Below are 72,089 nucleotides of genomic sequence, written 5' to 3' on the forward strand. Positions count from 1 at the left end.
TTTCTCGAGTCTCTGGTCCAGGTATCACTCGCTCAAACTGCTGACGGCAAGCAAGGAGTCTGAGACCGCTGAACTCAGCGGGGTGCACCGTCCCTTCTTCCGTATACTCCCGTCAGCCGGCCGGAGTGGCGATCCCGGATGAGCCCCCAAGCTGTGAGATGCAAATTTGAGTGCTCACAATTACGATGCTCGAGACAATCTAGAGAAACAAGTATTTTATTTGCAAGTATGCAGAGTTGGGTGCCTTCCCTCTCAAGACACACCGAGGTCGGGAAAATCCCTTCTTTTTATTCACTTCACTTTACAATTGTCACATCTTAAATTCCTCCCCTTCGGGCTCCTTCCAATCGGAGCACTGAGGTGCACAATCTACCGTCATCGCCCCTGTTGCCTCCCACATCATACATCGCATGTACATTTAAATGAGGCATCTTGTCATGCGGGGCGTTTTTGCAATATTCATTTATCTCATTAGGCATGCGCAGTACAGAGTAGTTCATGCCCTCTCCCCTAGTGCTCTGGTCATCTTGCCCTCTCTCCTAGTTCTTTGGATATCTTGCCCTTATCCTCGGAATGTCACTATTTACTCTTTGGATATCTTGCCCTTATCCTTGGAACGTCACTAGTTCCTTGGATATCTTGCCCTTATCCTCGGAATGTCACTATTTATTCTTGCGGTTCTTAGTCACGTCAGCTATTTCTCATGGTCCTTAGTTTAAATCAATTAACCCTTTTTACTTCTTTCTCACAATCAGGGAGGGGTATATTGATATTCTAGGGGCATGTGATCAAGAAGGTGGAGGTTTACTCTGCTTTAGTTCAGAGATACAGCATGGAAACAGGCTCGTTGGCTCTCCATGTCCATTCCGACCATTGATCACCCACACACACTAATTCCATGCTATCCTGCTTTCTCATGTACTTCCTACACATCAGGGGCAATTTACGGAAGCCAAATAACCTACAAACCCGCATGTCTTTGGGATGTAGGAACAGGGAGAATAGGCAAACTCAACACAGGCAGCATCCAAGGTCAGGATCAAACTTTGGTCCTGGGCACTGTGAGGCAGCAGCTCTACCAGCTGTGTCACTGTATCGCCCTTGGGCCAATGTGGCACAGGTATTGTTTTCTAGAAGAAGAATATTGTGTCCAAGAAAACTCCCGGAACAGATATATGGGAAAAATGTAAAAGCAACAGAGGAGTTGCTGTGGGTGACTTTAATTTTTCCAATATGGACTTAACTCCCCTTGGTGCCACAAACTTAGATGGGGCAGAATTTTTGTAGGTGCATCTAGGAGGGTTTCTTGACAATATCTAGATCCAACCAGGGAAGGGACCATACTGGACCCTGTATTGGGAAATGAGCCTGGCCAGCTGATTGGAGTTTCAATGCAGGAGCATATTGGGAACAGTAAACACAACTCCATATGTTTTCTGAAAGTTACGGATAAGGATAAATCTGGACCTTGGAGGAGAGTGCTAAGTTGAGAAGATGCCAATGACATCAGTATTAGGCATGAGCTGGGGAGACAGGATGAAAGGCAAGAATGGCAAGGCTCACGAACCTTCGATGACAAGTTTAGTCAAAAAGAAAAAAAGAAGCATATGTAAGGATGAGGAAACTGAAATTGGGCCCTTGAGAAATGTAGACAATAAGAAGAAAACAAAACTTCCATTGCAAGTTGGATTAAGGAGAATCCCAAGATATTTTATTCATTGTTGACAAATAAGTGGGTAACTAAGGAGGGGATTGGAACAGTCAAAGGTAAATAAGAGAATTTATGCATGGATTCACCGAAAATGGGTGAGTTACTAAATGAGTACTTTGCACCTGTATTCACCAAGGAGAGAATAGTGCAATCACGGAGGGGTATATTGATATTCTAGGGCATGTTGATCATTTTGACTGTTTATCATTATTGTCCTATTCTGCTGCAGGCTCTGGTGCCTGTGGTAAGAGCAGGGAGTGTACCTCTGGCAGTTGCAAGAACTTGTGGTTGGAACATGTCGTATAGGAAGCCTGTGTGACCACAGCCCCATCTGATCTCATGAGCCTGCAGCCTGGGGATGTATAAAGCCTGAGCAGCCCACTGTGCATTACAGCTACAATAGCCTACAACTGTCTCCGCCGTGACATGGGTCTGCCATTCCTCCTGAGTACTTTGCACCTGCATTCACCAAGGAGAGAATAGTGCGATCAGGGAGGGGTATATTGATATTCTAGGGACATGTGATCAAGAAGGAGGAGGTTTACTCTGCTTTAGTTCAGAGATACAGCATGGAAACAGGCTCGTTGGCTCTCCATGTCCATTCCGACCATTGATCACCCATACACACTAATTCCATGCTATCCTGCTTTCTCATGTACTTCCTACACATCAGGGGCAATTTACGGAAGCCAAATAACCTACAAACCCGCATGTCTTTGGGATGTAGGAACAGGGAGAATAGGCAAACTCAACACTGGCAGCATCCAAGGTCAGGATCAAACTTTGGTCCTGGGCACTGTGAGGCAGCAGCTCTACCAGCTGTGTCACTGTATCGCCCTTGGGCCACTGTGGCACAGGTATTGTTTTCTAGAAGAATAATATTGTGTCCAAGAAAACTCCCGGAACAGATATATGGGAAAAATGTAAAAGCAACAGAGGAGTTGCAGTGGGTGACTTTAATTTTTCCAATATGGACTTAACTCCCCTTGGTGCCACAAACTTAGATGGGGCAGAATTTTTGTAGGTGCATCTAGGAGGGTTTCTTGACAATATCTAGATCCAACCAGGGAAGGGTCCATACTGGACCCTATATTGGGAAATGAGCCTGGCCAGCTGATTGGAGTTTCAATGCAGGAGCATATTGGGAACAGTAAACACAACTCCATATGTTTTCTGAAAGTTACGGATAAGGATAAATCTGGACCTTGGAGGAGAGTGCTAAGTTGAGAAGATGCCAATGACATCAGTATTAGGCATGAGCTGGGGAGACAGGATGAAAGGCAAGAATGGCAAGGCTCACGAACCTTCGATGACAAGTTTAGTCAAAAAGAAAAAAAGAAGCATATGTAAGGATGAGGAAACTGAAATTGGGCCCTTGAGAAATGTAGACAATAAGAAGAAAACAAAACTTCCATGGCAAGTTGGATTAAGGAGAATCCCAAGATATTTTATTCATTGTTGACAAATAAGTGGGTAACTAAGGAGGGGATTGGAACAGTCAAAGGTAAATAAGAGAATTTATGCATGGATTCACCGAAAATGGGTGAGTTACTAAATGAGTACTTTGCACCTGTAAGATTTGAGAAGTTTTCCCTCATTCTGAAATCAACACAAAACCAAAGAGCTGCAGTTTGGACATTTTAAACGGGAGACTGGGGCTGATAGCGGAGAAAGGCTGCAGTCAGTTTACCAAAGGATGTCACAATCTGTGGGTCCTAAAATGGCTGCAGGACCTCGTGACCAGCCACAAAAGGTAAAAAACCTTACAACCCAGTCTCTAGGTTTCTGCAAAGCTACGGCCAGAACAAAGGATGGGTATTGGCCATGCAGAAACCTACGAAACCAGGTCGGAGTCCAGACACTGGGGCGCTGACATCAGCATACTCACAATGCCCCAAGCCGACCTAAACAGTTCATCTCAGTGAGGGGGCACAATAGCCCATAAAAAACTACCTGGTAGGTGATGGGAAACCAGTTAACACCCATCACCTCACAACGAAATCCCAATTAACACCGTCTGGCCATCCCCGGTATCCCCGAACATAAGCGCAGATCAGAAGAAAACCTCATACATATCTTTTTGAACAAAGAGATTCCAAGATCTGGCGGGAGATAGGACGGGTCAGAAACAGTATAACTGGCCACTACTTTTGGGTGAATAAGTGAAGTCAACTCGAGAAGAAAACCTGCAGGGAACGCAAGCAGGCAAGACAGACACAGTCAAGAAGCGCAGAGAAAACCGGGTTCGAAGTCAACTGAAGTCAAGAAGAAAGTCGGAAAGAAGAACGGATGCAAGAGGGAGGAACAGGCACGCAACTGGAGAAGAAATACTGCAAAACGAACAGCCAGTAACCCCAGTAATAGCCCCATGGTGAACATGCACTCCAAATCCTACATATCCTGGACATAGTTTAGTGTAGAGGGGAGGGTGGTTGTGAATAAACGTTGGGTGTGTATTAAAATATGTGTTGGTCAAGGTTGCGATGCGTCGTACGTTCCCCATCTTACAGTCGTGTATGTGTCTTGCAGAACTGTGTTTAAGAATTCATAAGTAAAAGGGTATTCGTGTATATGTTTTGTGGAACTGTGTGTTTCAAGAATTCAGCGAAGAAGGTATTCGGATATATGTCTCGTGGAACTGTGTGTTTTTAAGTTTTCAGCGAAAAGGGTATTCGGGTATATGTCTTGTGAACTGTGCGTTTCGTGATTATTAAATCAAAGGTATTCATGTATTCGGTATGTGTATTATAGATATGTCTTATAGAACTGTATAAATATATTCATGGACAATAGTCCCAAGTGCTGAATAAAAGCCTTTTCATTTCAACCCTGGTTTTGAAATCTGGTCTGGTTGAATTTTTTCTGCACTATAAGAGCTCCTGCATCTAAGCCCAGTGTCTAGAACCGTAAGGGGTGAGTGGGTCGAACCACTCACGGGGAACCAGTGTGCACGGCCTGGTCAAGGGATCAGAGCAAGGCACGGGGACCTTAGGTCGGGCGAAAGCTCGGCGCAGAAACCCCTTACACACCTGTATTCATCAAGGAGAGAATAGTGCAATCACGGAGGGGTATATTGATATTCTAGGGCATGTTGATCATTTTGACTGTTTATCATTATTGTTCTATTCTGCTGCAGGCTCTGGTACCTGTGGTAAGAGCAGGGAGTGTACCTCTGGTAGTTGCAAGAACTTGTGGTTGGAACATGTCGTATAGGAAGCCTGTGTGACCACAGCCCCATCTGATCTCATGAGCCTGCAGCCTGGGGATGTATAAAGCCTGAGCATCCCACTGTGCATTACAGCTACAATAGCCTACAACTGTCTCCGCCGTGACATGGGTCTGCCATTCCTCCTGAGTACTTTGCACCTGCATTCACCAAGGAGAGAATAGTGCGATCAGGGAGGGGTATATTGATATTCTAGGGACATGTGATCATGAAGGAGGAGGTTTACTCTGCTTTAGTTCAGAGATACAGCATGGAAACAGGCTCGTTGGCTCTCCATGTCCATTCCGACCATTGATCACCCATACACACTAATTCCATGCTATCCTGCTTTCTCATGTACTTCCTACACATCAGGGGCAATTTACGGAAGCCAAATAAACTACAAACCCGCATGTCTTTGGGATGTAGTAACAGGGAGAATAGGCAAACTCAACACTGGCAGCATCCAAGGTCAGGATCAAACTTTGGTCCTGGGCACTGTGAGGCAGCAGCTCTACCAGCTGTGTCACTGTATCGCCCTTGGGCCACTGTGGCACAGTTATTGTTTTCTAGAAGAAGAATATTGTGTCCAAGAAAACTCCCGGAACAGATATATGGGAAAAATGTAAAAGCAACAGAGGAGTTGCTGTGGGTGACTTTAATTTTCCAATATGGACTTAACTCCCCTTGGTGCCACAAACTTAGATGGGGCAGAATTTTTGTAGGTGCATCTAGGAGGGTTTCTTGACAATATCTATATCCAACCAGGGAAGGGACCATACTGGACCCTATATTGGGAAATGAGCCTGGCCAGCTGATTGGAGTTTCAATGCAGGAGCATATTGGGAACAGTAAACACAACTCCATATGTTTTCTGAAAGTTACGGATAAGGATAAATCTGGACCTTGGAGGAGAGTGCTAAGTTGAGAAGATGCCAATGACATCAGTATTAGGCATGAGCTGGGGAGACAGGATGAAAGGCAAGAATGGCAAGGCTCACGAACCTTCGATGACAAGTTTAGTCAAAAAGAAAAAAAGAAGCATATGTAAGGATGAGGAAACTGAAATTGGGCCCTTGAGAAATGTAGACAATAAGAAGAAAACAAAACTTCCATGGCAAGTTGGATTAAGGAGAATCCCAAGATATTTTATTCATTGTTGACAAATAAGTGGGTAACTAAGGAGGGGATTGGAACAGTCAAAGGTAAATAAGAGAATTTATGCATGGATTCACCGAAAATGGGTGAGTTACTAAATGAGTACTTTGCACCTGTAAGATTTGAGAAGTTTTCCCTCATTCTGAAATCAACACAAAACCAAAGAGCTGCAGTTTGGACATTTTAAACGGGAGACTGGGGCTGATAGCGGAGAAAGGCTGCAGTCAGTTTACCAAATGATGTCACAATCTGTGGGCCCTAAAATGGCTGCAGGACCTCGTGACCAGCCACAAAAGGTAAAAAACCTTACAACCCAGTCTCTAGGTTTCTGCAAAGCTACGGCCAGAACAAAGGATGGGTATTGGCCATGCAGAAACCTACGAAACCAGGTCGGAGTCCAGACACTGGGGCGCTGACATCAGCATACTCACAATGCCCCAAGCCGACCTAAACAGTTCATCTCAGTGAGGGGGCACAATAGCCCATAGAAAACTACCTGGTAGGTGATGGGAAACCAGTTAACACCCATCACCTCACAACGAAATCCCAATTAACACCGTCTGGCCAACCCCGGTATGCCCGAACATAAGCGCAGATCAGAAGAAAACCTCATACATATCTTTTTGAACAAAGAGATTCCAAGATCTGGCGGGAGATAGGACGGGTCAGAAACAGTATAACTGGCCACTACTTTTGGGTGAATAAGTGAAGTCAACTCGAGAAGAAAACCTGCAGGGAACGCAAGCAGTCAAGACCGACACAGTCAAGAAGCGCAGAGAAAACCGGGTTCGAAGTCAACTGAAGTCAAGAAGAAAGTCGGAAAGAAGAACGGATGCAAGAGGGAGGAACAGGCACGCAACTGGAGAAGAAATACTGCAAAACGAACAGCCAGTAACCCCAGTAATAGCCCCATGGTGAACATGCACTCCAAATCCTACATATCCTGGACATAGTTTAGTGTAGAGGGGAGGGTGGTTGTGAATAAACGTTGGGTGTGTATTAAAATATGTGTTGGTCAAGGTTGCGATGCGTCGTACGTTCCCCATCTTACAGTCGTGTATGTGTCTTGCAGAACTGTGTTTAAGAATTCATAAGTAAAAGGGTATTCGTGTATATGTTTTGTGGAACTGTGTGTTTCAAGAATTCAGCGAAGAAGGTATTCGGATATATGTCTCGTGGAATTGTGTGTTTTTAAGTTTTCAGCGAAAAGGGTATTCGGGTATATGTCTTGTGAACTGTGCGTTTCGTGATTAATAAATCAAAGGTATTCATGTATTCGGTATGTGTATTATAGATATGTCTTATAGAACTGTATAAATATATTCATGGACAATAGTCCCAAGTGCTGAATAAAAGCCTTTTCATTTCAACACTGGTTTTGAAATCTGGTCTGGTTGAATTTTTTCTGCACTATAAGAGCTCCTGCATCTAAGCCCAGTGTCTAGAACCGTAAGGGGTGAGTGGGTCGAACCACTCACGGGGAACCAGTGTGCACGGCCTGGTCAAGGGATCAGAGCAAGGCACGGGGACCTTAGGTCGGGCGAAAGCTCGGCGCAGAAACCCCTTACACACCTGTATTCATCAAGGAGAGAATAGTGCAATCACGGAGGGGTATATTGATATTCTAGGGCATGTTGATCATTTTGACTGTTTATCATTATTGTCCTATTCTGCTGCAGGCTCTGGTACCTGTGGTAAGAGCAGGGAGTGTACCTCTGGTAGTTGCAAGAACTTGTGGTTGGAACATGTCGTATAGGAAGCCTGTGTGACCACAGCCCCATCTGATCTCATGAGCCTGCAGCCTGGGGATGTATAAAGCCTGAGCATCCCACTGTGCATTACAGCTACAATAGCCTACAACTGTCTCCGCCGTGACATGGGTCTGCCATTCCTCCTGAGTACTTTGCACCTGCATTCACCAAGGAGAGAATAGTGCGATCAGGGAGGGGTATATTGATATTCTAGGTACATGTGATCAAGAAGGAGGAGGTTTACTCTGCTTTAGTTCAGAGATACAGCATGGAACAGGCTCGTTGGCTCTCCATGTCCATTCCGACCATTGATCACCCATACACACTAATTCCATGCTATCCTGCTTTCTCATGTACTTCCTACACATCAGGGGCAATTTACGGAAGCCAAATAACCTACAAACCCGCATGTCTTTGGGATGTAGGAACAGGGAGAATAGGCAAACTCAACACTGGCAGCATCCAAGGTCAGGATCAAACTTTGGTCCTGGGCACTGTGAGGCAGCAGCTCTACCAGCTGTGTCACTGTATCGCCCTTGGGCCACTGTGGCACAGGTATTGTTTTCTAGAAGAATAATATTGTGTCCAAGAAAACTCCCGGAACAGATATATGGGAAAATGTAAAAGCAACAGAGGAGTTGCAGTGGGTGACTTTAATTTTTCCAATATGGACTTAACTCCCCTTGGTGCCACAAACTTAGATGGGGCAGAATTTTTGTAGGTGCATCTAGGAGGGTTTCTTGACAATATCTAGATCCAACCAGGGAAGGGACCATACTGGACCCTGTATTGGGAAATGAGCCTGGCCAGCTGATTGGAGTTTCAATGCAGGAACAGTAAACACAACTCCATATCATATCATATCATATCATATATATACAGCCGGAAACAGGCCTTTTTGGCCCACCAAGTCCGTGCCGCCCAGCGATCCCCGTACATTAACACTATCCTACACCCACTAGGGACAATTTTTTTTACATTTACCCAGTCAATTAACCTACTTACCTGTACGTCTTTGGAGTGTGGGAGGAAACCGAAGATCTCGGAGAAAACCCACGCAGGTCACGGGGAGAACGTACAAACTCCTTACAGTGCAGCACCCGTAGTCAGGATCGAATGTTTTCTGAAAGTTACGGATAAGGATAAATCTGGACCTTGGAGGAGAGTGCTATGTTGAGAAGATGCCAATGACATCAGTATTAGGCATGAGCTGGGGAGACAGGATGAAAGGCAAGAATGGCAAGGCTCACGAACCTTCGATGACAAGTTTAGTCAAAAAGAAAAAAAGAAGCATATGTAAGGATGAGGAAACTGAAATTGGGCCCTTGAGAAATGTAGACAATAAGAAGAAAACAAAACTTCCATGGCAAGTTGGATTAAGGAGAATCCCAAGATATTTTATTCATTGTTGACAAATAAGTGGGTAACTAAGGAGGGGATTGGAACAGTCAAAGGTAAATAAGAGAATTTATGCATGGATTCACCAAAAATGGGTGAGTTACTAAATGAGTACTTTGCACCTGTATTCACCAAGGAGAGAATAGTGCAATCACGGAGGGGTATATTGATATTCTAGGGCATGTTGATCATTTTGACTGTTTATCATTATTGTCCTATTCTGCTGCAGGCTCTGGTGCCTCTGGTAAGAGCAGGGAGTGTACCTCTGGCAGTTGCAAGAACTTGTGGTTGGAACATGTCGTATAGGAAGCCTGTGTGACCACAGCCCCATCTGATCTCATGAGCCTGCAGCCTGGGGATGTATAAAGCCTGAGCATCCCACTGTGCATTACAGCTACAATAGCCTACAACTGTCTCCGCCGTGACATGGGTCTGCCATTCCTCCTGAGTACTTTGCACCTGCATTCACCAAGGAGAGAATAGTGCGATCAGTGTGAGATGCAAATTTGAGTGCTCACAATTACGATGCTCGAGACAATCTAGAGAAACAAGTATTTTATTTGCAAGTCTGCAGAGTTGGGTGCCTTCCCTCTCAAGACACACCGAGGTCGGGAAAATCCCTTCTTTTTATTCACTTCACTTTACAATTGTCACATCTTAAATTCCTCCCCTTCGGGCTCCTTCCAATCGGAGCACTGAGGTGCACAATCTACCGTCATCGCCCCTGTTGCCTCCCACATCATACATCGCATGTACATTTAAATGAGGCATCTTGTCATGCGGGGCGTTTTTGCAATATTCATTTATCTCATTAGGCATGCGCAGTACAGAGTAGTTCATGCCCTCTCCCCTAGTGCTCTGGTCATCTTGCCCTCTCTCCTAGTTCTTTGGATATCTTGCCCTTATCCTCGGAATGTCACTATTTACTCTTTGGATATCTTGCCCTTATCCTTGGAACGTCACTAGTTCCTTGGATATCTTGCCCTTATCCTCGGAACGTCACTATTTATTCTTGCGGTTCTTAGTCACGTCAGCTATTTCTCATGGTCCTTAGTTTAAATCAATTAACCCTTTTTACTTCTTTCTCACAATCCACCCTTTTTCTTATGCCACGCTGCTTTGATTTATACTATTTCCTCCTTTTCTAGTGCTAGCAGCAGAGTCTTTGCCTCTCTATATTCCTCCTGCTGGTCATACTGTACTCTACAGGCCATCATGGCGATGTCGTTCTTTGTCAGGGCTGTCTCTATCAATCGCTGAGACAACCCCCGTATGCAGGGAATGATACAACATCCGAATAGACACATCAACCCCATCACAACTACCACTGATGTTAGGGCTGATGTAAAGATGTGCTTCCATTTCCCAAACCAGGAGTCTAGAAACTTAGTCCAGGAGGTGTCTACTCCTGAGTTCTCGGCCAATTCGATAGACAGGGAGGTGAGACTCGCTAGGGCTCTTGACACAGACCCATCAGGAGCAGTGTTGTTGGGGATGTACGTGCAACATTGTTCCCCAAACATCACACACACCCCCCTTTTCTCAGCCAGGAGCATGTCCAAGGCCATGCGATTTTGCCAGGCCATCAGGCTGGTAGCTGTCAATTGTTCCGCTAATCCTTCAACCGCATCTCGAGTGTAATTTATAAAGCGTTGTTGATTGTAGTATAGCACCTCCCCCATTTCCTATCCATCTGGGTTATATCTTGTATAGCACTCAAATCCCTCCTCCCCGAGGGGAATGGTGAATGGGGGGGGGGTCGAGGGTCTTCCCTTCAGCCCTTCGTGTTGTTGTTGCTAGCCGGGAATAGGTAATGGTATTTCTGGCAGGTCTCATTCTTTGGTATTATGGGATTCATGAATAGTTGTAGTATACATGACATAGCCCCAGGTGTCCTATTCCAATTCAGGGGAAATGGTACGGGGACCAGCTGAGGCTTAGCTCCGGCGCAGGCGTAGCAATTGGTTTGTTGCATACTTCTGGCCGTGTACATCATCCAGGTAAGCCAGGTGTTGGTTCCCTTTCCCCCTGTTGGTATTCCCTCCCCATACAATTGCATTAATTCTATTTCTCCTGTTACTATCATTATATTTAAATCCTTAGGCTCATACTCCGTGGTGACATTGCTGACTACAGGTGGTGCTGGGGTAACCCAGGGATCCCTACTCTGACTGTCTTCTATCTGGAACATTCCCCCCTTATCCTCATATTTTACCATATATCCGTCCCGTTCTACCTTTATTTCAAACCTCAGGCATGCGTCCTTCCCTGTTTTATCTGCACATATCCAATACCTACCACTTTCCTTCATTTGAACCCTCTGTATGCTTACATATACACGTCCTGGCAATCCCTCATTTGGGTTTTGATATACTCTCCACCTATCAGTTTGATAGGTGGGCTTATGCCACCCCTCTCTAGATGAAGTGAATACCTCGTGCCAATCTTTACAGGGATGGGTGCATACATACATCCTATGACCACACCACCATTTTCCTTCACATACATCAAATGGGATGGTGGTGGCCCTTCTATTCTGTGGTATAGTGATTTTTATGCATGTTACATTACTCACAACCTGGATAACCACCCAGCACCCGATCCACCAGCACAAAGTCTTCATTTTCCGTGCGGGGTCCTGGTGAATACCAAAGTCAATGGCTCCTTTCCTCCACGTGCCGTCTACGGGCTGATATTGTCTGGTGGGGCCTCCACGGGACCCTTAAATCGACTTGCGTGTGTCCACCCTTTTTCTTTTGTTCGTACTGCTGTCTCGGTGGTTAATAACACAAGGTAGGGTCCAGTCCACCTAGGTCGCAACTTTTCTTCCTTCCACGTTTTTATTAGTAACCAGTCTCCAGCCTTGACTGAGTGAATCGGAAAATCCAGTGGCGGGCTCTGGGCCAATAATCCTTTAGTTTTTAGTTCTGCAAGAGATTGGGATACTGCCAGTAAATAGTTCCTTAAGAACACGTCATTCCCTGGTATTGTTGGGATCCTTTCTATCTTTCCTAAGTACGGGAGCCCGAATAACATTTCATATGGGGATACCCCTATATCTTTCCGAGGTGCCGTTCGGTTTCTTAACAAGGCTATCGGAAGGCACTTAGTCCAGGGGAGTCTCGTTTCCTCTACTAACTTGGTGATTTGGGTCTTTAAGGTGCCATTCATTCTTTCCACCTTTCCGGAACTCTGGGGATGCCATGGTGTATGCAATTTCCATTCAATCCCTAATGCTTCACATATCATTTTATGTGTTTTGGAGGCAAAATGGGTCCCTCTATCCGAGTCTATTGTTTCCACAATCCCATATCTGGGTATAATTTGCTCCAATAATACCTTGGCTACCGACTGTGAGGTGGCAGTTGCTGTAGGGAATGCTTCTACCCATCTAGTGAAATGGTCTACTACCACTAACAGGTATTTCCATCTCTGTATCCGGGGCAACTCGGTGAAGTCTATCTGTATTCTTTGGAAGGGTCTTATTGCTAATGGTTGTCCTCCTCCTGGGACTGCTCTCATGATTTTTTTTGTTGATTCGCTGACATATTACACAACCCCCTATGACTTGTTTGGCCATGGTATACATCCCACGGCAAGCGTAGGTCCTGAGGAGGGTATCACAGAGGGCTTGGGTTCCCCAATGGCTTTGCCCGTGCAACCTCCCTAATAACTCCCTTATAATTTCTTTGTTCAATAGCTGCTTTCCATCCGGTGGTGTCCACCATTTCCCATTTGGGATACGCCGGGCTCCCATTTCTCTCATGTGTTCCTGCTCTTTTTCACCAAAGATAGGTATCTTTTCCTCTGGTTCCCTTAAAGGTATCAGTGACATCATTTCTACCGTCTGATCTGTGGCTGCTCTCTTTGCTACCTCATCCGCTGCCCTATTTCCTCGGACTTCCAGGGTGTTACCCTTCTGATGCCCTGCCACATGTGCTATGGCTACCCTTTCTGGTTTCTGCAAGGCCTCCAGTGTCTGTCCTATCAATTGTTCATGCGCTAATTCTTTCCCCCGAGCTGTTATCATTCCTCGCTCTTTCCAGATCTTCCCAAAGGTGTGTACTACCCCAAAGGCGTATTTTGAGTCGGTATATACTGTCCCTTCCTTTCCCTCCAATAGTTCCAAAGCTCTCAGTAGTGCATATAATTCACAACATTGGGCTGACCAACTACCAGGCAGCCTGCCACTTTCAATTTCCTCCATAGTTTCCCCATTCACTATACCGTATCCACTATGTCTTTTCCCATCTATACAGAGTATACAACTGGACCACTACTCTTCCCTCTACCGGTGCTGTGCCTATTCCCAATTGTATTTGTAAATCTCTGCCCATTAAATTTACGCCAGCCTGGGGTACTAAGATCAGGTCCTCTACCGCCTCCCGGTTTTCATACCTTACATTCACTCCTCCTATCTCGGGAGCTACCATCACAGTTCCCCCTACCCCGGTTATTTTACTCTCCCTTGTCCTGCCTCCGTACCTGTTGGTACTTTGGTCACACTTGATCGCTCCGCTCCTGAATCTACCATGAACACCGTATCTTCTCCTTGGGGTCCTATTTTTAAATTTACCAGGGGCTCCCTTCTATAGTCCCTCGACCCCAAGGACGAGAACCCCTGACCCCCCCTATTCATTTTCCATCATACTGTACGTGCGGGACTCCGCTACAAGCTCAGGGCACTCCCTTTTGAAGTGTCCTTCCTTATTACAAAAATAACATTTTGAAGGCCCTGTCCTCCAACCTTGTCCCGTACCCGTATTTCCCCGGCCCCTGCCGTAACCTTCTCCATATCCCCCTCTTCTACGGCCTCTGCCGCCTCCTCTCCCTCTGCCTTGGGCGTAACTCCCCCGCCGTCCTGTACTTCCCTGTTCCTTGTCTACTACTTGCTTTACTGCCTGTAACATAATCTTTGCCTTTCCCTTCTGTTTCTCCTCATCCCTCCGCACGTACACTTTCTGGGCCTCCGTAAGCAACTGAGGTAGTGATCTCTCATTCCAATCATCCATCTTTTCTAACTTTTTCCTCACATCAGGCCAGGATTTAGTCACGAAATTGGCCCTGAGCAGTTGTTGTCCTGCCTCTGATGCCTGCTGATTACATGCCTGTGTTTCTGTGTTGCTGTCTCCCTCATACTCCTCATTTGCTGCCTGACGGGTCCCATAAATCTTTCTGTCCCTGAGGTCCCTGTCCTGCAGCCTTTTGATGTCTGCTTCTAGTTCCCGTGCTTCTTGCTTCATCCTTTCCTTTTCCCGCTGCCCCCTTCTCTGTCTATATTCCTTTATGTCTTGCTCATCGTTCCAAGTTGTGACTTCTCCCTCTATCTCTACTATTCCCTTTTACCAAAGGGCACTGCTTTGTTCCGTCCTGGCTGGAATAGGGAGGGGGATACCCAGGGTCCCATAGGCTGGGGTACAGAGTTGATTTTTTTTTCTCCTGAAGCTCCTGACTTTCATGCTGTTTTGGGGGTCTTTCACCCTTGTTTGGGGTGGTATTCTTTTCCTGCTATGCTTTCCTCAGCCTTTCTCCTTCTATTCTAAACAATTTAAGTACGTCTAGTTATTTTTCCTTTTTCGTTACTCGGGTTTCTGATTTATCCTTAGGCTTATAGTTCTTAATTAACACTCCCATTTCATCACACATATTTATATCAAAATATAAATATATCAACATTTATATCAAAATTTATATAATATTTATATCATTCCGTGGGCCATTTCGTAACCAATTCATATCATATCATATCATATATATACAGCGCGGAAACAGGCCTTTTCGGCCCACCAAGTCCGTGCCGCCCAGCGATCCCCGCACACTAACACTATTAACACTATCCTACACACTAGGGACAATTTTTACATTTACCCAGCCAATTTACCTACATACCTGTACGTTGTTGGAGTGTGGGAGGAAACCGAAGATCTCGGAGAAAACCCACGGAGGTCACGGGGAGAACGTACAAACTCCTTACAGTACAGCACCCGTAGTCAGGATCGAACCTGAGTCTCCGGCGCTGCATTCGCTGTAAAGCAGCAACTCTACCGCTGCGCTACCGTGCCGCCAATTGTTTCGTTTTTTTTTTTCCATTTCTCAGTGTTTTTTTTAAAATATCCTCTTTGGATACGGGGAACTTCCTACTTAGTAGTTCAACTGCAGTTATTTTATTCATTGTATTCGTCTTATATTATTTTATTCATTGTATTCGTCTTATATTATGTTAGTGCACTTGGTCAGTCAGTTTAAATGCAGTCCTTGTTCTCACTCCGTTCCGTCTCTATAGTCACTATGCTACCTATTACGCTATTTCTATCTTCTATAGTTCTACTATATTCCTTTAATATTTATTCTGAGGCATCGGCAAGCCTGTGATTCCTGTGATTCTTTCAGGATTTATTCTTCGCTTTCCCCTTACAAGCATAACAACTTTCCTCCAGATTAGGGGAAGCTTTAATGCATGCCGTACTCAATCCTCATCGGAGCCCAGTCGTGGCCACCAGACTGAACTCCCTTTTATTGGTTCCTTTGGCCAATCAAAATAACAGAACTTAATAATTTTTGTCTTCTCCAATCCCTGGGTTTTCCCTGCCCCCAATGGCTCAGCATTCGCCCCAACGGACTATCAGGCGGAATGCGGGGGTTGGGCTTACCGCCCTTCCCCTCCCTTTTGGGCTTTCCGTTTTCACTGCCCATCCTCCCGATCGGAATTCCCCTCCGATCATTTATTCTCCCGATCGGAATTCCCCTCCGATCTTAGCTGTAATCGCCCGAGTAGTACTTAATAGTCAGTTTTCTTACCCGGGTCTTGTGCACAAGAATCACTCGATTTAGCTCCTCGCGATTTCCTGGTCCTCCCACTTGTTTCTCGAGTCTCTGGTCCAGGTATCACTCGCTCAAACCGCTGACGGCAAGCAAGGAGTCTGAGACCGCTGAACTCAGCGGGGTGCACCGTCCCTTCTTCCGTATACTCCCGTCAGCCGGCCGGAGTGGCGATCCCGGATGAGCCCCCAAGCTGTGAGATGCAAATTTGAGTGCTCACAATTACGATGCTCGAGACAATCTAGAGAAACAAGTATTTTATTTGCAAGTCTGCAGAGTTGGGTGCCTTCCCTCTCAAGACACACCGAGGTCGGGAAAATCCCTTCTTTTTATTCACTTCACTTTACAATTGTCACATCTTAAATTCCTCCCCTTCGGGCTCCTTCCAATCGGAGCACTGAGGTGCACAATCTACCGTCATCGCCCCTGTTGCCTCCCACATCATACATCGCATGTACATTTAAATGAGGCATCTTGTCATGCGGGGCGTTTTTGCGATATTCATTTATCTCATTAGGCATGCGCAGTACAGAGTAGTTCATGCCCTCTCCCCTAGTGCTCTGGTCATCTTGCCCTCTCTCCTAGTTCTTTGGATATCTTGCCCTTATCCTCGGAATGTCACTATTTACTCTTTGGATATCTTGCCCTTATCCTTGGAACGTCACTAGTTCCTTGGATATCTTGCCCTTATCCTCGGAATGTCACTATTTACTCTTTGGATATCTTGCCCTTATCCTTGGAACGTCACTAGTTCCTTGGATATCTTGCCCTTATCCTCGGAATGTCACTATTTATTCTTGCGGTTCTTAGTCACGTCAGCTATTTCTCATGGTCCTTAGTTTAAATCAATTAACCCTTTTTACTTCTTTCTCACAATCAGGGAGGGGTATATTGATATTCTAGGGGCATGTGATCAAGAAGGTGGAGGTTTACTCTGCTTTAGTTCAGAGATACAGCATGGAAACAGGCTCGTTGGCTCTCCATGTCCATTCCGACCATTGATCACCCATACACACTAATTCCATGCTATCCTGCTTTCTCATGTACTTCCTACACATCAGGGGCAATTTACGGAAGCCAAATAACCTACAAACCCGCATGTCTTTGGGATGTAGGAACAGGGAGAATAGGCAAACTCAACACAGGCAGCATCCAAGGTCAGGATCAAACTTTGGTCCTGGGCACTGTGAGGCAGCAGCTCTACCAGCTGTGTCACTGTATCGCCCTTGGGCCAATGTGGCACAGGTATTGTTTTCTAGAAGAAGAATATTGTGTCCAAGAAAACTCCCGGAACAGATATATGGGAAAAATGTAAAAGCAACAGAGGAGTTGCTGTGGGTGACTTTAATTTTTCCAATATGGACTTAACTCCCCTTGGTGCCACAAACTTAGATGGGGCAGAATTTTTGTAGGTGCATCTAGGAGGGTTTCTTGACAATATCTAGATCCAACCAGGGAAGGGACCATACTGGACCCTGTATTGGGAAATGAGCCTGGCCAGCTGATTGGAGTTTCAATGCAGGAGCATATTGGGAACAGTAAACACAACTCCATATGTTTTCTGAAAGTTACGGATAAGGATAAATCTGGACCTTGGAGGAGAGTGCTAAGTTGAGAAGATGCCAATGACATCAGTATTAGGCATGAGCTGGGGAGACAGGATGAAAGGCAAGAATGGCAAGGCTCACGAACCTTCGATGACAAGTTTAGTCAAAAAGAAAAAAAGAAGCATATGTAAGGATGAGGAAACTGAAATTGGGCCCTTGAGAAATGTAGACAATAAGAAGAAAACAAAACTTCCATGGCAAGTTGGATTAAGGAGAATCCCAAGATATTTTATTCATTGTTGACAAATAAGTGGGTAACTAAGGAGGGGATTGGAACAGTCAAAGGTAAATAAGAGAATTTATGCATGGATTCACCGAAAATGGGTGAGTTACTAAATGAGTACTTTGCACCTGTATTCACCAAGGAGAGAATAGTGCAATCACGGAGGGGTATATTGATATTCTAGGGCATGTTGATCATTTTGACTGTTTATCATTATTGTCCTATTCTGCTGCAGGCTCTGGTGCCTGTGGTAAGAGCAGGGAGTGTACCTCTGGCAGTTGCAAGAACTTGTGGTTGGAACATGTCGTATAGGAAGCCTGTGTGACCACAGCCCCATCTGATCTCATGAGCCTGCAGCCTGGGGATGTATAAAGCCTGAGCAGCCCACTGTGCATTACAGCTACAATAGCCTACAACTGTCTCCGCCGTGACATGGGTCTGCCATTCCTCCTGAGTACTTTGCACCTGCATTCACCAAGGAGAGAATAGTGCGATCAGGGAGGGGTATATTGATATTCTAGGGACATGTGATCAAGAAGGAGGAGGTTTACTCTGCTTTAGTTCAGAGATACAGCATGGAAACAGGCTCGTTGGCTCTCCATGTCCATTCCGACCATTGATCACCCATACACACTAATTCCATGCTATCCTGCTTTCTCATGTACTTCCTACACATCAGGGGCAATTTACGGAAGCCAAATAACCTACAAACCCGCATGTCTTTGGGATGTAGGAACAGGGAGAATAGGCAAACTCAACACTGGCAGCATCCAAGGTCAGGATCAAACTTTGGTCCTGGGCACTGTGAGGCAGCAGCTCTACCAGCTGTGTCACTGTATCGCCCTTGGGCCACTGTGGCACAGGTATTGTTTTCTAGAAGAATAATATTGTGTCCAAGAAAACTCCCGGAACAGATATATGGGAAAAATGTAAAAGCAACAGAGGAGTTGCAGTGGGTGACTTTAATTTTTCCAATATGGACTTAACTCCCCTTGGTGCCACAAACTTAGATGGGGCAGAATTTTTGTAGGTGAATCTAGGAGGGTTTCTTGACAATATCTAGATCCAACCAGGGAAGGGACCATACTGGACCCTATATTGGGAAATGAGCCTGGCCAGCTGATTGGAGTTTCAATGCAGGAGCATATTGGGAACAGTAAACACAACTCCATATGTTTTCTGAAAGTTACGGATAAGGATAAATCTGGACCTTGGAGGAGAGTGCTAAGTTGAGAAGATGCCAATGACATCAGTATTAGGCATGAGCTGGGGAGACAGGATGAAAGGCAAGAATGGCAAGGCTCACGAACCTTCGATGACAAGTTTAGTCAAAAAGAAAAAAAGAAGCATATGTAAGGATGAGGAAACTGAAATTGGGCCCTTGAGAAATGTAGACAATAAGAAGAAAACAAAACTTCCATGGCAAGTTGGATTAAGGAGAATCCCAAGATATTTTATTCATTGTTGACAAATAAGTGGGTAACTAAGGAGGGGATTGGAACAGTCAAAGGTAAATAAGAGAATTTATGCATGGATTCACCGAAAATGGGTGAGTTACTAAATGAGTACTTTGCACCTGTAAGATTTGAGAAGTTTTCCCTCATTCTGAAATCAACACAAAACCAAAGAGCTGCAGTTTGGACATTTTAAACGGGAGACTGGGGCTGATAGCGGAGAAAGGCTGCAGTCAGTTTACCAAAGGATGTCACAATCTGTGGGTCCTAAAATGGCTGCAGGACCTCGTGACCAGCCACAAAAGGTAAAAAACCTTACAACCCAGTCTCTAGGTTTCTGCAAAGCTACGGCCAGAACAAAGGATGGGTATTGGCCATGCAGAAACCTACGAAACCAGGTCGGAGTCCAGACACTGGGGCGCTGACATCAGCATACTCACAATGCCCCAAGCCGACCTAAACAGTTCATCTCAGTGAGGGGGCACAATAGCCCATAGAAAACTACCTGGTAGGTGATGGGAAACCAGTTAACACCCATCACCTCACAACGAAATCCCAATTAACACCGTCTGGCCATCCCCGGTATCCCCGAACATAAGCGCAGATCAGAAGAAAACCTCATACATATCTTTTTGAACAAAGAGATTCCAAGATCTGGCGGGAGATAGGACGGGTCAGAAACAGTATAACTGGCCACTACTTTTGGGTGAATAAGTGAAGTCAACTCGAGAAGAAAACCTGCAGGGAACGCAAGCAGGCAAGGCGGACACAGTCAAGAAGCGCAGAGAAAACCGGGTTCGAAGTCAACTGAAGTCAAGAAGAAAGTCGGAAAGAAGAACGGATGCAAGAGGGAGGAACAGGCACGCAACTGGAGAAGAAATACTGCAAAACGAACAGCCAGTAACCCCAGTAATAGCCCCATGGTGAACATGCACTCCAAATCCTACATATCCTGGACATAGTTTAGTGTAGAGGGGAGGGTGGTTGTGAATAAACGTTGGGTGTGTATTAAAATATGTGTTGGTCAAGGTTGCGATGCGTCGTACGTTCCCCATCTTACAGTCGTGTATGTGTCTTGCAGAACTGTGTTTAAGAATTCATAAGTAAAAGGGTATTCGTGTATATGTTTTGTGGAACTGTGTGTTTCAAGAATTCAGCGAAGAAGGTATTCGGATATATGTCTCGTGGAATTGTGTGTTTTTAAGTTTTCAGCGAAAAGGGTATTCGGGTATATGTCTTGTGAACTGTGCGTTTCGTGATTAATAAATCAAAGGTATTCATGTATTCGGTATGTGTATTATAGATATGTCTTATAGAACTGTATAAATATATTCATGGACAATAGTCCCAAGTGCTGAATAAAAGCCTTTTCATTTCAACACTGGTTTTGAAATCTGGTCTGGTTGAATTTTTTCTGCACTATAAGAGCTCCTGCATCTAAGCCCAGTGTCTAGAACCGTAAGGGGTGAGTGGGTCGAACCACTCACGGGGAACCAGTGTGCACGGCCTGGTCAAGGGATCAGAGCAAGGCACGGGGACCTTAGGTCGGGCGAAAGCTCGGCGCAGAAACCCCTTACACACCTGTATTCATCAAGGAGAGAATAGTGCAATCACGGAGGGGTATATTGATATTCTAGGGCATGTTGATCATTTTGACTGTTTATCATTATTGTCCTATTCTGCTGCAGGCTCTGGTACCTGTGGTAAGAGCAGGGAGTGTACCTCTGGTAGTTGCAAGAACTTGTGGTTGGAACATGTCGTATAGGAAGCCTGTGTGACCACAGCCCCATCTGATCTCATGAGCCTGCAGCCTGGGGATGTATAAAGCCTGAGCATCCCACTGTGCATTACAGCTACAATAGCCTACAACTGTCTCCGCCGTGACATGGGTCTGCCATTCCTCCTGAGTACTTTGCACCTGCATTCACCAAGGAGAGAATAGTGCGATCAGGGAGGGGTATATTGATATTCTAGGTACATGTGATCAAGAAGGAGGAGGTTTACTCTGCTTTAGTTCAGAGATACAGCATGGAACAGGCTCGTTGGCACTCCATGTCCATTCCGACCATTGATCACCCATACACACTAATTCCATGCTATCCTGCTTTCTCATGTACTTCCTACACATCAGGGGCAATTTACGGAAGCCAAATAACCTACAAACCCGCATGTCTTTGGGATGTAGGAACAGGGAGAATAGGCAAACTCAACACTGGCAGCATCCAAGGTCAGGATCAAACTTTGGTCCTGGGCACTGTGAGGCAGCAGCTCTACCAGTTGTGTCACTGTATCGCCCTTGGGCCAATGTGGCACAGGTATTGTTTTCTAGAAGAATAATATTGTGTCCAAGAAAACTCCCGGAACAGATATATGGGAAAAATGTAAAAGCAACAGAGGAGTTGCTGTGGGTGACTTTAATTTTTCCTATATGGACTTAACTGCCCTTGGTGCCACAAACTTAGATGGGGCAGAATTTTTGTCGGTGCATCTAGGAGGGTTTCTTGACAATATCTAGATCCAACCAGGGAAGGGACCATACTGGACCCTGTATTGGGAAATGAGCCTGGCCAGCTGATTGGAGTTTCAATGCAGGAGCATATTGGGAACAGTAAACACAACTCCATATGTTTTGTGAAAGTTACGGATAAGGATAAATCTGGACCTTGGAGGAGAGTGCTAAGTTGAGAAGATGCCAATGACATCAGTATTAGGCATGAGCTGGGGAGACAGGATGAAAGGCAAGAATGGCAAGGCTCACGAACCTTCGATGACAAGTTTAGTCAAAAAGAAAAAAAGAAGCATATGAAAGGATGAGGAAACTGAAATTGGGCCCTTGAGAAATGTAGACAATAAGAAGAAAACAAAACTTCCATGGCAAGTTGGATTAAGGAGAATCCCAAGATATTTTATTCATTGTTGACAAATAAGTGGGTAACTAAGGAGGGGATTGGAACAGTCAAAGGTAAATAAGAGAATTTATGCATGGATTCACCGAAAATGGGTGAGTTACTAAATGAGTACTTTGCACCTGTAAGATTTGAGAAGTTTTCCCTCATTCTGAAATCAACACAAAACCAAAGAGCTGCAGTTTGGACATTTTAAACGGGAGACTGGGGCTGATAGCGGAGAAAGGCTGCAGTCAGTTTACCAAAGGATGTCACAATCTGTGGGCCCTAAAATGGCTGCAGGACCTCGTGACCAGCCACAAAAGGTAAAAAACCTTACAACCCAGTCTCTAGGTTTCTGCAAAGCTACGGCCAGAACAAAGGATGGGTATTGGCCATGCAGAAACCTACGAAACCAGGTCGGAGTCCAGACACTGGGGCGCTGACATCAGCATACTCACAATGCCCCAAGCCGACCTAAACAGTTCATCTCAGTGAGGGGGCACAATAGCCCATAGAAAACTACCTGGTAGGTGATGGGAAACCAGTTAACACCCATCACCTCACAACGAAATCCCAATTAACACCGTCTGGCCAACCCCGGTATGCCCGAACATAAGCGCAGATCAGAAGAAAACCTCATACATATCTTTTTGAACAAAGAGATTCCAAGATCTGGCGGGAGATAGGACGGGTCAGAAACAGTATAACTGGCCACTACTTTTGGGTGAATAAGTGAAGTCAACTCGAGAAGAAAACCTGCAGGGAACGCAAGCAGGCAAGGCGGACACAGTCAAGAAGCAGTCAAGAAGCGCAGAGAAAACCGGGTTCGAAGTCAACTGAAGTCAAGAAGAAAGTCGGAAAGAAGAACGGATGCAAGAGGGAGGAACAGGCACGCAACTGGAGAAGAAATACTGCAAAACGAACAGCCAGTAACCCCAGTAATAGCCCCATGGTGAGCATGCACTCCAAATCCTACATATCCTGGACATAGTTTAGTGTAGAGGGGAGGGTGGTTGTGAATAAACGTTGGGTGTGTATTAAAATATGGGTTGGTCAAGGTTGCGATGCGTCGTACGTTCCCCATCTTACAGTCGTGTATGTGTCTTGCAGAACTGTGTTTAAGAATTCATAAGAACCACTGAAGGTCACCTCACCTACTGTCTCCTTTCTCTGTTCATTTATTTATTTACTTATTTATCTATTTATTAATTTCCCTATGTTCTCAAAATCTCTGTAAAGCGTCTTTGAGTATATGAAAAGCGCTATATAAATAAAATGTATTATTATTATTATTATTATTATAAGTAAAAGGGTATTCGTGTATATGTTTTGTGGAACTGTGTGTTTCAAGAATTCAGCGAAGAAGGTATTCGGATATATGTCTCGTGGAACTGTGTGTTTTTAAGTTTTCAGCGAAAAGGGTATTCGGGTATATGTCTTGTGAACTGTGCGTTTCGTGATTAATAAATCAAAGGTATTCATGTATTCGGTATGTGTATTATAGATATGTCTTATAGAACTGTATAAATATATTCATGGACAATAGTCCCAAGTGCTGAATAAAAGCCTTTTCATTTCAACCCTGGTTTTGAAATCTGGTCTGGTTGAATTTTTTCTGCACTATAAGAGCTCCTGCATCTAAGCCCAGTGTCTAGAACCGTAAGGGGTGAGTGGGTCGAACCACTCACGGGGAACCAGTGTGCACGGCCTGGTCAAGGGATCAGAGCAAGGCACGGGGACCTTAGGTCGGGCGAAAGCTCGGCGCAGAAACCCCTTACACACCTGTATTCATCAAGGAGAGAATAGTGCAATCACGGAGGGGTATATTGATATTCTAGGGCATGTTGATCATTTTGACTGTTTATCATTATTGTCCTATTCTGCTGCAGGCTCTGGTGCCTGTGGTAAGAGCAGGGAGTGTACCTCTGGTAGTTGCAAGAACTTGTGGTTGGAACATGTCGTATAGGAAGCCTGTCTGATCTCATGATCTCAGGCCTGCAGCCTGGGGATGTATAAAGCCTGAGCATCCCACTGTGCATTACAGCTACAATAGCCTACAACTGCCTCCGCCGTGACATGGGTCTGCCATTCCTCCTGAGTACTTTGCACCTGCATTCAGCAAGGAGAGAATAGTGCGATCATGGAGGGGATATTGATATTCTAGGGACATGTGATCAAGAAGGAGGAGGTTTAATCTGCTTTAGTTCAGAGATACAGCATGGAAACAGGCTCGTTGGCTCTCCATGTCCATTCCGACCATTGATCACCCATACACACTAATTCCATGCTATCCTGCTTTCTCATGTACTTCCTACACATCAGGGGCAATTTACGGAAGCCAAATAACCTACAAACCCGCATGTTTTTGGGATGTAGGAAAAGGGAGAATAGGCAAACTCAACACTGGCAGCATCCAAGGTCAGGATCAAACTTTGGTCCTGGGCACTGTGGGGCAGCAGCTCTACCAGCTGTGTCACTGTATCGCCCTTGGGCCACTGTGGCACAGGTATTGTTTTCTAGAAGAATAATATTGTGTCCAAGAAAACTCCCGGAACAGATATATGGGAAAAATGTAAAAGCAACAGAGGAGTTGCAGTGGGTGACTTTAATTTTTCCAATATGGACTTAACACCTTGGTGCCACAAACTTAGATTGGGCAGAATTTTTGTAGGTGCATCTAGGAGGGTTTCTTGACAATATCTAGATCCAACCAGGGAAGGGACCAGACTGGACCCTGTATTGGGAAATGAGCCTGGCCAGCTGATTGGAGTTTCAATGCAGGAACAGTAAACACAACTCCATATGTTTTCTGAAAGTTACGGATAAGGATAAATCTGGACCTTGGAGGAGAGTGCTAAGTTGAGAAGATGCCAATGACATCAGTATTAGGCATGAGCTGGGGAGACAGGATGAAAGGCAAGAATGGCAAGGCTCACGAACCTTCGATGACAAGTTTAGTCAAAAAGAAAAAAAGAAGCATATGAAAGGATGAGGAAACTGAAATTGGGCCCTTGAGAAATGTAGACAATAAGAAGAAAACAAAACTTCCATGGCAAGTTGGATTAAGGAGAATCCCAAGATATTTTATTCATTGTTGACAAATAAGTGGGTAACTAAGGAGGGGATTGGAACAGTCAAAGGTAAATAAGAGAATTTATGCATGGATTCCCCGAAAATGGGTGAGTTACTAAATGAGTACTTTGCACCTGTATTCATCAAGGAGAGAATAGTGCAATCACGGAGGGGTATATTGATATTCTAGGGCATGTTGATCATTTTGACTGTTTATCATTATTGTCCTATTCTGCTGCAGGCTCTGGTGCCTGTGGTAAGAGCAGGGAGTGTACCTCTGGTAGTTGCAAGAACTTGTGGTTGGAACATGTCGTATAGGAAGCCTGTGTGACCACAGCCCCATCTGATCTCATGAGCCTGCAGCCTGGGGATGTATAAAGCCTGAGCATCCCACTGTGCATTACAGCTACAATAGCCTACAACTGTCTCCGCCGTGACATGGGTCTGCCATTCCTCCTGCTCCTCTTCCTGGTGGCAGCCAGCTGTTCTGGGTGAGTACAGTCAGGATTACTGGTAAGGGGAGCTTTTTCTTTCCATTGTGTCTGGATTAATCCCATCTGTTCATGAGTGATAGCTGAATGAGGCTATTCAGCCCATCAAGTCCACTCTGCCATTCAATCATGGCTGATCAACTGCCATTCAATCATGGCTCCCTCTCAACCCCATTCTCCTGCCTTATCCTCATAAGCCTGTCACTCGTACTAATCAAGAGTCTATCTACCTCCACCTTAAAAATATTCATCGACCTGGCCTCCACAGCCTTCTATGGCAAAGAATTCCATGGATTCACCACCCTTTGAGTAAAGAAATTCCTCCTCATCTTCCTAAATGGACGTCCTTTTATTCTGAGGCTACGACCTCTGTTCCTAGACTCTCTCACTAGTGGAAACATCCTCTCCACATCTACTCTATCCAATCCTTTCACTATTCGATGTTTCAATCAGGTCCCCCCCCACATCCTTCTAAATTCCAGGGAGTGCAGGCTCAGTGCGGTCTGGGCGGTAAAACCAGCCAACACTCTCAAAGTACTCAACTTATAGATGTTAGTCTTTAAAATGTTTATTGGAAGTAAATATCAAAAACTATTATGGCATAAAATACGTAATAAAATGTGCGATTAAATTTTACAAGAAAGTTAAAATGATGCAAGATAAAATGTTACAAAATACAATGCACTGACCATTCCTCTGTGCCCTAATGGGTTTGCACAGCTTTAATTCTTAACTTTAAGTCTCCAACTCAGAATGCAGCTCACCTCAATGTTTACTGATCCAGTGGTTAAATGGTACTTTATTGTCACATGTAACTAGGTACGTACACTTGAGTAAGAATCTTACTATACAAAGACACAAACATACTTAAGTACAAGAGTGTAGGAATAGTAGATTACACTGTTACAGGCATTACACAAGGCACACCACATTTCCAGCGCTATTTGTAAGATTGAAGTCCAAGGTTGTTTAAAATGTTGAGTCCGAACTTGGCCATAAAGGCCAGTTGTCCTAGTGGCGGCACTGCATTGGAGTTGCAGCGGCCGATCTGGCCAGACGATGTTATCAAAGTCCTCCACCCCTACTCCACCACTCCGTGCTGCAGCAGGCTGGTTCTGATCCACGCACTCGGCCTCTTAGTGCGGCACCTGAGCCACTCGAGCCCCCGGCTGCTGCAGGGCCTCCAGTGGCCCACTCCACCGACACTTTGACCAGGGGACATCCACCCATAAACATGTCGTCCCTCGCCTCACACGGCCACTGCTCAGCCTTCGATCCCCAGGGTGCCACCCCGCAATCAACCTTGAGCACAGAGTGCTGCCGAAGGTGTGGGAGGAAAGACCCCAGCAGCACCGTTCTTTTACTGCAACCGCCACCATTTTGAATCTTACGCACCAATCCTGTCCAGTTTCATTGCAAGTTGCTCTGAACTTTCCCCTGACACCCTTTATATCAAACAAAAATCACAGCTGGAGAAGTGACTGATGCAACTGTGTCATGTTATAGTGTCCAAGTAAACCCCTGGAACAGATATATGGGAAAGATGTAAAAGCAGAGGGTGAGTTGTAGTGGGTGACTTTAATTTTCCCAATATGGACTCGGTCTCCGGTGGTGCCACAAGCTTAGATGAGGCAGAATTTTTGTAGGTGCATCTAGGAGGGTTTCTTGACAATATCTAGATCCAACCAGGGAAGGGACCATACTGGACCCTGTATTGGGAAATGAGCCTGGCCAGCTGATTGGAGTTTCAATGCATGAACATATTGGGATCAGCAAACACAACTCCATATATTTGCAGTAAGTTACGGACAAGGATAAGCCTGGACCTTCGGGGAATGTGCTACATTGAGGTGAGGCTAATGACATCAGTATTAGGCACGTGCTGGGGAGAGAGGACGGAAGGCAAGAATAGCAAGGCTCAGGATCCTTGGATGTCAAGAGATGCTGCAAGTTTAGTCAAAAAGAAAAAGGAAGTTTGAGGAAGCTGAAATTGGGCCCTTTGAGAAATGTATAGACAATAGGAGGAAAATGAAACTCCCATGGCAAGTAGGATTAAGGAGAATCCCAAGATATTTTACCCATTGTTGACAAACAAGTGGGTAACTAGATAGAGGATTGGAGCAGTCAAGGATAAATTGGAGAATTTATGCTTGGATCTGGAAATGGGCGAGGTACTAAATGAGTACTTTGCACCTGCATTCACCAAGGAGAGAATCGTGCGATCAGGGAGGGGTATATTGATATTCTAGGGACATGTGATCAAGAAGGAGGAGGTTTACTCTGCTTTTGTTCAGAGATACAGCATGGAAACAGGCTCGTTGACTCTCCATGTCCATTCCGACCATTGATCACCCATACACACTAATTCCATGCTATCCTGCTTTCTCATGTACTTCCTACACATCAGGGGCAATTTACGGAAGCCAAATAACCTACAAACCCGCATGTCTTTGGGATGTAGGAACAGGGAGAATAGGCAAACTCAACACTGGCAGCATCCAAGGTCAGGATCAAACTTTGGTCCTGGGCACTGTGAGGCAGCAGCTCTACCAGCTGTGTCACTGTGTCGCCCTTGGGCCACTGTGGCACAGGTATTGTTTTCTAGAAGAATAATATAGTGGGTAACTCCCCTGCGCCTCATGGGATCTATCCCAGATCATTGAAAATACAAGAGTGGAGACTGCTGGGGCCTTGACAAAGATCTTTGTATACTCTTTAGCCACATGCAAGATCCCAAAGTTCTGCAGGTACCCCATTGCAATTCCTTCATTTGAGGCAGGAAATAGAGACAAAACAGGTAATTCATAGGATGGTGAGGCTGTGGTAGAAAAATTGGTGGAGAAGATTTTTAGGGATAGAATCCTAATCTATCCATAATAAGTCTTTTTAGGGATAGTCATCATGACTTTGGGAGGGGGAGATGATATCTTAAAAAATTGGTTGAGTTTTTTGAGGAGGTGACAAAGATGATTGAACGTAGGGCAATGGGTGTTGAATAAATGGATTTTAGTAAAGTTTTCAACACAGGCCTTCATGGTAGGCTGATGTAAAGGCTAAAGTACATGAGATCCACAGAGACTTGATAGATTGAATTCAAAGTTGATGTGCACAATGTGAGAGGGACCCCTCCTTCAGATGCCGCTCTGATCCCTCTCATTGGCTGACAGGCCAGGAGAGGCAATTCTCAGCATCATTGGTAACAGCGGGGGCAATTAGCTTTTATTGGTTTGGTCACCAGAACCTTTTAAGCCTGTTCCCTATAAACCTTGGCATTCTAGCGAAAAGGGAGAGTGTGGGAAAGGGAAAGGCAAGGGGCAAGGGGCAAGGGGCAAGGGGCAAGGGGCAAGGGGCAAGGGGCAAGGGGCAAGGGGCAAGGGGCAAGGGGCAAGGGGCAAGGGGCAGGGCTCCCTGCTAGCTGTGTTCCCCTGTCACAAGTCCGAGGAAGACTGAGTTACTGGGACAAAACTGAGACTGCCAGTACCATTGTGTGGTCAAGACTGGGCTGTCAGGAAAAAATCCGAGACAGCCAGCACTTCCACTGAGACTAAGGCCAAGTGGCCGGGTCAAGCCTGAGGTGCCAGTGCCTCGTCCTGTCCTAACAAGGGATTGCGCCCATGCATATGTAAAGACTGAGCTGGTCTGGCAGCATCTCCGGAGAAACGTCTAGGTGACGTATCGGGTCGAAATCCTTCTTCGGACTGACACTCTCACTCAGCCTGAAACATCATCTATTCCTTTTCTCCAGAGATGCTGCCTAATTGGTGCAGTTATGGATAGTGAGGAGGCTTGACGAATGATTCAGCAGGATATAGAAAGGTTGAAAATATGTGCAGAGAAACGACTGATGGAGTTTAATCTGGACACACTGCAGCCATGGTGTATCACTGTGGAGGGTGTGAATAGACTGGGTGCTCATTAAATGCGTTATTCGCCTTGGTCATCTAGACATGAGTCAAGCATTCCGAGTATCATTGGAAGTGCACACATCTAGGAATGTGGAGAGTATTCATTATTGGCTTGATATTCTTTATAGACCATGGATAGAACAATGTAAGACCTGATTTGGATTCATAATCCAAGTAGCCCCAGAAACACCTTCACATTATAAACTTGGAGAATGCAGCATTTACATTGATTCAGCCTAGATGAATGGGAGGGTGGTGAGTGGATTGGAAGCAAGTGAGGAAACGTCCAAGTTCAGAAAGTGTGGGGCTGAGGGGAATGTGGATGGTGTTTTGATCTGCTGCCTTTGGTCACTTTTCACTGCTTTTCACTGTACCTCGATACATGTGACAATAAACTAAACTGAACCGAGCTCTGTCTACCTAGATGACTGGATTGGTGTACTCAGATGGAATGTAAACATTTCATGACCCCTGCTGCCACTTTGACTCTGCTCCCACCTAGACCACTCTGACTCTTTCCCTCCCTTTGACATCTCTACCCCCATCTCTGGAGTTACCAGGTGAGTGCGTGTTGTGGTGGTTTATATGCAGTAGGTGAACGGGGACTGTACCGCCAATTACTATTTGCTCTATCAGCACTTCCTCGTGTGGCCAGTTCACAGATCCGTTAATGAAAACACTTTTGTTTTATAGCAAATCTAACTTGGGAGATCCTACCGATAATGTTCTGGCACTTAGGTGGCCACCAAACGCCTGTAAGGTAAATAGAATTATTTGTGTGCCAGTCTGAGTGCTTTGATTGTGAGAGCATGCAAATAGTGTCATTATCACAGAAGCTGCTTTGGAGATCATATTGCCATATTAATAATTAGAATCTGGATGGCATGACTGGTAGGTTTATGGATGTACCTGCTCCCAGTCAACTTTTGCTAGGTCCTGTTTCATGACATTCATATCATCCTTCCCCACTTTAGATCCTTAATTTCTAATCCTTGTATCTTTCCTTATCTACCTTGAAACGCACGTTTGGAACAATAAGGTTGAGAGAAGATTGGTGGTATAGTGGACAATGAAGAGGCTTGTCTCAGGTTACAACTGATTTGGATGAGAGTGTACAAGGCTTGATTAGTAAGTTTGTAGATGACAATAAAGTAGGTGGTATCGTAGATTGCAAAGAGGGTTATCAAAAATTACAGCAGGGTCTTGATCTGCTGGGCAAGTGGGCCGAGGAGAGGCAAATGGAGTTTTATGCAGATAAGAGCAAGATGTTAAATTTTGTATAGTCAAACCAAGGTAGAACCTTCGCAGTGAATGGGAGGGGCCTGTGGAGTGTTGTAGAGCAGAGGGATCGGGCGGTGGTGCAGTAGAGTTGCTGCCTTACAGCACCAGAGACCCAGGTTTGATCCTGACTACAGGTATTTGTCAGTACAGTGTTTGTAAGTTCTCCCCGTGACCTGTGTGGGTTTTCTCTAGGATCTCCGGTTTCCTTCCACACCCCAAAGACATACAGGTTTGTTGGATAATTGGCGGGGTATAATTGTAATTTGTCCCTAGTGTGTGTAGATTAGTGTTAATGTGTAGGGATTGCTCATCTGCGCACTCAGTGGGCCGATGGGACTGTTTCCTCGTTGTATCTCTAAACTAAACTAAAAACTAAGCAGTGAAAGTGCTAGTGTAAAGTGTAGTTCCCTGAAAGTGGCATCACGGGTGGTTTGGGTATTAAAGAGGAGTTTTAGTGTATTGGCTTTCATCAGTCATAGGGAATGGATATGGTGAATGTACAGTTTTTTACCCAGGATAAGAACCTGAGAGCATAGGCCTAAGGTGAGAGGGGAAAGAATTAATAAGAATTTCTTCACACAAAGGGTGGTAGGTATGGAAAATGAACTGCCAGAGAAGATCGTTGAGGCACGTACAATAACAGCATTTAAAAGACATTTGGGCAGGCACATGGACAGGAAAGGTTTAGTGGGATATGGGCCATACCTAAGGAAATGGGACTAACTTAGGTGAGGCACCTTGGTCAGCATGGACGAGTTTGATCAATGGGGCTGTTTCCATGATAACTCTTTACGACCGAGCACACACTTTATGCAGGTATGCCAAATAAGACAATCCACTGTTCGTTGTTACCAATGGAGTGTGTCGATGTTGAAAGGCTTCAAGAATACTGTACGAGCATCTCTAAAACTTGTTCTGTCACCACCTGATCGTTTGCCCTCAGTCAGCGATCCATAAAACAGCTGCCTTCTGACATCAGACCCTCTTGTGACATGTCCTGCTCCTCTGATCTGTGATTCCTTCAGTAACGTGTACATGTTTTTAGTTTCAGAGATATAGAGTGGAATAGGCCCATTGAGTCCGTGCTGAACAGCAATCACCAGTACACTAGTTCTATCCTACACACTAGGGACAATTAACCTACAAACCCACACGTCTTTGGGATGTGGGAGGAAACCAGAGCATCCAGAGGAAACACACGCAGTCACAGCAAGAACGTGCAAACTCCATATAGACAGCACCCGTAGTCAGGATCAAACCCGGGTCTCTGGCATTGGGAGGCAGCAGCTGTACTACTGCGCCAATGTGCCACCCATGGTGAGGAGGTTTATTTGGGACAGAATGTGTCTATCTGGATTTATGTCTGAAGAGTGATTGGTTACATGGTGATATTGATCTAATAAGATGGGCAGAGCAATGCCAGGTGGAAGTGAGACCATATACATCAAAGGTCTAATAAGGGTAGAACAAGAGGAAAGGTTATGGAGGTTAGGCCAGTGGTCTGCTCTTCCTGTGGGAGTTTGGGAACATTTCTGGTGTGTCTGACTACACCTGCAGGAGGCTGTGTCCAGCTGCAGCTTCCCACTGTGTACTGCTGTGGAGAATTTGATTTACGGAGAACTTTGTTGACTGAATTTAGCAATTAGTCACACTGCAGGTAGAGAAAGGAAGGAGGTGGATGACCAGGAGGAGCAGTAAGTGCAGGCAGGTCGTGCAGGAGTGAGTGCCCTGTGGTCATTCCCCTCCCAGACAGAGTAGGTTTCTCAGAGGAAAGTTGCAGCAGTAGCCAAGGTGTGGCACCACAGTTGGCTCTGATGCACAGCAGGGCAAGGAAACATCTCAGTGAGCTGTGGTGTGGGGAAGAGATGGACTTCCCCTTGGCTCAGAGCGAGATCCCAGGATGGTTTGTTGCCTCTCACGTGTCAAGGACAGGGATGTCTTGGATTGGATCCGGGACATTGTGAAAGGGGAGAGAAAACAGCTGAGATTGTTGTACACAATGGTACTGACAACCTAGGCAGAACGAGAGGTGTGATCCGACAGGGTGAACTTAGAGAGTTTGATAGAAGTTTACAAAGCAGAACTTCCAGAGTGTAATCTCAAAATTCCTCTCAGTGCCATATGCCAACGATGGTAACACTAGAATAGATGAACGCATGGCTGAAGAACTGGTGCAGAAGGCAGGCCTTTAGCTGATGAGATCACTGGGATAACTTCTGGGCAGGTGTGACCTGTACAAGAGGGACAGGGTGCATCAAAACTGGAAAAGGACTAACATCCTCTCAGGGAGGTTTGAGGAATGGGTAGTAACGGCTTTTGGTACCTTCATTAATCAGGGTGTTGAGTAAAGAAGTTGCAATATTGTGTTACAGTTGCACAAGACTTTGAGGCTGCATTTGGAGTATTGTGTTCAGTTTTGGTCACTCTGCAATAGGAAGGATGTCATTAAGCTTAAAGAGCACAGAGAAGCTGAAGAGGATGTTGCCAGGACTTGTGAGCCTGTGCTACAGAGAGAGGTTGTGTAGGCGAGAACGTTATTCTTTGGAGTGCAGGAAGATGAGCAATGATCTTATAAAGGAGTATAAGGTCTTGAGGGGAATAGATAGGGTATTTTACCGAACGCGGGGGAATCATGAACAAGAAGACTTAGGTTAAAGGTGAGTGGGGCAAGATTTGATTGGAACCTGAGGGTCAATTTCTTCACACAGAAGCTGGTGGCAACATAGATTACAGCCACCTGCTCCATGACCCTTGCATTCTTTAACAACCTGGGATTATCCCTTCCGGTGCAAGTGACTTGTTAGTGTTACCTCCTCCTCCTCATCAGTTACCCCCACCCCCTCTCCCAGATCTGCATCACTCCGCTTCTGGCAGCTCCCATTTCCTGATAACGGGTGATACAATGCCCTCAGCCATGTTCCAGCTGTGCCTCTACCTTGATGCAGATCACTCCGTTATACCCTGATCTCCACACTCCGCTCATCCCATTTACAGGCCTTTGGAAGGCTCTTTGTTCCACTTTCCCTTGAAAAGCCTCTCTCCTTTTGTACTCACTGCCTCTCCCAACTCACCACATTCAGGTGGGTTTCCATTGAAGTCTCACCTTCCTCATGCTCACTCCTTCCTTCACTCCCTCCTGGGTGATCCAGGGAGCACCTGAGTTCCTTTACTTTTCCCTGGTGTGGGAATACTCCTCGTCTGTACATAAAACATTCCCCATTCTTCAGTGACAGTGCCAGCTGCCACAATATCAACACTTGTGATACATGAGGACTGGGGAGAGCAGTCCATATCGCGATTTACTAACACAAAGCACATTATCTATGCTTGCGTAAGGAAACAAGAGTTGAAAAGTATTCTGTCCATTTATTTTTTTCTCCAAATAAAATTTGGCAATCTCTAATTTTTTTTGGTATCCCAGATCTTTGAAACTTGTGATTTTTTGTCCACTGAAGAAATGGCAGGCAGGTTGGTGCAGTGTATTTCCTGCAGGTTATGGGTGGTCAAGGATGCCTATGGAGCTTCTGGAGACTACACCTGCAGGAATTGTGTCCAGGTGCAGCTCCTGAGTGAACGTGTTGGGGAACTGGGGAAGCAGCTGGATGACCTTAGGGCCATCCTGGAAAATGAGAGTTTCCTGGACAAGTGAAGTTGTTAAGCCAGTGATTCAGGAGGAGAGCAGGTGGGTGACTGGGAGAAAAGGGAGTAAACGTGGAGAGCAGGCGACCCCGGTGGCTGTGCCGAATGAAAACAGGTATGCCCCCTTAGGAGTTGTCGGAGCAGAAGACGCTTCCAGTCCAAGCGGTGAACAGGTCGGTGGCTCCAATCCTGGCAAGGAGACTCGACTGGGGAGACCGACGTCAGGCAGAGCCATAGTAGTGGGTGACTCCATTGTCCGAAGTGTGGGCAGGAGATTCTGTAGCGGCAGGCGGGACTTCAGGATGGTCTGTTACCTCCCTGGTGCCAGGGTTAAATATGTCACAGACCGACTTCAGAACATCCTCAAGAGGAAGGGTGAACAGCCAGAAGTGGTTGTGCACGTGGGCATGAACGACGTCGGGAAGAAGAGGAAGTTTTGCAAAGTGAATTCCAGCCCAAGCGAGTTTGTGCATGGCCTTAAGGACATCCCCTCTCTTCAGTCTATAGTAGTTGGCATCCGTCCATCGGCGAGAGGCGACGGTGAAGCTTTGATGCTGTCTTGTTTGGAGAAGGGAATGTTTAATCGATAGTCTATAATACCATTTTCCTCTGCCTCCCATCTCCTGTTTTCCATCCTTACCTTTTCTGACCACCATATCTTTGAATATTAAGAGGTCTGTTCTGCCGAGAATGAGCCATGTGATCAGCAGCACATCATAATCACACATGGCTCTTTGTACCTGCAGCTCACCAATCTTACTCATCACATTCTGTGTATATTGTGGACACCAGATTGTGTCTCTCAATTTGCTCCTATCCAACAATTCCTTCTCTGTCATCATCCAACACTCACACCCTCTGTTCACCTTATTTATTTTTGCTGTTATTGCCTGGTATGCCCATACCCTGCTGATCTTGATTCAACTGTCGTGACTTGGGCATTGTCCCAATCCTATTAACTTGTGACCCGTCCATCTCATGCAGGTTTCATCTGCCTCTGAATCTGAATGTACCTGCATGCACCATGGATATTACCAGTCTATCGCCACCTTCTCTTCATATTCTGTTCTCCCTGAAGCCTGGCCGTGCCAGCAGCCCAGAGATTGCCACCTGTCCACCTCTGGCAACATTGACAGACTTCCATTGCTGCCTTCTCCACATTGGTACCAATGTGTACCACTTGTTCTGGGTCCCACTTTCCTCTGCACCCTCTCACTCATATCCTGAGAAGCAGAGAAACATCCACCTGGAGAGAAGCAACCAATCCCACAGTCACTTTGACCCATCCACCTGTCTCTTCCACCCCTCCCTTTGTTCACTCACCCCTCTGTCCTTTTGCCAAACCCTCCCATTGCCTGCCCACTCTCTGCCTGACAATGACCCCAATGATCTATCTTTTTTTTAACCTTTTTCATCCATTTTGTTTCAGTGATGGGTTTTCTTTGTTCTTTCTCCAGGTGAATCACTGGACCGGCAAAGGATGTGAATTTGAATGGTGGACCATCCATGGCTGGTGGTAAGTCTCGTTACTCAGATGGGTTCTAGTGAGAGATGGGAGTTGTCAGGGAGAGCTGACAGGGGGGTCTCCAGTGGTAGTGTCGGGCTGTGGTGCTGGTCTGTGGTCTCCACTGAGCCCAGGAACTGGACACCAGCACCAGAACAACAGCTGGTTCTGCAGCTGCACGGCTGCATTCTGAGCAAAGGTCTTCAGCTCCACCTCAAATGGCCGCCCCTGAATCTGACACAACCCTGTCAGTCCCCCTCACAATTTAGACAATTTATGAAGATCACCTCTCATTCCAAAATCTCCAGTGAGCTTCGGCCCAACCTGCTCAATCTCTCATACAGCACCCCATCCCAGGACTCAACCTTTCACCATTCACCCAACTGCTTCCATGGCAGCTATACCTCTCTTTAAATAAAGGGACCAAGAATCTGTTGTGATGTCACTAAAGGTCTGCAGAGACAAAGCCAGACCTCTGTTGGAATAATATATTCAAGACGTGAGTGACAATTAACTTCTTTGTTCACAATAACGTGTCAAGCCAGAGACTGCTCTGCTGACTCAGAGCATGCGACCTTTTAATATCATATTTAATAGCAAGAAATGTGGAGTGGGTCACGTATATTTGTTAACATGGTTAACTATTGTGATCCAGAATTCTCTTCTTTCCCTTATCAGCCTTAACATTAAAGATCAAAAGTACAAGGTCAGACATGTTCAACCTATGAGACACTTCACTAAAATAAAGTTCTATTTCCACGGTACGAAGTGCTCATAAGACAGAGAGCAGTTCAGTTCTTCCCACAATTCCCACACCTCCTCACTATTACACTTCACACCCGGCAAACCCGGGACGGGGTATATTTGCTGTCATTGCTCCAAGCTGCAGTGTGGGAGCACCGATTCTGCAACGCTGGAGTTACCACGGAGCCCCTGGTCTCTGGCACTGAGACAGAACAGGAAGTGTTGTCCCTGTGAAGAAGTTGTCAGCAAAGTGCAGGAACTCTTCAGCTTGGAGGTAGTAACTCATCCCATCCATTTATCTTCCAGGCCCCCCAAGGGTGGCAATGTGAATATGGATCCGTATAACTACAACAAAATAAAGGTCAGTAGTACTTACGGTTCAAGACCATCGTGGGTTTTGGGTCTGGGGTGACACGCTGGCACACAGGCCTTTGGTCAATTTCTCTAGAGGGTGGGTGGGCTTTTCAAAACACACAGCAGCAGGAAGTGTCCTCAGGTCTGTTCTCTGGGCATTTTACATTGGCCTCAGCTGCAGTATTTGAGATTGTGTACATTAACACACAAACCCATTGAAAACCTTCAGTTTGTAACCCACTCCTAGTATCTGTTATTCAACATGTAAATGACTTCCTACAGACCCTGAATGACTTCCCACTCTGTAACTCTGGTATCTGTTATTTCCACACATAAACTATCTGAACTCCTGCCATAGATCCAAGCATGTTACTCCCCCACAGATATCTGATATTAGAATCATGCAGCATGCAAAGAGACCTGTCAGCTTATCCATGCCAATCAAGATGTCTACCAAAGCTAGTGAGCTTTGCCTGTTTGGCTCATATCTCTCTAAACCCTTCCTGTGCATAAACCTGTACAAATGTCTTTTAAACGTTATAATTCTACCCATCCCTACCAATTTCCGTGGCAGCTTCTTCCTTATACCCAGCACCCTATGTGGGAATAAGTCTCTCCCCTCTCACATTAAAGCTGCGCCCTCTAGTTTTAGACTCCCCTATGCTGGAGTATAGGCTGTGACCATGCGCCTTCTCTATGCTTCCCATGATTTCATAAACCTCCATAAGATCACCCCTCGGCCTCCTTCACTCCAGGGAAAACAGTCCCTGTCTGTTCAGTCTGATCAATCTGAAGAAGGTTCCCAACCCAAAAGGTTTCCTGTCCATTCCCTCTGCAGATGCTGCCTGAATCCAGCATCTTACTCCAGCATTGTTTTTGCTAAAGATTCCAGCGCCTGCAGTTTCTTGTGTCCACAGCTGATCTAATGTCACCTAATAACTCAAGCCTTCCAATCTTGTAGTATTTCACCTGTGAATATTAGGTGTAGCGGGACAGGAGGCATCTCTGGAGAGAAGGACTGGGTGACATTTCAGATCGAGACCCTTCAGTCTGAAGAAGTCTTATCCGAAATGTTATCCATTCCTTTTCTCCAGAGATGCTGCCTGTCCCACTGAGTTACTCCAGCATTTTGTGTCTACCGTCGATTTAAACCAGCATCTGCAGTTTTTTCCTACAAAATATTAGGTCTAGGTTCGGCTTAAGTTTATTGTTGTCACATGTTCCGAGATACAGTGAAAAGCTTTCTTTTGCATGCTTTCCAATCAGATTAGAAAATACTATACATAAATACAATCAAGCCAAACTCGAGTGCAATAGATAGAACAAAAGGGAAGATACAGAGTGCTGGAGTAACTAAGAATATGTTTCTCAGCTTTGTAGTGCATTAGTTCCAGAAACAAAGTCCAATGTCTGCAATGCAGTAGAGGTGAATTGGTTTAGTACCCTAGTTAATGGAAGGACCGTTCAGAAGCTTGATAACAGAGGGGAAGAAGCAGTTCTGGAGTCTAGTGTTGCACGCTTTCAAGCTTCTGTACCTTCTGCTGGAAGGGAACAGGGAGAAGGATGACCAGGGTCTGACAAGTCAGTGATTGTGTTGGTTGGGTCACTGGTTGGGTCTAAGTCTGGTCTGTGTTAAACAAAGAAACAAAGTGCTGGAGTAACTCAGTGGGTCTGGCAACATCTCTGAGGAATGTGGATTGGAGACGTTTCAAGTCAGGATACTTCTTCAGACTGATTGTAAGGGGTGGGGGAAAAGAAAGCTGGAAGAGAGGAGGGGGATTACAAATTGTGAAGCCATAGGAAGAGATGTAAGAGGAGGGGGAAGGGAGAAATAGGCGTGAGCCAGGTAAGGCGGGGGGGGGGGGGGGGGGAGGGGGGGTTGTTAGAGGTCACCTAAAATTGGAGGATTCCATGTTCATACTCTTGGGTTGTAAGCTTGGTAAATGTTAAAAACCCCATCTCTAGTGTGTGTAGGATAGTGCAAGGGTCGCTGGTTGGCGAGGACTTGGGCCAAAGGGCCTGTTTCCGCACTAAATGTTAATCGGAATCCTATGTTTAAAAAGCTTTGAGACAAATGCTTAAATAGGACTTGGCAGAGAGGGATACTGTCTTAATGTGGGCAAATGGGATTAGTGTAGTTGGGTAAATTGCATGAACCCAGTATGCCAAAGAGCTCAATTCGATGCTTATAGAGTTGTAGAGTAATGCAGCACAGAAACGTTTCCTTCAGGTAACCTTGTCTATGCTGACCATGATCCTCATCTGCATGACCCCATTTGACCACATTGGGATCTCATCTCTCTATTCCTTTCCTACCCATGTATCTGGACATTCCTACCCTGGGGAAAGGACTCCAACTATCTATGCTGTCAATGCCCCTCATGATCTTATTATCCTTTATCAACCTCCTTTTCAGCCAACATCCTGGTGAATTGTTTTTGTCCAACTCCGTGAAGAGTTTGTGCAGGGGGCAGGGATTCGGATTTCAGGATCTTTGGGATCTTTTCCGGGGCAGGGGTGACCTGAATAAAAGGGACGGGTTGCACCTAAACTGGAGGGGAACAACATCCTAGCGGGAAGGTTTGCTAATGCTACATGGGAGGGTTTAAACTAGATTGGCAGTGGGGTGGGATCTCGTGCAGGACAGAGGCACAGGAGAGGTTAGAATGGAGGGTTGTGTAGGAAAGGTTGATGGACAGAAGAGGGAAAAACCCGGAGAGCGAGGAAGGATTGATGGTTTAAACTGCATGTATTTTAATGCAAGGGCTTGATGGGTAAGGCATATGAGCTTAGGACGTGGTTAGGTTCGCACGACTGGGACGTTATAGCCATGACTGAAACCTGGATAAGGGAGGGGCAGGACTGGCAGCTCAATGATCCGGGGTACAGGAGCTTCAGGAGAGACATGGGTGAGGAAAAAAGCAGAGGGGGAGTTGCATTGTTTATTAAGGAGGATGGCACGGCTAGGTTCAGAGGTTAAGTTCAGAGGTAACATTACGGACAGTTCGTCTAGTGAAGCTATGTAGGTGGAGCTGAGGAACAAGAAAGGGATGATCAGGAAAGGGGTGTACTACAAATGCCCAAATAGTCAACGGGAATTTGAAGAGCAAATGTGCCAGGAGATTGCAGACAGCTGCAGGTCAAATAAGGTTGTTGTAGTAGGGGATTTTAACTTTCCTAATATAGACTGGGAAAATCATAGCATGAAGGGTTCAGATGAGGTTTAAGAAAGCTATGGACCGGGATGGAGAGGGACCATGTGTTAGACAATAGACAATAGACAATAGGTGCAGGAGTAGGCCATTCAGCCCTTCGAGCCAGCACCGCCATTCAATGTGATCATGGCTGATCACTCCCAATCAGTACCCCGTTCCTGCCTTCTCCCCATACCCCCTCACTCCGCTATCCTTAAAAGCTCTATCCAGCTCTCTCTTGAAAGCATCCAACGAACTGGCCTCCACTGCCCTCTGAGGCAGAGAATACCATACCTTCACCACTCTCTGACTGAAAAAGTTCTTCCTCATCTCCGTTCTAAATGGCCTACCCCTTATTCTTAAACTGTGGCCCCTTGTTCTGGACTCCCCCAACATTGGGAACATGTTTCCTGCCTCTAATGTGTCCAATCCCCTAATTATCTTATACGTTTCAATAAGATCCCCCCTCATCCACCTAAATTCCAGTGTATACAAGTCTAATTGCTCCAGCCTTTCAACATACGACAGTCCCGCCATTCCGGGAATTAACCTAGTGAACCTACGCTGCACGCCCTCAATAGCAAGAGTATCCTTCCTCAAATTTGGAGACCAAAACTGCACACAGTACTCCAGGTGCAGTCTCACCAGGGCCCGGTACAACTGTAGAAGGACCTCTTTGCTCCGATACTCAACTCCTCTTGTTACGAAGGCCAACATTCCATTGGTTTTCTTCACTGCCTGCTGTACCTGCATGCTGCCTTTCAGTGACTGATGCACTAGGACACCCAGATCTTGTTGAACATCCCCTCTTCCTAACTTGCTCAACTGGGGTAAGGCCAACTTTGAGGGTATGAGAGAACCTTCAAGTTGACTGGAGCAGGTTATTTGATGGGGAAAGGAACATCGGCCAAGTGGGATGTTTTTAAAAGTGTACTAAAGAGAGCTCAGGATGTGTACGTCCCCGTTAGAGTGAAAGGCATAGCAGGCAAAGAAGGCAGCTTGGCTGATGAGGGAAATTGAGATGTTAGTCAAAAACAAGAAGGATACATGGGACAGGTATAGGCAGCTGGGATCAAGTGCACCCCTGGAGGAGTTTTGGGAACTAAGGAGCAACTAAAAAAAGGAGAACAGAAAGGCTAAAAAGAGGCCAGGAGATAGCTCTGGCGGGTAGCCTCAAGAACAATTCCAAAAGATTTTATAAATAATTAAGGGAGAAAGGGTAACTAGAGAGAGAGTGGGACATCTCAGGAATAAAAACTGTCACCTCTGTGTGGAGCCACAGGAGATGGGCAAGGTCCTCAAATGAGTATTTCTCCTTTGTATTTACCGAGGAGAAAGACAGTAGGGCAGAGGAAATTGGAGCATTCACTGGAAGTGTCATGAGAGTCATTGTTACCGTCAAGGAAGTACTGAAGGTACTGTCGTGTATGAAGGTAGACAAATCTCCGGGGCCTGATCAGATATATCCGACGACATTCCGGGAAACTAGAGAGGAAATTGCAGGAGCCCTGGTTGAAATTTATGAGTCATCCTTAAATACAGGAGAGGTGCCAGATTGGAGGGTGGCAAATGCTGTGCCTCTTTTCAAGAAAGGCTGCAGGGAAAATGCTGGGAACTATAGGCCGGTGAGCTTAACATCTGTAGTTGGTAAGTTACTGGAGAGTATTCTGAGGGATAGAATATACAGGCATTTGGATGGGCAAGGGCTAATTAGGGATAGTCAGCATGGTTTTGTACGTGGGGAGGTCATGTCTCAGAATTCTGATTGATTTTTTTGAAGACGTGAGCAAAAATGTTGATGAGGGCAGAGCTGTAGAAGTTGTGTTAATGGACTTCAGTACGGTGTTCGACAAGGTTCCACATGGTAGGCTGCTCTGGAAGATTAGATCTCATGGGATCCAAGGAGAGATAGCTGAAAGGATAGCTAATTGGCTCCATGGAAGGAGGCAGAGGGTGATGGTGGAAGGTGGCTTCTCAGAATGGAGGCCTGTGACTAGTGGTGTGCCTCAGGGTTTGGTGCTGGGCCCATTACTGTTTCCCATCTACATCAATGGATGAGAACATACAGGGCAAGATTATCAAATTTGCTGATGACACCAAAGTTAGTGGTTTTGCAGATAGTGAAGATGGTTGTGAACAATTGCAGCAGGATCTGGATCGATTGGCAAGGTGGGCGGAGGAATGGTTGATGGAATTTAATGCAGAGAAGTGTGAGGTGTTGTATTTTGGGACGTCGAACAAGGGTAGAACCTACACAGTAAAATGGTAGGCCTCTGTGTAGTGTTGCAGAGCAGAGGGATCTAGGAGTACAAGTGCATGGTTCCTTGAAGGTCACGTCGCAGGTAGATAAGGTAATCAAAAAGGCTTTTGGCACTTTGGCCTTCATCAGTCAGAGTATTGAGTATAGAAGTTGGAAGGTCATGTTACAGTTTTATAAGACGTTGGTGAGACCGCATTTAGAATATTGTGTTCAGTTCTGGTCACCATGTTATAGGAAAGATATTGTCAAGCTTGAAAGGGTTTAGAAAAGATTTACAAGGATGTTGCCACGACTAGAGGGTGTGAGCTATAGGGAGAGGTTGACTAGGCTGGGTCTCTATTTCATGGAGCGTAGGAGGATGAGGGGAGATCTTATAGAGGTGTATAAAATCATGAGAGGAATAGATCGGGTAGATGCACAGAGTCCTTTACCCAGAGTAGGGGATTCAAGGACCAGAGGACATAGGTTCAAGGTGAAGGGGAAAAGATTTAATCGGAATCCGAGTGGTAACTTTTTCACACAGAGGGTAGTGGGTGTATGGAACAAGCTGCCAGAGGAGGTAGTTGAGGCTGGGACTATCCCATCGTTTAAGAAACAGTTGGACAAGTACATGGATAGGGCAGGTTTGGAGTATTATGGACCAAGCAAGTGGGACTAGGGTAGCTGGGCCACTGTTGGCCGGTATGGGCGAGTTTGGCCGAAGAGCCTGTTTCCACACTGTACCACTCTATGACTCTATAACTATAAATCTACGACTCAATATTCAAGTCTACACATAACTTTTGGGTTTCTGTTAGATTATGTGGAAATCCTCACTTGGATTCCAACCTGTAATTCCTGAGTATCTGTTTATTTACAAACCCCCAAATCCCTGGATTAGATCCCACCCTATTCCCAGATACCTGCATCTGTTTTCATATAGCTGTTCAACTTGATTGCAATCCAGCTGCTATCGCTGTGTAGGGTATGTGATGTTCTCTTTCTTGTATTTTCAGTTTTTATTTCACTCTTGTCCTGACACAAAATGTTAATTTGTTTATTTTCAGTCTTTACAGCCTGATTTGGACAAGGTTTGGCCCGAACTGTCTGGCAAAGACACTCTTTGGTAATGGTTTGTACCTAAGGTGGATAAATCCCCAGGGGTTGACCAAATGTATACTTGCACCTTGTGAAAAGCTAGGGTAGAAATTGTGGAGCCCTTGCACAGATATTACCATCATCTTTAGGCACAGGTGAAGTTCCAGTAGACTGGAGGGTGGCTAATGTACAGTTATTTAAGGGCACCAAGGACAAGCCAGGGCACCACTGGTGAGTGAGCCTGCATCAGTAGTGGGTACGTAACTGCAGGTGATTCTGAGGGACATCATTTACCAGCAGTTGATAGATAAAGACTGATCAGGGATAATCATAGGGAATCATATCTCACAAAGCAGACAGTTTTTTAAAGAGGTGACCAAGAGGATTGATTTAGGTTAAAGATCGTTGTCTATGTGGACATTAGCTGGGCCATGACAAGGTCATAAGTGATTGGAGCAGAATTAGGCCATTCGGTCATTCCACAATAGTGACCCAGCATCGATCCCTGTGGCACACCACTGGTTTCTGATCTCCAATCTGAATAACAACTCTTTACTATACCCTCTGGCTCTTGCCATCAAACCAATTTTCTCACCAATTGGCTAGTTTGCCGTGGATCCCATGTGATCTAACCTTCCAGCCGAGCTTACAATGCGATACCTTGTCAAAGGCCTTGCTGAATTTAGCAGGCCACACTGCCCTCATCAATCCTCTTCTAACTTCTAAATGTTGTGAGAGTCACTGCTTCCACTGCCTCGAGCAGTGTGTTTCAGATTCCAACTACCCTCTCTTGAAAAAGTTATTTTCAGATCTCTAAATCTTTTCCCACTTCTCCTAAAAGTGAGCCATCTAGTTTCCTACTATCTGCTCTGTCTCTTACTCTCATATCTTTGTGCATGTCCACCGGGTCCCCTTCAGCCTCCTCAACTCCCGGGAAAGCTAACGCTGTCTATCCAGTCGTTCCTCATAATTCAGGTGCCTAATCCTAGATCAGAATTATACAGTTCTCCAGGTGTGGCCTGACCAATAGATAAAGTTGTAACACTGTTCTTATTTAGTGCCTGACAAATGAAGGGAAATATTGTGCACACCTGTGCTGGCAACCTTGTGTACTGCACACCTGCAATCCTTGGGTTTGAACACCAAAGTTTGTCTGTTCAATGGTTTAGGTGGCACAGTGGTACAACTAGTAAAGCTACCACCACACGGCTCCAGTAACCCCTGGTTCAATCCTGATATCTGCCTCTGCCTGTGTTTGTACATTCTCCCTGTTATTCTGTGGGCTTCCCAAGGGTGCTCTGGATTCTTCCCACATTCAAAAGATGTGTGAGGGCTACGTTAATTGGCTGCTATAAATTAAGGGGGAGAATCTATGGGGCAATTGATCATAAAATGGGTGCTTGGTGGTCAGTGCAGACTCAGTAAGCCAAATAACTGACTGCTGTGCTGTACCTTCATATGAGTCAAATCTCCAACCCACTGGATCCCCTCCCACGGACACTCTCCCCACCATTCTGCCCCATCACCCATTCTGCCCCATCACCCACTCTCCCCACCACTCTCCCCCATCACCCACTCTCCCCCATCACCCACTCTCCCCATCCCCACCCCTCCTATGGACACTCTGCCCCATCACCCACTCTCCCCACCCCCTTCCCACCCTTCAACGGACACTCACACCACCCTCTCTCTACACCCCTCCCACGGACACTCTCCCCCATCACCCACTCTCCCCATCCATGGACACTGTGCCTCATCACCTACTCTCCCCAACCCCACCCCTCCTGTGGACATTCTCCCCCATCACCCCTCCCCTCCCACTGACACTCTCCCCCAACACTCACTCTCTCCACCCCCTCCCCACCCACGGACACTCTCCCTCATCACCCACCCTCCCTGCCCCCACCCCTCCTATGGACATTCTCCCCCATCATCGCTCCCCTCCCATGGACATTCTCCTTCATCACCCACTCTCCCCACCCCCACCCCCACCATGGACATCACCCACTCTCCCCACCCCCACCCCTACCCCTACCCCTCCCCTTCCAACTGGACAAATAATGTTTTGGTTCCTGGACTTCAGACTGGAGAAAGGTCCTGATCTGAAAAGTCATCAGTCCATTTTCTCCCTGCAGATACTGTCTGGTCTGCTAAGTTCCTCCACCAACTTGTTTTTAACTTCCTCTAAACATTTCTATCCATATGCCTGTCCAAATGTCTTTTAAATCCATCTCTACATGACCTCTGTCAGCTTATTCCGTAAATGTAGCACCGTCTGTGTGGAAAAGATTGCCCCTTAGGTCCCCTTTAAATCTTTCCCCTTTCACCTTAAACCTATGCCCTCATGTTTTAGACACCCCAACCCTGGGAAAGCAGTCACTTTATTGCCTTCTTCACTCCAGTGAAAACAGCCTCAGCCTGTCCAGTCCCTCCATATCATTCAATCCCTCCTGTCCCTGTTACATCCTCATGAATCTCTTCTGTACCCTTTCCAACTTAATGACGGGGTTCCCATAGTTGAAATTATTCCTATATATTTAGTTGGAATAATTCCTGTAGTTGGGTGACTGGAACTTTGCACAATAGTCCAAGTGTGGTCTCACCACCAATATCATTCAAAGACAGTTTCTGTTTCTCCTTCAATCCATCTTTCAGCTCTGCACTCTTGAAAACTCTTCATATTGAAACATTGCTGTTCCTAATCTCTTTCCACAGGTCCCATGAATGGGAGGCACACGGTAAGCCTGCTACTCAGACATTAACAGTGCGTGAGTACTTTGAGAAAGGTCTGAACTACTACAGGTGAGGACCTGATGTGTGTATCTCACTGACATACAGCCCCACCACCACCATCCACGGGAGGAGAGAGAGACAAAATGAGGAAGGGTGGCAGAGAGACAAATATATGGAAGAAGATAGACAGAGGCAGGGAGATGGAGAGAGAGAGAGATGGAAGGAGGGAGAGGAGGAGGACGGACAGAGAGAGAGTCTGAGGGAGAAGTGATGGAGAGAGTAAGAGTGACAGAGGGGGGGACAATGAGAAGGAGAGGGGATTGAGGACAGAGCACAAAGAGATGGGATGGAAAAGATGGAGAGTTCAAGGAGAGAGCAACAGTGTGTGAGTGGCAGAGAGAGAGTGGGAGATAAAGGATGCAGCGAGGGAAAGAGAGAAGGGGGAGATGCACAGATGCCTGACAAAACAAACAGATGTGGGAAACAGAGGCAGACACAGGAAGATAGATAGATAGTTACAGATAGATGTGTGAAAAGAGGGGAGGAGGACAGATGTGAAGAGATGGAGAGCTATACAGGCAGGGAGAAAGAGATGGATGGGTAGAGGGAGAGGCAGAATATAGATCATATAGACAGAGAGCTACGCAGCATGGAAACAGGGCCTTCAGCACCTCTTCCATGCTAACCAAAGTGTTCACCTCGAGCTACACCCATTAGGTTGCGTTTGGCCCATACTCCTCTAAACCTTTCCAATCCATGTACCTGTCCGTATAACTTTGAAATATTGTTATTGTACTCGCTCCTCCCACCTCTTCTGGCAGCTCATTTCATACTCCCACCACCCTCAGATCTCTTTTAAATCTTTCCCCTCTCATCGAAAATCTAGTTTTACACTCTCCCGCCCTTGGGAAAAGACTGTGATCATCCACATGATCGAAGTTCCCTGTGTTACACCCTGCATTGTTCCAGGCCTATCAGTACAATGCAGCACAGGAACAGGCCCTTTGGCCCACAATGTCAGTGCTGTTCATGATGCCAAGATAAACTAATCTCCTCCACCTGCACATGATCCACATCCCTCCATTCCCTGCATATCCATGTACTTATTTAAAGGCCTCAAATGTCACTATTGTATCTGCCTCCACCACCACCCTCAGCAGTGTGTTCCAGGCACCCACCACTCTCCTTTAAACTTTGCCCCTCTCACTTTAAAGCTTTGCCCTCTGCTCTTTGAGTCTGGTCCTTATAAATTAAACCCTCCGTAGCATTATCTGCAGAGGAATCTTGAGGAGCAAGTCTATAGTTCACTGAAAGTGGAAGCACAACATGGATAGGGAGGTAAAGAAGGCAGACAGCTTGCTTACCTTCATCAGTCAGATGTGGGTTTTAGAATCAGGTGATCATGTTGCAGCTTTATAAACTATGGTCAGGGCACATTTGGAGTATTGTGTGCAGTATTGTGTGGGGGGGGGGAAGAGGGGGGAATAAAAGAGAAATGAGGGATCTGGGGATGGGAGATGAGCACACTGAGGAAGGAAAATGGTGGGGTGTGAAGGGGCAGATGGGAGATAGTGAAATAAATGGGCTGCACCGGGTGTAGGAGGGGGGAACGGAAACGAGAGAGGGCATGGGGGTATTACTTGATATTGGTGAATTCAATGTTCATACCATTGGGTTGTGAACCTGTGTAGATGGACAGAGAGCTGTACAATGCAACAGGAAACACAGATCAGTTTTTGTTCACAAATCGTTGCTACTCTCCAATGTGATTGTGTGCCAGAGAGGGAGAGTGTGTGGAGAGGTGGGAATACTGAGAGGGAGCACATGGGTTAATGGGGATTAAGCAGAGAGGGTGAGGAATGTGGGGACGGTATGTTGGTGAGGGGGAGGAAGGGATACAATAATTTGTATTTACTTATGAGCGATGAATGTTGATGTGCAGCGGAAACAAAACTTCTTTGTTTTTGTTGCAGACGTGTGGAAAGTTGTGCAAAAGTAATACCAAAGGTATGTAATGCTCAATTAATGGTTCTTTGTTGCAAGGTGTTTGTGTTGTGAGACAGGGACCTAATGTTACCAATGTACAGGAGTCCTCGGCGCCGTCTCTTCCGTATTCCCCCCCCCGTGTCATAACTCCCCCCCCCCCCCGTGTCATATCTCCCCCCCCCCCCCCCCCGTGTCATATCTCCTCCCCCCCATGTCGTGTGTCCCACCCCCACCCACGCATAAAATGTTACAAAAACTCATTGGAGTCTCTTGCATCTTATCTGCCAGAGGTCTGCCAGGCCTTCTTTTTTGCCCTTTAGTTTTCCTTTACGAACATCATTTACAAGGATGTTATCATATCATATATCATATCATATATATACAGCCGGAAACAGGCCTTTTCGGCCTCCAAGTCCGTGCCGCCCAGCGATCCCCGTACATTAACACTATCCTACACCCACTAGGGACAATTTTTACATTTACCCAGCCAATTAACCTACATACCTGTACGTCTTTGGAGTGTGGGAGGAAACCGAAGATCTCGGAGAAAACCCACGCAGGTCACGGGGAGAACGTACAAACTCCTTACAGTACAGCACCCGTAGTCAGGATCGAACCTGAGTCTCCGGCGCTGCATTCGCTGTAAAGCAGCAACTCTACCGCTGCGCTACCGTGCCGTGCCAAGACTTGAGGGCCTGAGCTACAGGGAGTGATTGGGCAGTCTAGGACTTTATTCCCTGGAATGCAGGAGGATGAGGAATGAACTTACAGAGGAGTGAGTATAAGATCATGAGTGGAATAGATAAGGTCTTTTACCCAGAGTAGGGAAATTAAGAATCAGAAGCCATAGGATTAGGGTGATAGGGGAAAGATTTAATAGGAACCTAAGGGGCAACTTTTTCACACAGAGGGTGGTGGGAAAATGGAATGTTGGGTATATGGATGGGTACATGGATAATGAAGGAGGGATATGGGCCAAGTGCAAGTAGGTGGGACTAGTATAACAATCAAACAATCTCCTAGATGTTCTAGTGGCCAGAGATCCTAGGGTGACGGAGGAACTGAAGGAACATTAGGTAGAAAATGGTGTTGGGTAGACTGATGGGACTGAAAGCTGATAAATCCCCTGAGCCTGATGGTCTGCATCCCAGGATACTTAAGGAGGTGGCTCTTGAAATTGTGGACGCATTGGTGATCCTTTTCCAATGTTCTATAGATTCAGGATAAGTTCCTGTGGATTGGAGGGTAGCTAATGTTATCCCACTTTTAAGAAAGGAGGGAGAGAGAAAACAGGAAATTATAGACCAGTTAGTCTGACATCAGTGGTGGGGAAGATGCTGGAGTCAATTATAAAAGATGAAATTGCGGAGCATTTGGATAGCAGTAACAGGATCGTTCCGAGTCAGCATGGATTTACGAAGGGGAAATCATGCTTGACTAATCTTCTGGAATTTTTTGAGGATGTAACTAGGAAAATTGACAGGGGAGAACCGGTGGATGTGGTGACTTTCAGAAAGCGTTCGACAAGGTCCCACATAGGAGATTAGTGGGCAAAATTAGAGCACATGGTTTTGGGGGTAGGGTACTGACATGGATGGAAAATTGGTTGGCAGACAGAAAGCAAGGAGTGGGGATAAATGGGTCCCTTTCAGAATAGCAGGCAGTGACTAGTGGGGTACCGCAAGGCTCGGTGCTGGGACCGCAGCTATTTAATATATACATTAATGACTTGGATGAAGGGATTAAAAGTACCATTAGCAAATTTGCAGATGGTACAAAGCTGGGTGGTAGTGTGAACTGTGAGGAAGATGTTATGAGGTTGCAGGGTGACTTGGACAGGTTGTGTGAGTGGGCGGATGCATGGCAGATGCAGTTTAATGTGGATAAGTGTGAGGTTATCCACTTTGGTGGCAAGAATAGGAAGGCAGATTATTATCCGAATGGTGTCAAGTTAGGAAAAGGGGACGTACAACAAGATCTGGGTGTCCTAGTGCATCATTCACTGAAAGGAAGCATGCAGGTACAGCAGGCAGTGAAGAAAGCCAATGGAATGTTGGCCTTCATAACAAGAGGAGTTGAGTATAGGAGCAAAGAGGTCCTTCTGCAGTTGTACAGGGCCCAAGTGAAACCGCACCTGGAGTACTGTGTGCAGTTTTGGTCTCCAAATTTGAGGAAGGATATTCTTGCTATTGAGGGCATGCAGCGTAGGTTTGCTAGGTTAATTCCCGGAATGGTGGGACTATCATATGTTGAAAGACTGGAGTGGCTAGGCTTGTATACACCGGAATTCAGAAGGATGAGAGGGGATCTTATCGAAACATATAAGATTATTAAGGGGTTGGACACCTTAGAGGCAGGAAACATGTTCCCAATGTTGGGGTAATCCAGAACCAGAGGCCAGTTTAAGAATAAGGGGTAGGCCATTTAGAACGGAGATGAGGAAAAACTTTTTCAGTCAGAGAGTTGTAAATCTGTGGAATTCTCTGCCTCAGAAGGCAGTGGAAGCCAATTCTCTGAATGCATTCAAGAGAGAGCTAGATAGAGCTCTTAAGGATAGCGGAGTCTGGGGGTATGGGGAGAAGGCAGGAACGGGGTACCGATTGAGAATGATCAGCCATGATCACATTGAATGGCGGTGCTGGCTCGAAGGGCCGAATGGCCTACTCCTGCACCTATTATCTACTGTCTAATATAGATGGGGCATATTGGTCAGCATGGGCAGGTTGTGCCTATGGGCCTGTTTCTGTGCTGTGTGATTCCATTACTATAAATATGCCCTCCAGTCCGCTACATTCTCCAGGGATACGCTTTGTCCCAGCCACCTGGACCTGATCCAAGCCTCCTTTTTCCTGACCTTTTCAGGATGTTTCTGCAACTTCAATTACCTTTTGTGGTTTTCCTTTGCCGATACTGTAGTGGGATGTTGAACCTGAAATGTTAAATCTGTTTCTTTCCCCATAAACGTTACCTGACTTGCTGAGGTTATTTATTGTTTTCTATTTTATTTAGATTTCCAGCCAATCCGTCATCCAGTAATACGTGCTGATGTAATGTGCTCGGAGCACTTCCCTCTCCGCGTTTCATTAGTTTGTCATCGTCTTTTCTGTCTGAAGGATCATAGCTGGTCAGTCCACTCCTGGTAACCTCCACTTTCCTTTGTTCACAGAAAGCCGAAGCATGCTTCAGAAAGCTATCAATTGTGAAAGATTGTGTAAGTATCAGGTCCTGATGAAAAAAGCTCACAACCAGCCCATAATCCATGTTCCCCTTGATATCCAGAAATCTAGTAATCTCTGTTGTGAATGCCCTCAGTGGATGAGCTCCCACACCCCTGTGTGATGAAATCTACAGAATCGCCACCTATGAGGATGGGGATTTTTTTCTTATCTCAGTGCTCAACAGCCTGTCCCAACTTGCAATCCCAACAACCCCCTACTTCTACACTTCTCAACTAGAGGAACCAACATTACAATAAATCCCCTCCCAAAGCCTATAATGGATATGCAAATCATCACGAGGTTATTACTCATTATTTTCCACTCGAGAGGACAGGCCCATTCTGCTTAATCTCTCCTCAGGACAAAATCACTCTGGTCCAAATGTACCACAACAAGTTCACCCTGAGCTGCAACCCCTTAAAATTACAACAGATTTAGACAATAGACAATAGGTGCAGGAGTAGGCCATTCGGCCCTTTGAGCCAGCACTGCCATTCAATGTGATCATGGCTGATCATTCACAATCAGTACCCCGTTCCTGCCTTCTCCTCATACCCCCTGACTCCGCTATCTTGAAAGCAGCCAGAGAATTGTCCTCCACTGCCTTCCGAGGCAGAGAATTCCACAGATTTACAACTCTCTGAATGAAAAAGTATTTCCTCATATCCGTTCTAAATGGCTTACCCCTTGTTCTTAAACTGTGGCCCCTGGTTCTGGACTCCCCCAACATTGGGAACATGTTTTCTGCCTCTAATGTGTCTAATCCTTTAATAATATATGTTTCAATAAGACCGCCTCTCATCCTAAATTCCAGCGTATACAGGCCTAGTCGCTCCAGTCTTTCAACATACGATAGTCCCACCGTTTCGGAATTTACCTAGTGAATCTTTGCTGCACGCCCTCAATAGCAAGAATGTCCTTCCTCAAATTTGGAGACCAAAATTCCACACAGTACTCCAGGTGTGGTCTCACTAGGGCCCTGTACAACTGCAGAAGGACCTCTTTGCTCCTATACTCAACTCCTCTTGTCATAAAGGCCAACATGCCATTAGCTTTCTTCACTGCCTGCTGTACCTGCATGCTAACTTTAAGTGACTGATGACCAAGGACACCCAGATCTCTTTGTACTTCCCCATTTCCTAACTTGACACCATTCAGACAATAATCTGCCTTCCTGTTCTTTCCACCAAAGTGGATAACCTCACATTTATCCACCTTAAACTGCATCTGCCATGCATCCGCCCACTCACACAACCTGTCCAAATCACCCTGCATCCTCATAGCATCTTCCTCACAGTTCACACTGCCACCCAGCTTTGTATCATCTGCAAATTTGCTAATGGTACTTTTAATCCCTTCATCCAAGTCATTAATGTACTTCGCAAGAATGGCGTTGGAGAGAGAACTGAGGGCGACAGGAGGATAGTCATACCGTGCGGAAACAGGCCCTTCGGCCCAACTTGCCCACACCAACCAACATGTCCCATCTACACTGGCCCCACCTGCCTATGTTTGGCCCATATCTCTCTAAACCTGTCCTATCCATGCACCTGTCCAAATGTTTCTTAAACATTGTGATACTACCTGCCTCTACTACCTCCGGCAGCTCATTCCATACATCCACAACCTGTGTGAAAGTTACCCCTAGGTTCCTATTAAATTTCCCCCCCCTCACCTTAAAACTATGTCCTCTGGTTCTTGATTCCCCTACACTGGGCAAGAGGCTCAGTATGTCTACCCAATCTATTCCTCTCATGATTTTGTACACCTCTATAAGATCACCCCTCATCCTCCTGCGCTCCAATGAATAGAGTCCTAGCTTGCTCAACCTCCATATAATTACGACTCATAAATCTCAGGCCCTTGAATCCTGGCAAGATTCTTGTAAATCTTCTCTGCACCCTTTCCAGCTTGCATCTTGCCTAATACCTAATCAATGTCTGATATAAATGCAACAGGACTTCCCAACTTCTATACTTAATACTCTGACAGATGAAGGCCAGTGTGCCAAAAACCTTTTTGACCACTTATCTACTTGTGTTGCCACTTTCAACAAATTATGTACCTGCACTCCTAGATCTTCCTTCTCTACAACTCTCCCCAGAGACTTACCGTTGACTGTGTAGATCCTGCCCATTTTAGTCTTCCCAAAATGCAACACCTCACATTTCTCTGTATTGAATTCCATCAACCATTCCTCAGCCCTCCTGGCCAACCGATCAAGATCCTGCTGCAATTATTGACAACTGTGGCAACGCGTCGAGAAAGGCCCGAAATAAAGGCAAGGAGCCGGGTATTTCGGGAGGTTTGATTTTATTACGTTTGCTAGACCGGTCAAGTCTGCCAGAGTGAAATCGCGCCCAAAACCTCGTCCTTTATAACCGTAGCAAAGGGCCGCCCCCCTGAACCGGTCCATTCCCGTGCCGAGGGGTCGGTAGTGGTATGGCCAGACCCTTGGGAGCCGCCACAGGACCCCCCCCCCCCTAGAACCGGAGGCACGAAACGCACTGGTGGTCGCACTACCCGACCGGACCGCGTACGAAAATCGGCCAACAGAGGGGCCGGCGGAGGCACAGTTGGAGGGACAGGTGGTGGGACCCGCAAAGAGGGGCAACCTCGTGACCGAGGCTGGGCAACCCGTTGGTCGATGTCCAAGTGGGCCGGCTTCAAGCGGTCAATTGACATGGCCTCCGGCCGGCCCCCCATGTCCAAGACAAAGGTTGTCTGTCCGTGCTCCAGCACCCGGTACGGGCCCTCATAAGGCCTCTGGAGCGGTGTCCGGTGGGCGTCACGGCGCAGGAACACATGGGTGCAGTCCCGGAGGGCCGATGGCATGAAAAGGCGGAATGTACCATGTCGGGACGTCGGCACAGGTGCGAGCTTGCCAACTCGCTCTCGAAGGCGCTGTAGTTAAGCTCCATCTTAACTATCTACAATACCACCCACTTTTGTGTTATCTGCAAACTTGCTAATCATGTACATTCTCATCCAAATCAATGATATAGATGACAAACAGCAATGGGCCCACCACCAAACCCTGAGGCACACCACCAGTCACAGGCCTCGAGTCCGAAAAGAAACCTTCCACCATCAGCCTCAGCTTCCTTCCATGAAGCCAATTTTCTATCCATCCAGCTATCTCTCCTTAGATCACATGTGATCTAACCTTCCAGATGTTCCAGGTGTTCCGGATGTGGCCTTTATTATATCGGTGACACAAAGCATAGATTCAGCGACTGTTTTGCCGGACACTTGAGCTCGACCCACCAAAGATGACTGGATTTCCCAGTTATTAACCACATTAACCCCCCTTCCCATTCCAACACTGACTTTTCTGTCCTGTGCTTCCTCCATTGCCAGAGTGAGGCCAGACACAAACTAGAGGAACAGTGCCTCAAATTCCACGGGTCACTTACAACCTAATAATATGGACATTTAATTCTCCAATTTGGGTAACTTACCAAACTCCCCCACCTTCTTCCCCCCTTCCTTCCCCCCAGTCCATCTCTCTTCCCTGTGCTACACCTGGACTCATAACCATTTCTCTCTCACCCATTTCCTTCCAACTACATTCCTTCCTCTAGCTTCACAATTTTCAACTCACCCTCTGGACTTTGTTCAACCATTCGCTGATCAAAAAACATTCGTCTGAATCCACCCGTGACTCATAGGCTTTGTCCTGCCCCTCCTCTCATCCAACTTCCTTCCCACCCCCCCCCCCCCCACCCCCAAAATCAGTCCAAAGAAGTGTCCCAACCTGAAACCTTAATGTCTTTCGAAGTTGCAACAGGCAGGAATGAAAAAGAGGACCCAGTTGATATGTATTTGGACTCAGAGGCCTTTAATAAAGTGGAGTATAGGAGGTTATTAAACAAAATTTACATGCTCGGCCATGAGGAAAATATACGAGCCAGGACTTGGTCAACTGAGAGAAGATGGAGTAGGATAAAATGGGTCATTTTTTGGGCTGGGTGGCTGTGACCAGGAATGATGCTGGATTAATGCTGGGCCCAGCTGCTCACAATTGATATCCCTGAATTGTATTAGAAGATCAGGTTGGATATGTCCAAGCAAAACACAAACTGCTGGAGGAACTCAGCATCAGTGGAGGCAGAGGGATGGTGCCTGTTTGGGGTCAGGATCCTGCACCAGCTCACTGCATGATGTATCCAAGGTAGCTGACGATACCAAGCCAGGATTATGCAGAGACATCGGGCAGAACATGGCGGATGGAAAATAATGTGGAGAAAGTTGGAGAATTTTAAATGGTGGGAAATTGAAAGGTGTTGGGGTTGGGAGAGGTCCAAGTATGGGGTTCTTGCACACCAACCACTGAAAGTTCACATGTAGGGTAGTGAGCTATTTGTTGTGTGTTGGGCTTTATTTTAAGAGGATTGCTCCAATTATATGGGGCACTGGTGAGACAGCACCTGGAATATGTACAGATCTGCTGTACCTGCCTGAGGAAAGATTACCCTCAATGGAAGGTGAGCCGCATTGCTTCAGCAGGTTGAATGGTGGGTTGGGATGGGGTCTGGCTGCTCCTCTGTAGAGAGAACGAACAAACTTGGTCTAAACTCTAGTTCCAAGAATGAGAGGTGATCTCATTGAAACACAAATTTTTACTGGATTTGATATGAATTTGATGTTTCCATTGCCTTCAGTCTGAAATACAACTATCCCCCACTCTCAGCTGCCGGTCCATGCTGCTACCCAATCTTTAACCCCCTCTGGCCCAGTTTCACACTGCCTTGAGGGTAGGACTTCATCAAGCCCCTGAAAGCCCTCTCAGAGATTGAATAGATGGAGGATGGCAGGAGAGAGGGAGAGCAGAAGATACGGGGGGGGGGGGGGAAGGGGATTGACAACAGCAGAGAAGTTTCAGGCGAGGAACTCCAGTGATCTGGGATGTGCTGCCTGAATGGAGCTCAGTAGATTCACAGCAATGGGCAAAGGGAACTGGAGAAAGTCTGGACTGTGGGGAGGAACGGGGAGTGAGACTCAGCAAGGAGCTCCACCATCAAGCTGGAACAAGCCTGATGGGCCGAGTGGACTCCTGTCATTCACCGATTCTCAAATCCAATCTGGAATTCCAGAGGGGGAGGGATGTGGGACTTGTTCCCACCCTGTGCCTGGCTCTCCCTCTCCACGGTTCAATAGTTGATAATCTCTCCTTATTTCTGCTCCTGATGTCCTAACTTAGGTCCGTCCGCACCTGGTAACCTTATCTTTCCGCTCTCTGTTCACAGATAATAATCCGGAAAGAATCATCTGGAAAGCGAGTGAGTATCAAGTCCTGAGTATAAAAGCGAACACTCGATCCCGAGAAGGAGTCCACAACTAAGCGCTAGTGGGGAGAAGTGATGTTGGTGACAGGACAATGGGTGGAACAGGAAGTGAGTGAGAGAAGTGAAACAGAGAACTGGAAGGCAGAGTGAGGTGAGAGGGGTACAGGGGAGAGATAGTTTGGGGGGAGAGTGTGAGGGAGGCAGATAGGTAGACCGGGAGGAAGGAGAGGGAAATAGAGAAGAGAAGAAAGAGTGGCAAAGAGAAATGCAAGGGTTATGGCCACATCATGCAACACAGAACCCTCAGTCCATTGTGTCCATGCTGACCATCAGGTATCCAACTCCAACCACTTGGTCCGCACCCTACTCACTTGGTAATTCAGGAGCTCATGCAAATGTTTCTTCAACACTGAAAATTTCTGCCTCCCCATCCCCTCAAGGAGATCATTCCAGATTCCAATCACCCTCTGAATGGATAAAGGTCTTCCTCGGATCCTCCTTAGACCAACACCCTCTGTCCCTAGACACATGTACCATTGGGAAACATTTCCTACAATCTATCTCTTACAGCATGGATACAGCTGCTTCGGCCTAACCTGTCCACACCGACCAAAATGCCTCATATAAGCAAGTTCCATTTGCCTGTGTTTGGCCCATATCCCTCAACGCCTTTCGTATCCATGTGCCTGTTCAAGAGTCTTTTAAATGCTGTTATAGTTCCTGCAAGAATGATCTCCACTGGCACCTAATTCCATGACCCAACATCCTCTGAGTGAAAAAAGTGGTCTTCAGGTTCCTATTACATCTTGCCCCTTTCTCCTTAAATCTAGGACCTCTGACTTTTGATTGTCTATCCTGGATAAAAGACTCTATTCACTCTCCTCATGATTTTAAACACCCAAAACACATCACTCTCTCTAACTCAGGCCATCAAGCCATGAAAAATTCTGGTAAATTATTTCTAGATTATTTCCAGTTTAATGACATGCAGTGCATTCAGAAAGCATTCAGACCCCATCATCTTTTCCACATTTTGCTACGTTACAGCCTTATTTTAAAAGATGGTTGTGAAACGGTGAACGGTAGGGATCTGGGGAGTGTTGTAGAGCAGCTGGATCGAGGAGTATTTATAGTACTGTGTTCAGTTTTGGGCACCAGGTTACAGGAAAGATGTTCTCAAGCTGGAAAGAGTGCAGAGAAGATTTACGAGGATGTTGCCAGGACGTGAGGGCCTGAGCTATAGGCTATGACTATAGCTTGGAGCGCAGGACGATGAGGGGTGATCTTATAGAGGTGTAGAAACTCATGAGAGGAACAGTTTGGGTAGATGCACAGTCTCTTGCCCATAATAGGGGAATCGACAACCAGAGGACATAGGTTTAAGGTGAGGGGGAAAAGATTTAATAGGAATTTGACGGGTATTATATTCACAAAAAAGGGTGACAGGTGTATGGAACGAGCTGCCGGAGGAGGTAATTGAGGCAGGTACTATCGCAACGTTTAATAAACATTTAGACAGATTCATGGATAGGATATGTTTGGAGCGATATGGGCCAAAGCAGACAGATGGGACGAGTGCAGATGGGACATGTTGGTCGGTTTGGGCAAGTTGGGCCGAAGGGCCTGTTTCCACACTGTATGACTCTGTATGCATGGTATAGGAGAGATAGAGGGTAAAAGAGGTGAGTGAGTTGTTTTATTGATTAAGGAGAATGTCACGGCACTAGCCTGAGATTACATTACGGATGGTTTGCCCAGTGAGGCTATATGCGTGCAGCCAATTTATATATCCTGCCTATTCTGTCCTCCAACTTTATTTCATCACCACCCATATGGACTTCCAGCCTGTCACCTGCCTCAGTCCCGCATTGAATCCCGCCCATCTGCCTTTCAAGTTTAGTCCCGTCCACTGTGCCTTCCCTCCACAGATGCTGCCTAACCTGCTCACTTCCCCTAGCAGCATGGTTTTCCCATCTATTCTGGCAGGGACAGACCTGGAGTGACAGAGCCCCAGAGGATGAATGGGTGGATGGGGCAGTGGTCTTCAGTGAATGGGGGGGGGGGGGGGGGGGGAGAGGTAGTAGGGTTTGGGTTGACAAGGACAAGGGCCTGCCAGTGGGTTGGGGTGATAGTTTCTGAGTTAATGGGGGGTTTGCACAGTGAGTGAGTGAGGGGTGACCCTTCACCGACTGTTGGTCACCCTCACTCCAGCTCCTTTCCCAGAAAGGTTTTCACCACTTTCTTTTGCCCGCAGATTATTACTGAAGCACGTTTGTATCTCAAGTAACCGTACAGAGCTCACAGCCAACCAACTGCACAGCACGCTACGATTCTGCAAATGCTCAGCGGGACAGGGGATGGAAAGGGATGGAAGAACAGAGACTGCCAGAGACACTCTGGTGGATGGATAAACAGGAAAAAGAGGCAGGTTGAAAGAGGGAAAGAGAGAAAGTTGGAGGTGTTCATGTGTTAGTCCTGTCGAGCTGCTAAATTCTCACTGCAGTTATCACCTGAAGGTAATATTCTTTATTGGAGACTCAGCTGTGACCTGTGCTCACATCACACATCGTCACTACATGGACATGCACCTTTCAATGTTCTCAAAATTATTATGGGGAGAGACCTAGAGGAAACATATGTACAAGCAAAGGAAGGACACCACACAAACAGGCAAAGAAGTGGTGTGATAGACAGATTGAAACTCCAGGGGTTCAGCAAATGCGAGCTATGCTTTGCTTTGTGGCTTTTAAGCAATAAAAAATCATTTCAAAACTTGTCTTGTATTGGTTATGTATGTCTGGACCTCTCCTGGTGCCATGGATGGAGACAGGAGGGGGTGCAGGTGAATGTGTGACCCACAACTGATGCAAGAGGAAGGACTTGGATTACTGGGGCAGGGCAGCCAAACTGAATGGTCAGGCTCAGAGCTGGATTGGCAGGGTGAAGGGAAACCCACAATGATTCAGGACCGCTGGGTGCCTTCAGTAAATGAGTCTGCAAAGCAGATGAAACAGGCTGGAAGAAAGAAAACCAAGTAGAGGGTACAGTGGAGCAGCAGTTAGTGCTGCTGTCTGCCAGCTCTAATCCGTGTGCAGTTTATATGCTCTTCCTGTGTCCGTGGGTTCCCCTGGCACTCCTCCCACATCCCCTGCCCCACGGGGTGATCGGTCACTCTGGTAGCCCATCCTGGGCCACAGGTAAACTTTGTGGGCCAATACGATTGCACAGACTGGAAGGACTGAAAGGGCTTTCCTCATAAAGAAATCCAGAAATGTGTAAAGGTTTTGAAGGGGTTAATTGTTTGTAGTTCAGTGTGTGTGGTTGGGGTGAGGTGGGGTGGGGTGGGGGGGGGGGGGGGGGGTGAAGGTAGTGGAGGACAATGCAGAGACCATGGGAGGTTTGCAGTGACCAGAAGACATGGCTTACATAGAGTGCATGTGGAGAGAATGTTTCCACTAGTTGGAGAGTCTGGGACCAGAGGGCACAGCCTCAGAATGAAAGGACATACCTTAAGAATGGAGATGAGGTGAAATATCTTTCGCCAGAGGGTGGTGAATCTGTGGAATTCATCGCCATAGACGGCTGTGCAGGCTGTCATTGGGTATTTTCAAAGCAGAGGTTGACTGGTTCTTGATTAGTAAGGGGGTCAAAGGTTACAGAGAGAAGGCTGAAGAATGGGTTGTGAGGGAAAGATAGATCGGTCATGAATAAATGGCAGAGTCGACTCGATGGGCCAAATGGCCGAACTCTGTTCTTAATTCCGGCTTCATGGACATTAGTGTCAGTGAAATCTGAGGGTTACCAAAGAGATAGATAGTAGTTCAGAACTGCTCTCTGGCTGTGATAGGATAGTTCACTTTCCAGATAACAGCTGTGAAGAAACTGTCCCTGAATCGGCAGGTGTGCGTTTTCACATTTAATACCTTTTGCCTGAGGAAAGAAGAGGTAGTGGCTAAGGTGTGATGTCCTTGATTATGCTGCTGGCCTTGCCGAGGCAGCATGAGATATAAATAGAGTCAATACAAGGGAGGTTGGTTTGTGTGATGGTCTGGGTTGCGTCCACAATTCGTGGTCTTGGATGGAGTTGTTCCCAAGCCAAGCAGAGATGCATCCTGATAAAGTTCCTCATGGCAGCCTGATCGAGACAATTGGTTTAGTTTAGTTCTGTTATTGCTGTCACGTGTACCGAGATGCAATGAAATATTTTATTTTGCATACTATCCAGCCACAGCTTGCCTGTACCAGGCCCATATCCCCTCAACCCTTGATAGAAACAAGGAACTGCATATCTTTTTTGCATTCATTGTTTCATTCAATCATTCATTCATTCTTCTGTATCTCTCCACATCGCTATCTATATCTCTCGTTTCCATTATCCCTAACCAGTCTGAAGAAGGGACTCGACCTGAAACGTCACCCATTCCTTCTCTCCAGAGATGCTGCCTGTCCCGCTGAGTTACTCCAACTTTTTGTGTCTATCAAGGAACTGCAGATGCTGAGTTACTCCAGCACTCTGTGTCTATCCCTTCAAACACCCCCTTCTATGTAGCTGTCAGTGGCTTTCAAATGTCATAATTGTAGCTGCTTCTACCATGGCATCTGACAGCTCCATATGTACACAGCCCTCTGTATGGGGAAGCAGTTGCCTCTTGTATCCCTTTTAAATCTTTTCCCTCTCTGCGTCAACGTATGCCCTTTAGTTTTAGACTCTCTTCTCTAATACCCAATAACTTAGCCTCCACAGCCAGCAAAGAATTCCACAGGTTCACCACCCTCTGACAAACAGCTTTCAAACACACATCACGGGTTAACCCAATCACCCCCCGGATAACTCTCATGAGCCTCTTCTGGACCTTCTTCCCTCTCTCGGCTCCTTCAACCTAATCAAGATTCTTGATTAGTCCGGGCGTCAAAGGTTGTAGCAGCAACTTAGTCCTTCCCAATAAAGTCCTTAAGCTTACCACTTTTACGAAAGGAGTGGAGTGAACATTCTTGACGCAAACAACCACAGAGATCTCATGACGTTTCAGTTTAATTAGTCGTTTATTGAAGTAGTTATACAAACAGATTAGTATATCTCTAGTCATTGACTTGGTAAGAATTGTATCCCACCACAGCTCCTCTCGTGTCTATTGCATAACATCGCGGTCTTCCCAATTGTAATTCTGGCCCCTCCCCTGGCTCCTCCCAGTCCATATATGCACATATGCCCATGTATGTAAGCCCCAAAAATAGGATACAAAAGAATATAATATGCTAAGACAGCTAGCAAATACACATGGCTCCGACAAAGGTTATGGGGAGAAGGCAGGAGAATGGGGTTGAGAGGAAAAGATAGATCAGCCAGGGTCTATGGCTGGAGAATGGCAGAGTAGACTCGATGGGCTGAATAGCCTCATTCTGCTCCTATGCATTATGAACATCATACTATAAACACGTACAATATATAGAATAGATGACCAGTGATAGTTTGATTCAGACTGGCTCACCCAGGGAAGACACAGGGCTGTGGCGAAAGGATGTTATTCTGACTGGAGGCCCATAACCAGTGGAGTTCCACAGGGATTAGTGCTGGCACCTATTTTAACAGTATATATATTAATGATAGCGATGAAAATGAGTTGGCCAGTAAATGTGCAGATGATGCACAAATTGGTGCTCAGGGACAGTGAAAAAAAGACTCAAATGTATATATAACTTAGTTACAGATGTGAGCGGAGAAATGGCAGGCAGTGTTTACCCGGGCAAATATGCGGAATTGCATTTTGGGAGGTTGAATATAAGGGGAAAATTTAGTTTTTACAACATAAAGTGGGGAGTGCCTGGAATGTGCTGTTGGGAGTGATGGTAGAGGCAGATATGATAGTGGGATTTAAAAGGCTTTAGACAGGCTCATGGATATGCAGGGGATGGAGGGATATGGATTATGTGCATGCAGGGGGGATTGGTTTAATTTGGCATCAGGTTCGGCACAATATTCGATAAATGAGGGATGAAGGGTGGAGACTCCATCAACGTGGGCAAAGCCATGATAGCGGCTCAGTGGCTGGCTGATCCCAACAGCAAGCACCCAAGGAAGAGCAGCAGACTGCATGCCAAGTGGATACCTCTGTATCAGAGGGTAGTCGAGCGGGGTTCGAGAGATTGCAGGGCTGTATCATTACCATGGATGGTAAGGTGGAGGCTCTGATTCCATGGTGTGCCTGCCACTGAGGGAGAGCTGAGAACCACAGCAAGGCAGTAGCTGACTGATACGGAGTGGGGAATGGACTGGATTCTGTGATGTTGGTGGTGGGAGGGAGAGATGCTCTCAGTCATACAGCACAGTGGCAGTGCCTCCAGCCGTGCAGTGACCACCCACACACCCGTCTACACTGATCCCACATTCACCCACTTCACTCTCCCCACATTCACACCAACACCCCCCCAGCACACGCACACCCTGAGGGCAATTCAAAACAGCCAATAAACCCACCCACCATCACAACTCAAATTGCAGCAGGATCTTGATCAGTTGGCCATGTGGGCTGAGAAATACTTGATGGAATTTAACACCGAGAAATGTGAGGTGTTGCATTTTGGAAAGTCAAACATGGGCAAGACCTACACAGTGAATGTTAAGGCTCTGGGGAGTGTTGGAAAGCAGACAATCTAGGAGTGCAGATACATAGTTTGTTGAAAGTGACATCACAGGCAGATCGGGCGGTCAAAACGGCTTTTTGGCACATTGGCTTTCATCATTCAGAGTATTGAGTATAAAAGTTGGAAGGTCATGATTTAGTTGTATCAGACGTTGGTGAGGCAGCATTGAGAGGGTTGTGTCCAGTTCTGGGCACCATGACATAGGAAAGATGTCAAGATGGAAAGGGTGCACAGAAGATTTATGAGGATTTTGCCAGGACTCGAGGGCCTGAGCTACAGGGAGAAGTTGAGCAGGCTGGGACTCTATTCCTTGCAGCGCAGGAGGATGAGGGGTGATCGTATAGACGTGTACAAAATCATGAGAAGAAACGATAGGGTAGTCGCACAAAGTCTCTTGCCCAGAGTAGGGGAATCACAAACCAGAGAACATAAGTTTAAGGAGAGGGGAAAAGATTTAATAGGAAACTGAGCAGTAACGTTTTCACAGAGAGGGTGGTGGGTGTATGGAACGAGCTGCCGGAGTTGAGGCAGGTACTAGATTCAGGATTCAAGATTCAAGATTCAATTTATTGTCGCATGTACAGTGAAATTTGAGTTACCATACAGCCATCTATCTATATACAAAAACTCTTGTTTGTTTGTTTATTTGTGACTGAACTTCAGCCAAAACTGTACTAGATAGCACAACATTTTTAGGCCCACCTATCAGACTGATTAGACCAAGCGGACCAGCTGGGCCCAAACTCCTCCCGCATTCGCGCAGCGCCCGATCACCTCTTCCCCCCCCCTCCTTTCCCCCCACCTCTCCTCTCCCCCGTCTCCTTTCCCCCCTCTCCTCTGCCCCCCTCTACTCCCCCCCTCCTCTCCCACCCTCTCCTCTCCCCTCTCCTCTCCCCCCTCTCTCTCCCGCCCTCTCTCCTCTCCCCTCTCCTCTCCCCCTCTCCTCTCCCCCCTCTCTCTCCCACCCTCTCTCCTCTCCCCCTCTCTCTCCCACCCTCTCTCCTCTCCCCCTCTCCTCTCCCCCTCTCCTCTCCTCTCCCCCCTCTTCTCCCCCCTCTCCTCTCCTCTCCCCCCTCTTCTCCCCCTCTCCTCTCTTCTCTCCCCCCCTGCTCTCCCCCTCCTCTCCTTGACCCCCACTCCTCCCTCACACCCCTCTCCTCCCTCCCCCCTCTCCTCTCTCCCCCCTCTCCTCTCTCCCCCCTCTCCTCTCTTCCCCCTCTCCTCTCTCCCCCCCTCTCCTTTCCTCCCTCCCCCCTCTCCTCCCTCCCCCTCTCCTCTCAACCCCCTCTCCTCCCTCGCCCCCTCTCCTCCCTCCCCCCTCTCCTCTCTCCCCCTCTCCTCTCTCCCCCCTCTCCTCTCTCCCCCCTCTCCTCCCTCCCCCCTCTCCTCTCTCCCCCCTCTCCTCCCTCGCCCCCTCTCCTCCCTCCCCCTCTCCTCTCTCCCCCTCTCCTCTCTCCCCCTCTCCTCTCTCCCCCTCTCCTCTCTCCCCCTCTCCTCTCTCCCCCCTCTCCTCTCTCCCCCCCTCTCCTTTCCTCCCTCCCCCCTCCTCCCAAGGAGACAGATTTAAACTTTAAAATGTGAATAACTTAAAAAAATATAACACCTATTTCGATGAAACGTCTTCCAATAAGACCACCGGATGATGGTAAGGTGGGCTTAACATTGTCGTGCTAACGTGTACCGTTTTGGCTGTAGTCCCGGAACAAACAAACAAGAGTTTTTGTATAAAGATTTTATTTGCTGCTGAGCTGTTAAAGATAACCCCCATTTAAAAGCTCCCCAAAACCTCCCCTACATTAACTGAAATTGAGTTAAGGTTGTTTTAAAGAACCCCAGTCACACACTCCTTCCCCCCTCCACCAACTTTATCCCCCCTCCCCTCACCTGATCAATACCTATCTCTTTTTAATATCATGCCAAGAGGTAGGACTTAAAGGGAACGTTTTCGACGGCGCGGGTTGTATTGCATAGAGCGCAGGAGGATGACAGCTGGTGTACAAAATCAGGAGAGAAATAGATAAGTTAGATGGGCAGAGTATTTTTTTGTGTATTTTTTTGAGTAATGGTATCAAGAACAAGGGAGCAGTTGGTAATTGTGCAAAAAGACAAATGATTACGAACCGTACGGACAATGTTTGTACACAGAGGGTGGTCGGTATATTGGGCGACTGTCAGAGTGGTTAGTTCAGGTCGGGACTATAACCACATTGGCAAAGAACATTTGGGCAGGTACATGGATAAGAATGGTTCAGAAGGATATGTGTCGCCCACACTGCTCCCTTAGTACTGCCCCTCCCAGTGTGGTGCTCCTAGTACTGCCCCTCCCACAGTGTGGCGCTCCTAGTACTGCCCCTCCCACAGTGTGGTGCTCCTAGTACTGCCCCTCCCACAGTGTGGCGCTCCCTTAGTACTGCCCCTCCCACAGTGTGGCGCTCCCTTAGTACTGCCCCTCCCACAGTGTGGTGCTCCTAGTACTGCCCCTCCCACACATTTGGGCAGGTACATGGATAATTCCCCTAAGATGGCTTCCATCCAGTCCCAATAGTCCCCAAAGCTGACATCCTGACATCCCTTACCCCCATAAACTGGCTACCTCCCATTCCCTTTTTACCCAACCTGGCTACATTCCATTCCCCCAACTCCCCCTAGCTGGCTACCTCCCATCCCTTACTCGCCCAATCTGGCTAACTCCCATTTCTTTTTTTTCCCAACCTGGCTGCCTCCCATTCCGCTTACACCCCGAAGCTGGCTGTTTCCCATCCCTTACTCCCCCAAGCTGTCTTCTTCTCATTCCCAATACACCCCCAACATCCCATCACCATTACTCGCCCAAGCTGGCATCCTCTCACCCCTCCCCCCCCCCCCCCTCAATCTGGCCACGTCCCAAACGTTACACCCCAAGCTGGCTGCCTCTCATCTATTACTCGCCTAAGTTGGTGACTTCACATTCCGCTTCCTCCCCTAAGCTGTCTACCACCCAACCCATTCATCCCCAAGCTGGTAGCTCCCATTTCCCTAACTCCCCCAAGCTGGCAACCTCCCATACGTCACTTCTCCCATACGTCACTCCCTACCTCCACCACTTACTAACCTAAGCTGTTTTCCTCCCTTTCCACTCAATATCCCAAGCTGTCTATATCCCATCCCTTACTCCCATGAGCGGCCTGCCGACCATCCCTTACTCCCCCAAGCTGACCACCTCCCATCCCTTACTCCCCCAATCTGGCCACGTCCAATCCCTTACTCCCGCTAGGTTGCTACCACCCATCCCTTACCCCCCCCCCCCTAAACTGGCTACCTCTAATCCCCTACTCCCCCAAACTGGTTAACTCCCATTCACCGGACTCCCACAAGCGGGGTTCCTCCTATCCCTTACTCCCACAAGCGGGCTTCCTCCCATCCCTAACTTCTCCAAGCGGTCTTCCTCCCATTCCCCATACTCCCACAAATTCCCAATCCACTTACTCGCCCAAGCAGGCATCCTCACATCCCTTACCACTCTAAGCTGGCAACCTCCCATTCACGGAGCTCCCCGAAGCTGGCTACCACCCAACCCTTTCTCCCCCAAGCTGGCAGTCTCCCAATCCCTAATTCGCCTAAGCTGGCTTCATTTCAGCCACAGTACTTTCCCAACCTGGCATGCTCACATCCCTTACCCCCGTAAGCTGGCTATCTCCCATCCCTTACTCCCTCAAGCTGGCTACCTCCCATTCCCTTGTTTCCCAACCTGACAACCTCCCATTCACGGAGCTCCCCGAAGCTGGCTTCCTCCCAACCTTTACTTCCCCAAGCCTGATTCCTCCCATTCCCTGTATTCCCCAAACTGATTACCTCCCAACACTTACTCTCTGAAGTTGGTGACCTCCCATCACTTACTCCCCCAAGCGGGCTTCTTCCCATTCCCCTCAATATCGCAAGCTGGCTATATCCCATCCCTTACTCCCAGTAGCTCGCTACCTGCCATCCCTTACTCCCCCAAGCTGTCTTTCTCCCATCCCCTATCTCCCCCAAGATGGCTACCTCCCATTCACCATAATCCCCCAGGCTGGCTACCTCCCAACCCGTAATTCCCCTAAATGTGGCTTCCTCTCATTCCCAATACTCCCCCAATATGACTGCGTCCCATTTCACATACTCCCCCAAGCTGGCCACCACCCAACTCTTTCTCCCACAAGCTGGTCACTCCCGTTCCCCTTACTCCCGCAAGCTGACTTCCTCCAATCCTTTACTCCCCCCAAGCTGTCTACCTCCCATTCCGTTTACTTCACCAAGATGGCATCCTCACATCCCTTCCCCCCGCCCCCCTCAGCTGGCATCCTCCCATTTCCTTTCTCCCCCAAACTGGCTCCATCCAATCCCTAATTTCACCAAAGCTGGCTTCATCCCAATCCCTTACTCCTGCAAGCCGTCTTCCTCCCATTCCCAATACTCTCCCAAGCTATCTTCCTCCCATACGTTACTCCCCCAAGCTGGCTATATCCCATCCTTTACTCCCCCAAGCTGTCTTTCTCCCATCACCTAACCCCCCAAGACGGTTATTTCCCATTCCCCATAATCCCCCAAGCAGGATACCTCCCAACCCGCAATTCCCCTCAAATCCGGCTTCCTCCCATTCCCAATACTTCCCAAAGCTGGCTGCCTCCCATTCCACTTACTTCTTTCCCCTTACACCCCCAAGCTGGCTACCACCCAACCCTTTCCCCACCAAGCTGGTATCTCCCATTCGCATCACACCCCCAAGTTGACTACCTCCCATCCCTTACTCCCGCAAGATGGTACCTCCCATTCCCACTACTCCCCCAAGCTTGCTTCCTCCGATCCTTCCTTCCATCCCTTTATCCCCTAATCTGGCTTCATCCCATCCTCTGTAAAACTGTATAATTGTAAATTTGTCCCTTCCGAATGGAGACGGGACCTTTGTTTCTGGGTGGTGTCTCCGTTCCTGCTGCGGCTTACCATCGGCCAAACACCTGGAGCTGTCGGCCTCCACCCGGGACCACCTGGGCTCTGGTTCACAGAGCCCGCGGACCGACCGGACTCACCATTAGCGGAGCCGGCTGTCTTCGGAGGCTGCGGGAGCGGCTGCGACTCGCCTTCAGCTCGGGCCGCATGGATGCCGACATCGGGAGCTCCGGCAGCTGCAGCGTGTTCGCCCGCCCCAGATCGCGGAGCTTGGGTCGGCTCACCGCGGACCTTACACCGTCCGGCGTGGCCTGGAACGTGGCAGCTTCAACAGCCTGACCGCAGGAGAAGACATCAGGGGAAGAGGAAAGACATCCTGGCCTTCAATCACAGTGAGGAGGTGACTGGAGGAGACTCACTGTGATGGATGTTTCTTTATTTTTGTTGTGTTTTGTGTTGGTTGGGGTTGTGTAATTTGCTTATTTTACTGCTCATATTGTTGGACTGTGGGTGACCAAATCTCATCCAAAAGACTTGTTTTTTGGATGACAAATAAAGATATCCTGAATTCCCATGTTTCCCAACCTGGCGACCTCACATTCACCGAACTCCCCGAAGCTGGCTTCCTCCCACCCCATACTTCCCCAAGCGGGATTCCACTCATTCCCCGTACTCCGTGGAACTAACTACTTCCCAAACCTTACTCTCCCAAGCTGGTAACCACCCATCCCTTACTCCCCCAAGCTGGCTTCCTCCCATCACACTTCACAACCTGGCTGCCCTCCATATCCCTTCCTCACCCTCCGTTAATCCCCCAAGCTGTCTACCACCCGACCATTTCTCACCCAAGCTGTTACCTCCCACTCCCCTTACTCCCCCATGTTGGCTGTCTCCCAATCCCCAATTCGCCTAAGCGGGCTTCGTTCTAGTCACAGTGCTCCCCCAAACTGGCATCCTCCCATCCCTTACCACCGTAAGCTGGCTACCCCCCATCCCTTACTCCCCCAAGCTGGCTACCTCCTATTGCCTTGTTTCCCAACCTGACCACCTCCCATTTCCAGAACTCCCCGAAGCTGGCTTCCTCCCACCCATTGCTTCCCCAAGCCTGATTCCACCCATTGCTTGTAGTCCCCCAAGCTGATTACCTCCCAGCTTGGTGGAGTAAGGTGAATGGGAGGTAGCCAGCCTGGGGGAGTAAGGGATGGGAGGAAGCCAGCTTGCGGGAGTAAGTGGAATGGGCGGTACCAGCTTGGGGGAGAAAGGGTTGGGTGGTAGCCAGCTTGGGGGAGTAAGTGAAATGGGAGGCAGCCATCTTAGGGGGGTAAGGGATGTGAGGATGCCTGCTTGGGACTCAGTGTGGTGGGATGTTGGGGGAGTATTGGGAATGGGAGGATGGCAGCATGAGGGAATAAGGGATGGGAAGTAGCCAGCTAGGGGGATTAAGGGATGGTAAGTAGCCAGCTTGGAGGAGTAAGGGATGGGAGGAAACCAGCATAGGAGAAAAACGGATGGAAGGAAAGATGGGAGGAAGCCAGCTTTGGGAGTACGGGGAATGGGCGTTCCCAGCTTGCGGGAGATAGAGATGGGAGGGAGTCAGCCTGGGGGAGTGAGGGGAATGAATGGGAGATGCCAGTTTGGGGAGAAAGGGATGGGTGGTAGCCAGCTTTGGGGAGTAAGGGGAATGGGAGGCAGCCAGCTTGGGGGAGTACTGGGAATGGAAAGAAGCCAGATTTGGGGGAATTACGGGTTCGGAGGTAGCCAGCTTGGAGGATTATGGGGAATGGGGGGTAACCGTCTTGGAGGAGTTAGGTGATGGGAGAAAGCCATCTTAGGGGAGTAAGGCACGGCAGGTAGACAGCTAGTGGGAGTAAGGGATCAGAGATTGCCAACGGGATATTGTGGGGAATGGGAGGAAGCCAGCTTGGGGGAGTAAAGGATGGGAAGTAGCTGGCTTGGGGAAGTAACATATGGGAGGAAGCCAGATTGGGAAATTATTGGGAATGGAAGCAAGACAGCTTGAAGGAGTAAGGGACTGGGAGGAAGCCAGCTTTGGGGAAATTAGGTTTTGGATGGAGCCAGTTTGGAGGAGCAAGGGGAATGGTAGAATGCCAACTGAAGGGAGGGTAAGGGATGTGAGGATGCCAGCTTGGTGGAGTAAAGGGAATGGGAGGTAGCCAGCTTGGGGGAGTATGGGTTTGGAGGAAGCCAGCATGTGGGAGTAAGGGGAATGGGAGGTAACAGATTTGGGAGAGTAGGGTTGGGTGGTAGCGAGCTTTGGGAAAAGTAAGTGGAATGGGAGGCTGCCCTATTGGGGGGGGGGGGGTGTTGGGAATGGGAAGAAGCCAGATTTGGGGGAATCACAAGTAGCCAGCTGCGGGGTTTATGGGGAATTGGATGTAGCCGACTTGGGGAAGTTTGGGGATGGGCGAAAGACTGCTTGGGGGAGTAAGGGATGGCAGGTAGCCAGCTAGTGGGAGTAAGGGATTGGTGGTAGCCAGATTGGGGGAGTAAGGGATGGGAGGTAGTCATCTTCATAGAATTAGGGGAATGGAAGTTAGCCAGGTTGGAAGGATGTGAAGCAAATGTCGACAGTTTTGGGCAGTATGCGGTGGGAGGAAGACAGCTTGGGGGAGTAAAAGATGGAGGTAGCCAGCATGGGTGAGTGACCTATGGGACGTTGCCAGCTTGGGGGAGTTAGGGGAATGGGAGGAACCAGCTTGGGGATGAATGGGTTGGGTGGTAGACATCTTGGGGGAGGAAGGGGATTGTGAGGTAGGCAGTTTATAGCCAGCTTGGGGGAGTAACGGTTGGGAGGTGGTGGGGGGGGGGGGGTAAAGGGTGTGTGGATGCCAGCTTGGGGGAGTAAGGGTGGTGGGAAGTTGGGGTGTATTGGGAATGGGAGGAAGAGAGTTTGTGGGAGTAAGGGATGGGAAGTAGCCAGCTTTGAGGTGTAAGCGGAATCGGAGACAGCCAGGTTGGGGAAAAAAGGAATGGGAGGTAGCCAGATTGGGGGACTAAGCGATGGGAGGTATCCAGCTTGGGGGAGTTCGGGGAATGAAATGTAGCCTGTTTCGGAAATAAAGGGAATGGGTGGTAGCCAGCTTGGGGTAGTAGAGGATGGGAGGTAGCCAACTTCGGTGGAGTAAGAGGAAGAAGAATGGGAGGGAGCCGGCTTGGGTGTGTATTGGGAAAGGGTGGAAGCCAGCATTGGGTGAATTATGGGTTGGTAAGTAGTCAGCTTGGAGGATTATGGGGAATGGGAAGTAACCGTCTTGGGGGAGTTAGGGGATAGGAGAAAGACAGCTTCGGGGAATAAGGGATGGCAGGTAGCCCAGCTTGGGAGAGTAAAGGATAGGTGGTAGCCAGCTTGGGAGAGTAAGGGATGGGAGGTAGCCTGCTTGGGGGAGTAACAAATGGGAGGTAGCCTGCTTGGGGGAGTAACAAATGGGAGGAAGCAAGTTTGGGGGAGTTCGGGGAATTGGTGGTAGCCATGTTGGGGGGAAAAATGGAATTGGAGGTATCCAACCTGAGGGAGTTAGGGGATGTGGGTTAGCCAGCTTAGGGGGTAAGGGATAGGTGGTAGCC

The 72,089-nt window shown here is 47.1% G+C and overlaps 1 protein-coding gene across 1 annotated transcript; it reads left to right on the forward strand.

Annotated features, from left to right (window-relative positions):
• The first annotated feature begins 25,679 nt into the window (after positions 1-25,679).
• Positions 25,680-59,708, forward strand: LOC144590570 (ribonuclease T2-like). The gene is made up of 9 exons (XM_078395090.1): positions 25,680-25,777; positions 30,376-30,442; positions 36,060-36,118; positions 37,157-37,211; positions 43,705-43,763; positions 46,451-46,537; positions 48,442-48,475; positions 56,922-56,954; positions 59,215-59,708. Exons 1-9 carry the CDS (start codon positions 25,725-25,727, stop codon positions 59,245-59,247), a joined length of 480 nt encoding a protein of 159 aa, XP_078251216.1. The 5' UTR covers positions 25,680-25,724; the 3' UTR covers positions 59,248-59,708.
• Positions 59,709-72,089: the final 12,381 nt, after the last annotated feature.

Source organism: Rhinoraja longicauda, unplaced genomic scaffold (genome assembly GCF_053455715.1).
Source record: "Rhinoraja longicauda isolate Sanriku21f unplaced genomic scaffold, sRhiLon1.1 Scf000212, whole genome shotgun sequence".
Lineage (NCBI taxonomy): Eukaryota > Metazoa > Chordata > Chondrichthyes > Rajiformes > Arhynchobatidae > Rhinoraja > Rhinoraja longicauda.

Coding starts and splice junctions, on each gene's coding strand:
- LOC144590570 (XM_078395090.1), top strand. CDS start 25,725: ATGGGTCTGCCATTCCTCCTGCTCCTCTTCCTGGTGGCAGCCAGCTGT. Junction 30,443..36,059: donor GGCCACCAAACGCCTGTAAG/GTAAATAGAATT, acceptor TTCTTTCTCCAG/GTGAATCACTGGACCGGCAA. Junction 37,212..43,704: donor ATAACTACAACAAAATAAAG/GTCAGTAGTACT, acceptor GTTTATTTTCAG/TCTTTACAGCCTGATTTGGA.